Genomic DNA, 72,089 nt, shown 5'->3' with positions numbered 1-72,089 from the left:
TGTATAAACTTTGGCTTGGTTATAATATAGAGATGGAACAATGGAAAAATATATGGTTGAAAGGATTAAAATTTACACTTTATCATAATCTTAAAGAGAGTTTTTTATAAAACAATATGACATATATCTTTGGTATATATCACAGAGAAATTGTCTAGAATGCATAAAAGGACTTCATATTTACATATGAAATATGAACAAGAAGGGGTATTTTCTCCTGTTTGGTAGACATGTTACAAAACTATTAAATTTTGATTCAAATGCACACTGATTCAGAGGATTTTAACAGTTAAATACAATTGAGATAAGATGTTTTTCTTGGGATTAATGGACAAATTGTTGTAAAAATGTCATGGCACTTTGTTTTTAATATGATAATTACAGTAAAATTATTATAAGATGGAAATATTTGGCACAATAGAAGAAAGATTGGTGAAGATGATGGGACATGCTGAGAGGCCTAAATTAATTTCTTTGATGAGAGAAGAGATAAATATCTGTATTTATTGCTGACTGGAAACCCCTTGTGGACTTTTTATATGAAACAGAAAAATGAATTTCTGATTTACAGTTTTGAATATTAGACAGGATAGATTATAGAAATAAGACAGTTATGTTGTAACAGATAAAGTTATAATTGTATATTAAAACTGCTATAGAGAAGATTGGAGACTACTTCTTTTCTTTCTACTTTTTATTTTACTTTCTTCTATTTTGTACTTTGATTTCTTTTTCTTTATATTAGCTTGTATTAGTTTTCATCTTCCTTTTTAAAAATCAAATGGGATATGATTTTCTAGATGTTGCCAGAATGGGAACGTATGTGAAAAGAACAAACCACTGCTATGACCAAGCATGTAATCTTTTAAAAATTAATAAAATAAACCTCCAGATATGAAAATGTTTGGTACAGATACATTGTTCCTTCATAAACCCCATAAAAAAATCAGAAAAGAATGTGTGTGTTATGCAGAGAAGAAAATATTATGTGAGTTAGGGAATAGAAAATACAACTTCTGGCATTTTCAGTTGAAAGAACTGCTGGGATTATATGAACTGCTTAGTGGAATTAAGTCTTTGACTTTCCTTCCAAATTTATTTATTTTATTTTTTAATTCCATTTATGAGTAAGATAGGCAGGTTCAGAAGCCTGCTTGAATGTGTGCCAGTTATGCATATTCAAGCAAGCCCAACAGAAATAATATAATACAATCATCCTCATCCTCATGATATTTTGATGAAGTAATACCTTTACATTTTCAGCCACTTTTTCTATTGTACTTCTATTTCATCTATTGGCTAGTGAGACCATGTTTCTTGAACAATTTGTGCCACCACAACGAACTAGATTTCTTGGGCAGTGTGTATTAATGTGCTTCTTGCTGGATGTATGTCACTCTGATATTTATGCCTTTTCTGCCATGCTGACATTATTAACAGACTTCCTCAGCCTAATTACAGTGACACTTTTTTCTGTATTTCCTATTTAGCACCTCAGATATCTGTTTCTCATTCATTATTCTTTCCAAACAATCTTACTGTATAAAACAAGTGCTAATTAGGATAAGTTAGCAGGTGCTGAAGTGTATAGCTCTACCCTTTGTCTCCTTTATTTGTGGATTTGTCTGTGTTGCACAAGAATAGAAGAGAGAAAAAGAAGGCTGTTTAGGTGACTCACTGCTTAGTCAGGAAGGATTTGTCTCAGACTGTTATCAGTTCATTTTAACTCAGGCAATAAATTTTATCCCATCTTTTATCTTTAGATCTCTTTCACTGGGCTCTCTATTCATAATTTAATGTCACTAAGCAATACATAGTGCATATGAGGTTTACTTGAAGATAAACAGAGAAGGACAAGGAGGACAAGAAGGCATGAGCCATGGTCAATAGGTAATCATGTTCTTTACAATGAAGGGCCCAAACTGGAGCTCAGTGTAGCCAAAGCTGTGTGTGGGATGGCCACGTGCTTTCTTCTTTACCATCCCCTTTCATTTCCGCCCTTCCCTTCTATTTTTTCTCTTCATGCAAAGGGAGAGGGCTAAAATGTATTTACAGAAGAATGGTTTCCATGGTGGACATAGCCAGTCAGAGAGCACCATTTTAGCAACAGACAAACGGGTGAAAGTTGCTTCTTGTGATCTTATTCTATTAGCCTCTTCTTTCTCTTAGCAGGTGATCCTAAATCCAAAGAAAACACTGGGTTGCAGCTAACTTTCCCTCCCCAATAATATCTTCTAAGAATATCTGTAGGTACTATGCAAGGCCCAGGGGCAGTCTTTGAAGTAAAGATAATGCTAGAAGCTGGTATTTTGCTTTCCAGCATATCAGATTCTCATTTTAAAAGTTGAATTAAGAATAAATGTAAATAAAGCATCAAATGGGCAGTGAGCCTAGTGAGCGATTGGGAAAATTGGCTTGGTTCTCAAATATTAAAATTGTATATTGCAAATAGAGAAAAATGTTGATAGGCAGCTAGAGAGAGACTGCATGGAATATATTTAATTGTAGTGTGTGTGTGTGTGTGTGTGTGTGTGTGTGTGTGTGTGTGTGCGGGGTGTATATTTATATCCATATACAGAAAGACAGCATACAGAACCAAATCCTTAACTTCCACAGCAACCACCCCAAATGCCACAAAGTTGTGTCAAAACACTTTTCAGAAGAGCAGAATCCCACTGCAATATCACAGAAGCCAGATCAGCAGAACTGATCTGTAAACCAAGTCTTTGAGCCAAACAGATATCCATGAAACTTGATCCGGAGAGCCCTATACACAAACAACACAAACGCCCCAAACAACACAGCAACTACAACAGGAACAGCAATGACCAAATGAATCATAGTTTCTTACATACAGAACATTTCAGAAATGACAGCAAGACTACTACGCCATCGCTACCTCACAGTAGCCCACAAACCACCGCAACTGTCAGATGGACCCTATCAAAAACCTAAAAAGCCAACAAAAGCAAATCAAAGATCAGGCATCATATACCAAGTCAAGTGCAACAACTGTGAAAAGAAGTATGTGGGCCAAACAGGAAAAAAAGCTATCTACCAAATTGCATGAACATTCCCTGGCTATCAAAAGACACCACCCATCGTCCCTCCTGTCTATCCACAAGGACTCAGAAAAACACACATTTGATCTAACCGGGATCACAATTATAACCCAATGTCAACCCTCCGGCTGGTGAATTCAACATTAAAGAAACTCTATGGCCTTGAGGTGCCATAAGAGATAAATTTTTATTGAATACACATCCTGGCACTGAAGAAATAATATCAACTCTAAGTTTCCCGCATGAAGTTCTGGTTAGTTACCAATAGCTTTTCATAACCCCCACCCCACTATGTGTTCATGTTGACTGATCACATTCTTTCTGTTTGTTATGGGAACTCTACATTTCTCTGCCATACACCTGCTTTGGATGACCTTGGTTCTCACAATCCATGGACGGCTTCCTAAAACTCCCATTTTTCCCAGACTCCCCCTCCCCCATTTCTATGGCAAGTTGAGTAGAGGTTAGCAAACATCTTAGCAATTCAGTCTTGACACCCAAGCAAAGTTAAGGAGAGAAAGATAAATTTGTGAGGCCTGATTCTCCACGAACCAGTGAACAGACATATTGACATAGACCCCGCCTACCAACATATACATATTTACATACATACCTATGTACGAACATATGTATATTGATATATAGATACGTGTGTGTGTGTGTGTGTGTGTGTGTGTGTAAATTAAATCTTTTTTCCTTTTTGTTTCTAAGCATAGATATGCTGTCTTTTAATGGGAGATCTGCAACTTGCTACTGAGAGGAAAATTGTATATTCAAGCAGAAAAAGTGACATGCCCTGAATTAAAAGACAATCGGAGTATTTCTTTACTACTCGGGGAACATATTGAAAAGATTTCCGTTCTGGCTTACCATAAAAAGTGTTGTGTAGCCAGTTCTTTGCAGGCAATAAGCGAGACAGAAGGTTGCAAACAGGAACATGCTTTATTGGAGTCAAGCAGAACAGAACTGAAACAGTGGCTGCTGTGCAGCTACTTATATATGGTGGCCGCTAGGTGGCAGCCAATAGGTTTAAAGGAAACCATTCCTGCCTCAAATCTACCAATGATCTTCTTGGAGACAACAAGTCTGGCTTAGTCAGTGACTGTTACACAGATACACCATTGAGCAACCTTTAAGCAGCATTTAAACAGACACGTGAATCAGTACAAGTAAGAACCCCAATACATTACACCCCTCACCCCTAGAATGTACACACATTATTTAATATAGTCTTGGAGATATTTCAGTGGTCTATGAGACCATTCAGAACACCTGGGGGTTCCAGGTGACTCTTGGTCTACCTACTTGTCTGCCGGGCTGAGTAGACCGGAACTCTCGGATTCAAGTGAGTCGAATTGACTCGAGTTCCTTTAGATGGCCATTCCTGGTTGGCCCAAACCAAAGTCCAGTGTGGTAGCTGGGTCAGTGGAGTTGCTGCACTGTTAGGGTTGTCTTTCCCTGTCTGGAGACCCAATTTGCACTTCCGGATGGTGTCCATCTACAGCCACCTCCCCGTTGTAATGTCTGAATGAGTCCTCAAAGCATGTGAACTGCTCTGTTAGACTGCTGGCTGCTAGCTCTTGTTGCGGATCCTCTGGGGAGTCCTTGTTTAGTGACTGTTCAGCAAACCGCCATCACAGCTGATCAATATGTCAATGAGTGACTCACCCCCCCTTCCAGGACGACCTTGTAGGAGAGGGGTCCTGAGACTTTAACAATTTTAGCTGGCACCCACAAATTCCCATGCCCATAGTTCCGGGCCCACACCCCATTGCCCACTTGAAACCCCCTTGGTGCCTTTGGGCATGCGGTGTCTGCTGCTACTTGGTCAGGGTGCAACCTGTGCAGTTTCATCATCAGTCTTCTTCCCCAGTGGAGCTCTACTGGGCTTTTGCCTATTGCTGTGCATGGCATAGTGTGCTGGCATAGCAAGAAATCAGCCAGCCTATGGTGCCAGTCCCCTGAAACAATGCATTTGAGTGACTCTTTCATTGTATGCACCATGCGTTCAGCCTGCCCATTAGTCGAGGGGTGAAAAGGAGCCGACATCGCATGCCTTATGAGGTTGGCCCTCAAGAAGGCCTGAAACTTGGACACTGTGAACTGGGCCCCGTTGTCCGAGACTAAGACGTCCAGCAGCCCATGTGTGGGAAAAAGCTTCCTAAGCACCTGTCCTAGCAGTAGTCATAGTAGATATAGGAATTACTTCCAACCATTTAGAGTGGCTGTTGACCACTATCAAAAACAGCTGTCCCTGAAAGGGCCCAGCAAAAATCCTTGACCACAGTGTATGAGTCTCCTCCCATCAGTGGACAGGGGCCTGAGGCATCTCTGGTCTGGACTGTTGACACGTGTAACACCTGTGTACTTGGGCCTCAATAGCCTTATCTAACCTTGGCCACCAAAGGGAGCTCCATGCCAGTGTCTTCATCCGGATGATACCAGGATGGCCCTCATGAAGAGACTGGAGCACTCTGTGCCTTAATGAACTGGGGACAATAACCCTGCTCCTCCATAGAATGCAACCTTTATGAGCTAAAAGCTCATGTCTACGTGTGTAATAACTCTGGAACTCTGGCCCCAGGCTATTTTGCAGCCATCCAGTGTGAACCCAGGACAGCACCCTGCTTAAAATTTTGTCTGCGGCTGTTTCTGCAGCTACATCCCCAGCATAGAGGGAAAGTTCAGGCAAATCTTTAATTGACAAGATGCGAGTGGATGGAGCTGGAGCTGGCTCCACACGTGGCAATGGCAACCTGCTAAGGCCATCTGCATGGCCCATGTCTTTGCTGGGTTTGTGAACCAGCCTGTAGCTGTAGGCTGACATAAAAATGGACTATCTTAACATTCTGGGGGAAAGTATTTGAGGCATCTGCCTGTCTGTAGTAAATAACCCTAGCAATGGCTTGTAGTCAGTGAAGACCGTGAGTTTTCGGCCATACAAATAGTCGTGGAATTTTTTAACCCCAGCCACGATGGCCAAAGCCTCTGTCAATCTGAGCATAATTACGCTCAGCCGAGGACAAGGTCCTTGAATAGTAAGCAATAGGGGACTGAGTCCCATCATCTGAGAAATGGCTTAGTACAGCCCCAACCCCATAAGGGGATGCATCACACGCAATACAACTGGCAAGTTTTCATTAAAGTGCGTGTGCACTGAATATGAGGACAGTAGTGCTTTTACTGCCTTAAAACTATTTTCCTGAACCTTGGTCCACTTCCATGGGGTGTTCTTGTCTAAGAGCCAGTGTAACGGCTCTGCCACTGCGGCCTTGTTAGGAAGGAATGCATGGTAAAAAATTCAGGAGACCCAGGAATGCCTGTAGCTCTCCCTTAGATCTGGGGCTTGGTGCCAGCTGAATTGCCTTCAGCGTGGATTCTGCAGGATGGATGCCTTCAGCATTGATACAGAACCCCAGGAAATCTTTGGAAGGGACCCCAAATTTGCATTTGTCCTTCTTCAGCTTGAGTCCCGCTGTGCGGAACCACTGAAGGACAGCTTTGACCCACCTTGCCAGGACCTCAGTGGACTCTCCAGTGATGAGTACATCGTCAAAATAGGGGTAGACCCCCGGAATACCCTTGAGTGTATGCTCCATGACTCCCTGGAAGATCCCTGGGGCTACGCTAACCCCAAATTGGAGGCGCTTTACCTTAAAAGCCCCCCTATGTGTCATAATTGTTTGTGCAGCCGCTGTGGCCTCATCCACTGGTAACTGCTGATAGGCCTGTGCCAAATCTAACTTAGCAAACACAGTACCCCCTTGCAGCGATGCCAAAATGTAACTACTGGCACCGGGTACGCGTGCTGCTGCAGTGACCAGTTAATAGTGCACTTTTAATCAGCGCAAATCCTGATCTCCCCGTTGGCCTTAAGTTGTGCAACAATAGGAGTTTCCCATTCTCCCCCATCTACGAGCCGTAGTATCCCCTGACTAACTAGCTTGTCCAGCTCTGCATCGATTTTGTGTTTTAGCACAAAAGGCACATGACAGGGCTTAACTATAATTGGTGTTACAGAAGGATCAAGCTTAAAGGCTATCGGAGGGCCCTTGTACTCTCCCAGGCTTGTGTCAACAATATCTGCGAATTCCTCGCATATTGATGCCAAGTTTGCCGCTTGTGTCCGGTGGATTCTGGTTACTTGAATGCCCAGTGCATCAAACCAGTCAAGCCCAATGAGGCTTGTTCTCTGGCCCTCCACAACAACGACATCTAGGGGCCCTGAAAACCCCTTGAATTTTATGGCCAAAGTGGCCTCGCCCTTGACGACTACTCGGGAATTCTGGAAATCTGTTAAAATAATGTCAGATGGCCAAAGTTTGGCCCATCTCTTGCTGTGGCTGCACACGAACTGGAAAGTCTCAAGGGAAATAATGAATACGGCTGAACTTGTGTCCAGTTCCATTCTGCAAGGAATGCCTTGCAGCTCGACTTGTAACTGAAGTTTTTGCTTAAGGGGGCAGTGAGCTCCCGTGCCGCAGACACTCCTGAAGTTGGAACAGAACCCTACTCTATGCTGCCCCGGGGCCCCAGTACCTCTCCTGAATGACTTGTCTGGTTGGTGGTCCTTCTGACAACCTCTACAGACTGCACCAATGTGGCCGGATTTCCCATAGGCCCGACATGTGGCTGTCCTGAATCTGCAGTCTGCTTGTTGGTGGTGGCCGCCACAGCCCAAACATCGAAGGAAGGGAACTGCCTTGTAAGGAGGTCTCTGCTCCTTGTCTTGGTGTTGTTGAACTTTGTTGACTTCATGGTCAGAGTTGATGACTTCTCATTGCTCACCATCCTCATGGTGGACGGCTTCCTCATGTGGTGTGTTTTTGGCAGGCCACAATACCTTCACAGCCCTGCCGGCGGCTTTGTCCACCAAGACCTCTTTCAATGCTTCTTGGAGCGAAAGAGTCTCCTTCATGAAAAGTTTTTGTTGAAGCTCTCTGCTCCTGAGTTCACAGACAAGATGATCTCGAAGTCTTTCTTCCAAGTCCGTGAGCTGATGAGACGCCTGCCTCAATGCTGTGAAGAACTCTGTGGCCGTCTCGCTGGGTTGTTGCTGTCACTGTTCGAAAGCATGCCTCCATGCTATCACCGACAGCTTTGGTTGAAAATGGTTGCCAAGCCGTTTCTTCAGGTCCATGTAAGTAACGGACTCCAGCTGTGCTGGTGCGACCAAGTTCTCAGCGATGTCGAATGTTGCAGGCCCACACACACAGAGGAGTGTTGCGGCCTTTAGGCCATCTTCAGTGACTTGATTTGCCAGGAAGTAGTTCTCCACTCTCAAAATGTAGGAAGACCATCTCTCTGGGTGTGTGACATCAAATTCTTCGAGTTTTCCAACCTTTGACATGGTGAGAAGTCTTCATGGCTCATGGCTCGCATTGCCTCATGCTTCTTCATAGGCCCTGGGTCTGGTCCTCAGGACGGGGTGATCTCCGGCATGGCTTGCTCGGCAGACCGAGTGGGGGGAATGCTGTCCCTACCAGGTGCTGTGCTGGTCTCAACCCCTACTGACTTCAGGGTCTTACAAAGAAGCAGCATCCCACCTTCATCGCCAGTGTTGTGTAGCCGATTCTTTGCAGGCAATAAGCGAGACAGAAGGTTGCAAACAGGAACATGCTTTATTGGAGTCAAGCAGAACAGAACTGAAACAGTGGCTGCTGCACAGCTACTTATACGGTTGGCCACTAGGCAGCAGCCAATAGGTTTAAAGCAGAAATGTCAAACTCTTGACGTCACGTGACGTCACACGACATATTGGAACTTTTTCCCATTGCTGGCAATGGGATGGGCGCGGTTTCTTTGTGATGCTCCGGCCCGCGGGCTGGCAGTTTGACACCCCTGGTTTAAAGGAAACCATTTCTGCCCCAAATCTACCAATGATCTTCTTGGAGACAACAAGTCTGGCTTAGTCAGTGACCGTTACACAGACACAGCATTGAGCAACCTTTAAGCAGCATTTAAACAGACACGTGAATCAGTACAAATAAAACCCCCAATACATTACAAAAAGATTGTTTGGTTTTTTTTCTTCTTTAGTATTTGATTTACAATTGCAATGTTTTTTTTCTCAGAAGCTAGACGTAATACAATGTATTTGTATAGCAAATATACGGACAGTAACACCTAAGAGAATGGAATTCTGTATATCAAACCTATAGTTGAGTTGATAAACGTATATAAATCAATGTATGACAATCTCATGAAAATAATCTACAGTTGATAATGAGAATAAAGGCTGATTTTACAAAGATTTGCTGCAACCAAAAGCTACATTTCTAATCTCTATCTTTCATACAAGTTTAGCAGTGGTATGCAAAATTGATAAGCAAGACAGTTATTAATTGAGTTTGCCCCATTTTACAACCTTTCTTGCTACTGTTGTGAGGTGAATCACTGCAGTTGTTAAATTAGTAACATGGTTGTTAAGTGAATCTGGTTTCCCCATTGACTTTGCTTGTCAAAAAATCACAAAAGGTGATCACATGATCCCAGGATACTGCAAGTGTCATAAATATGAACCAGCTGCCCAGCATCTGAATTTTGATCACCTGACCATGGGGATGCTGCATGAAAAATGGTCATAAGTCTCCTTATCAGTACTGTTGTAACTTCAAACGGTCACTAAATAAATGATTTTAAGTCGAGGACTACCTGTTTTTCCCTTTCTCTACAAAAATGAATATTAGGTACAAGTAGAGAGTATTTTAAATATTAGAAGAGTGGTGTCTGCAGAATCTAACAAATTTCATCAGAATGTCAAAACAAGCATTGCAACTCGGCTCCACTTCTTATGTGTGTGCATTCAGTGTCACAATGCTCTTATAAAAGAAAAGAAACTGACGTCAAAACAGTGGTTTCATCACCTTCTCCCCCTTTGCGTTCTCATAGATAGCCACATAGTCTAGGAGAGGCATGTGGGCTCCTCAGTTCAATTCAGTTAGGAGTTGATCATTGGGTTGAAGTGGGCTTTTTTATTTTTATAAATTGAATTTTAACAATGCATGCCACATAGAATGGCTAGTAGAATTGTAGGGTATTGTTGCCAAGTCCTTGTGTTTTCATTGTCCTTTTCTCCCTCATTCACCTTATATAGGCATTAGAATCAATGTTGGGGGAAACAGCATTTAAGGATTATCAAATACCCCTTTGCAACTTTCCTCCACGTCATTATGTTTATCTTGCTGAAAGTTTTCTAAATATAAACTGACTTTGTATATGTCTTCCCTCTGCTTCATTTTTAAAGAGAAATGCATTATCCCGAATTTAATATTTTGACATAATATTTTTCCAATGTGGGTTTTTAAGAGTTAAATTTTAAAGGCCACTATTCATATACTTCTGTCAGGCGTGCAGTTTTTAGAATTTTTTTTATCCCCAGAATTTTGATAAAAGAATGACAAACGTGAGTTGATTTTATTTGAGATTAGCATTGTGCTAGGAATCGATTCTTCAAATGGAAGTTTAATTTGATGTTCCAGGTAGAATGCTTTTATTTCCTTAATGCTGCAATGGTAAATACTTTTAAGTCACAAAATCACAAAAAGTTTTTTGTTTTGTTTTTTTAAAAAACTAAATTGTTACCACTAGCTGTTATTTACTTTCAAAATGATCTATATCTTTTCTGTCCTGCCTCTTGGTTTATTAATTTAAACATTGAAGGGGTAGATTCATACCTAACTTATAAAGATTATCTGTCACATTTATGCATATGTATAGGTTACTGATTCCAAGCAAGTAGCTAACTTGATCATAGGCTAATACCAGCAGAATCTCTGCAGGTTTTTTATAGGTTGTGGGACAAGAGAAACTGAATAACTTGTCAAGATTCTTAAATGAAATAATTGGAGGTCATTATGTCTTGCTGTCATGATAAACTATATCAGTGTCTTTCAGACTTGGCAACTATAAGATGTATGGACCTGAAATCCTAGAACTGGCCCAATCATCTTAAGTTTCCATGTTTGAAAAACACTGATCTATGTAGTTATTAATGTCTCTTTCCATTCAGTTTTTCAGTGAATAACCATTGGATAGGACAGAATAATGCAATACTTGAATAGCTATGGCAATGTTTTTAAAAACTTTTTGTGATTTTATTACTTTGAAGAACTTAAATAATTTTATTCTGAATGTTTATAAGTTTCATTGTATATTTCCTCAATAAGACTACACACTATTTTTATTACAGGCACAGTGTTTATTGTTTACTTCCGTGCCATGCTTAATGCTGTACATGAGTGTGTGTATTTGTATACTTAGAGACTTACCCAATCAGTTCTTTAGTAATTGCAATAAAATAATTTATGATTCAAGAGGTATAAAAGCAAACTCAAATGCCTTTTGAACATGAAGTGAACACATCAGTTGACAAGTGCTGATTCATTTACACGTACGATATAATCAAGGAAATTTTTAATCTAATGCAGAGCAATGTATTTGGTGATCATGCAGTCAGTGTATAATTAAAGCCTTAAATATTCATGTGGGCTTTACTTACTATTTCATATTTCTGTAACTATTAGAGTTAATTGTTTATGACATGGGATTATTAACTGTTTTCTTCCCAGAGCCTTTGTAAAAGCTGAAGGCCAATCTAAAATTTAAAAATAATAGAAAGTTTTCATGGGGGAAAAAACCAGGCTCCAAGAGCTGCATTTTATTTATTTTGGGCAACTTAAAACAAGATAGAAACATGTATGTATGTATGTATGTATGTATGTATGTACAGTATGTATGTGAATATATGGAGTTACTGTTTTAATAAATATGTATTGGGCAACTTACAGCAAGATAGAAATATGTGTTTGTGTGTTTGTATACATACTGACACATATTAATAATACATACATATTAATAGTAATTATTTAAAAGTTTTTAAAAAATTATAACGCACAAAGCGGTGAGATCTTAACAGCAGTAATGGAACTACCTCGAGACCTCATCATTCCCCTTTGACTCCCAAGCCTGTTGGCTTGATACATAGCCAAATTTTAAGAGACTTCTGGAAAATAAATAAGGATGATGCCAAGCTCATTTTTGGGAGAGAGACTTTCATAAAATGAGCACCATAGGAAAAAAGGTTCACCTCCTGGGATCTGCTAAGTGTTGTTCTGTAGTAGACAGGATCTATAGCATGCATCTTCTGATAGATCTGATGAAATAAGAAAATATAATCAATGAAAGGCATTCCCTCAAATAACCTAACCCATATGAAGGACATTAAAGGTTAAAAGGTTAAAGGTTAAAATCAGGCTCTGGACAAAACTCCAGGACTGAAAAAGCAGCAACAGGACCAAAGGGCTGTTCAAAGGAGGAAGAAGAAGGAGGAAGTGGGAGAAGTCACTACCGAACAGGTGAGGTATGATGGATATCAGGGCATGGTAGGCCTGGCTGCAGGGGCCCTTTGGCATGGTAAGCAGTTGTGGGGTACATGGGGCAGCTTCCCCCTCCTATACCGCCTCGTGGCAGTGCCCTCTGCCTCCCCCCCACCTCTCCCCTGCAGGGAACCAATTGCTAAATTATTTGAATCCCACCTCTGACTAAGACCCTTCTATTCACAACTGCACTTGTTCTTGAATAGGAGTTGTGATTCCAGGAGGATCCCAAACTGCACCCCGGGTGTTATATATTAATGTTATATATTAATGTTATATGTATTATTGTTACTAGCTCAAAGTTAACGACAGTTGTATGAGGTAAATAACGGCTGACAGGAACACACGTGGCAGTTTGACAGCTGTCAAAGCTGCCGCTGGCTAATGCACAGGCGCAGCAGCTGACAGCTCTCAGCTGTCAGCCCGACTGCCGACCGCGCATGCGCAGCCGCAACGAGGATTCCTTAGCTGTCAAAACCTAATGCAGCCGATTGGTCCAACTTTCAGGCGGGAGGAAACCGAAAGACTGATTGGTCCAGCCAGCCACCAGCTGGCTATAAAAAGAGCAGAAGTCGGCAAAGTCTGTGTCGGGTACCTCAATAAACATTCAACTTAAGCCTGCTGTCTCCGCGTAATCCTTACGCTACAAGCCACTTCACCGGGTCTATCTGGAACAGTACAACCCCAAACAGCAATAAAGATAGTACTAGAATTGGCAGTCTCCAAAACTCAAAGCCAATCAGGAATTAGAGCAAACCTGTTATTACCCCTCCAGACCCTCACAGCTTCCAGACACCAGGATAATATATGCATGGCTTTGCTTAATTTGCTAGAGACAGAAATATATATTTGGATGTAATCAGGATTTTGATGATACTTCATACCATGGTGACAGATCAGCTTGTCCAGCAGCCTCATGCAAATGTTGAATAGGAGTAGAGAGAGTACCAAACCCTGCAATACCCACACAGCAAAATCTGAGGGTAGAATCTCTCTTGCCCAATCACTACCAACTGAAATCAACTTCAGAAAAAGATGAACCAACATAACAAAGTGCTGCACACCTTCAATCCCAATCCCGAAGCATATGGTCAATGATATCGAAATTTGCAGAGACTTTAAGTACGACAAGGATAGATATATAGCCTCCATCCTGCTCTTGCATGAGATGATCCCAAAGTATGACCAATACTATTTCCCTCTGTTCTTATCCAGGTCATGAAAGCAGATGCAGGCACCAATAAAGTCTTTTATTTTACTGCTAAAACAGGACAGATGGCTCTCCAAGAGTGTTGGTAAATGTCTACTATATTTTCCCCCCAAAATACCCCCCCCCAATCAGTGTAATAGAATCCCACCAGCTGAGTCAGGGTTTGCCAAGCAGGGAATGCAAATCCAGAGGCTGAGACATGATTCAAAGTCCATAAGTTAAGTTTTCCAAAAGTCAGGGGAGTGAGTGCTGAGACAAACGGTTGTTCCTGACTAAAGCATTCTCCCCTGGCTTTTAGTTAAATCACCCCAAGCCAAGTGTTCATTGTGATAAGGGGTGGGGCATCTTCCTTGCAAACAGTCTCTGGGCTTCCCTTTGCTCCATTCTCTGTACCTTCGATTGGGTAGGGAGGCAGCTATTCTTTGTCAGAGGGGAACTGTTGTCTCTCATCACTGCTTCCCGTTTGCAGCTGATCCTCCCCTATTTTTATGAAGGCATACAGCTTCATGTGGCACACAGTGCCCAGTCCACTTCCCCCAATGCCAGGAGCTTGGGACAGCATCATCTTCAGCTTCTGAATTCTCCAAACATTCTGGGGGAGACGTACCATCCCTGGATGGTCCCGGTTCTGACTCCCTCTCCTTTTCTGAACTGAGTTCCAATGGGGCCATGACACCATTCCACATCTAGGTCAATATTCTGACTGAAAGGAATCCAGATAATCTTCTTTATCTATAGTTCTTTGAATCTGCTGCACAGTCACCTTCTCAATCACCTTTCCCAGAAGGGGAGATTAGATAAAAGACAAAAATTGTCTAATATATTAGGGTTCAAAGAAGGTTTCATGAGGAGGAGTGAACCAAGTCTTCTTTAAGAGGTAAAGGAACAGCCCCATCACTCGAGGAAGAATTCACTATTGCTAGAAGCCACTTGCACTAGGTCCCCAGGCACTTTAACAAGTCAGGAGAGCAAGGTGATTAAACTCACAATCCTAAAGACTTTATCCTTTTCCTCAGGCTCAAGAGGTTCCCTGTTTTCCAGATAATTGTACAAAACTTATCCTCAGGCATCTCCTCTGTCCCTGCAACAAGGTTGGCATTCAGTTCTATGTCAGTTTGTACAATTTTGTGTAATGGATTCTGAACAAATTCTTCCTGCAGGAGGTTCTCCAAGCCCTCTCTACCCAAGAGGGCAAAACAAGGCTGCGGGATGGCTATTTGCAGACACAATCAGGGCAGAGAAGTACTAGTACTCACTGTCCTTACCACCACAAGATTAGGCCTTAATAGTTCTAATTTGGATTCAGTCAACTTCATCCTTTGTTGAGTGCCAGCAATGGCTTAGATGTCTCTTCTCTCATTTCCTCTCCCTCAATTCCTTTATGAACCACAGGGAGTGATAGGATCAACAAAAGGGGAAAAGTCACATTGGCACAATCTGATCCAGAACCTCAGCCAGCTCCCTATTCCAATAGTATTGAACGCTCCAAATGGACCATGAAGCAGACTAGAGAACAGCCCCCAGCTCCCTCTGAGACTCACTGGGATCCATTAGTCACCAGGGATGAAGCAATCTAATTAAGCTTTAAATGTTGGCTCTACATTTCATATTTGTGTTAATTGTTCATGACATGAGATTACCAACATTTTCTTCCCATAGTCTTTGTAGAAGCTGAAACCCAGTTTGAAATTTTAAAAATAAAATACATTTTTTTAAAAAAAAATCTGAACTCTTAAGACCTTCACTTTAAATTTGATCCCAAATAAAATGCCAAAGTTTATTGTATTACGTAACGATTGTGCTCTCTCATTTGGAAGTAAGACTTAGTGATTAATTGTGACATCTCTATTATTCATTTAATTAGCAATCACTTAAACTTCTTGCTGCCTGTCTAATTTACTGTTCATTTTTCAAAACCATTTTCCCCATTGATTAGTGTTTTGTCCTTCATGGTGTTATGGTCACTTACTAGGAGCTGATGAGCTTGAGACATTGAAAAAAACCTGCTCAGACACTACAATTTATTTGCCTCTAACCCAGAATACTTACCCACCTACCAGTTCAAAAGCATACAAATGGGAGTAGATGAACAGATATCACTTCAGTGGGATGGTAACAGTGTCCCGTGCTCTTTGGCTTATAGTCATGTAGACCACATGACTACAGAAGAGTCTTTGGATAATGCTGGCTTTTTCAGCTAAAAATGGAGATGAGCACTGTCCCTTGAGTCAGATACGACTGGACAGAGGAAACCTTTACCTTTACTTTTAATTCAGAATATTGCAAATGATACCATATTGATGTAATAAGAGCCATTTTATATATTCAAGAACAGTATTATAAATTCAAGACAATCTGATAGCACAAGTTTTTCTGGACTGTAGCATTTGGGGCTGCAGGTTGTGGGTCACAGTTTTACTGTTCTCTGTAAGTCAATAAGGTCTATCAAAGCCTTTCTTAGCAGATCACAGAGAGTGGTGTGGTCAGTACTGACCACCAAGACAGTTTTTGTGGTTAGTATTGAGCACCAGATCAGTTCTTATGCTTAATTATGTATATAAAGAAAAATGCAGCCACATCATATTCAAGGTACTGTACATGAAGTATGCAAGATGTGTGACTGGGAAACATATCTTCCTGCAAGATTTCCTTCAGGAACTTAAGGCAATATTCCATCCTCCCACATTTTTTCCAGCAACCACTTCCAAGGTAGGTTGACTGAGAGAATTCATATTCCCAATGAGCTTCCGTAGTTGAAGATGGACTAGGAACATGGATCTTCTTATTCGTAGTCCAACACCTTAACCACCATACCATATAGACTACAAGGAAGAAGCATCTATTTTTGGAAGCTCCACTTCCATTATTGGGCAAGTACCAGTTCAGGGTCTTGGTTCTATTCAGCACTGCACAAGTTTACATGTTTGTTATATAAATAACAGTTCTCTTAAGAAACATTTAAAACATAGAAGCTCTAATATTGACAATATTCCAAAGGCTAAATTTATATCAGATCCTGTTTCCCATCTCTCAAAATTATTATAAGAACAAAACAAACCGTAGGGGACAAATAACACATAATACAAATGTACTGAATAAAATTAAATATCATGAAGAAAGCAGTAGATTTATTTTCAGATATGAATGTTTGGGGCTTGAAAATCTCTCCAATTAACTTTCTAATCTCCTGCCTATATCTGTATTGCAGTTTACAGAATAGAAGAGAACTGATTGAGAGGTGCTGGTTTAAACTATAGTATCTTATAGTTATGATACTTTCCTGTGTCTTGACATATTCTTTGACATGGACAAGGCAACATTGGATTAGCAAAATCACTTAAAATGTTTTCATCACCAACTAAATATTTACATTATTAATTTAAATTCAAAATACTTATTACAGTCAAAGAACAGTACAATGAAAAAGGTTAGCTAATTTACAACTCATGTTAAATTTCAGCACATTGTCTTTTAAGTCTTTATATATTAGAATAAATTCCAGAAAAGTGTTGGAAGTCAAGTAGAACAGTAAGACCATTAAATTTGTTGACATATAGCAATTTGTGCGTAGGCAAAGAAATAAGTAGTTTGGTTTCTCTTTAATATTTAAAATATATATGAATCCTCATACTCTAGTCAGATTTTGTGTTATCATTCATTATGGAAATTTTGTAAAAGGTTTTGTCATTTGTAAAATTCCTGATTTATGCTGTAACTATAGCTATATATCTAAACATATTACAAAAGCAATCTGCATTAATTAGGAATATAGCAGCAAGTTAGAAATGGTTGTCAAAGGTTTAGTTTATTACCTATTTCCGCATGTATGGTTAAGTGTTAGTAACCATTCCACTCTATTTTCAATCTCTCATAATCTTACAAAACATCAGTCCATTTTAAATTGTTTTAAGCATTTTAATTTGGGTTTTTGGGTATTCAATACTACCCAATACACCCAACCCAAGCAAATTTAGCCATAAAGAATGATCTATCATAACATTAAAAAATACTTGTTAAGCAGTACTCAATTATTTCTTAACTCTGATCTGGCCTACGAATTATAGTGTTTATTTCATTTCATTTTCTATGCTGCAGTCAGAATTGACTCTGGTGATTGCACAGTACCAAAAGAATTAAAACATCTGCTGAAGAGATTAAAATAATGAAGATGCAAAACAAAATCAAATCTCTCAAATCCAATTAAAAAGGAGTCACATTATGGTCATTCTTTACTAGGGAACAGCTTAGGCTTTAGCATCTTTCTGAAAATAATGAGGGAAGGTACCAATCTGAGTTCCACTAGGAGACTTCCAAAGAGCCAATTCTCTTCCTGAAAAGGAGCTCTTTCTGGTCTCACCTCTTTTATTTCTCAAAAGTAGGAGACTAAGAGTAATTTATCCTGAGATGACCCAATAGCTTAGGCCAATTTTGGCTAGAATACACAACTCTGATTCTAGCAAGCAATTTGCTCTGCAGCTATGAAGGAGGATCAGGAAGTGAAGAGTTGTTAGCATTATGGACAACTGCTATCATCTCTGTGATTGTTTCATTGTAAAATGCTAGTTATTAATATTGGAATTCGCATTGGATATCTAGTTCTTTGTCATGGAAAATGGATTTTTAGAAAGTTAAAAACTGGAATTACCACTGTAACAATAACTAGGAAATTGCTTGTATTGCACTCTAGTCTGATAGAAGATAATATAGTATTTGTAGCTCATTGCTGGAGTCCTTGGAAGAAAATCACAACCTCACCAACTCTTCCAGGGTAAGCTACTGTATATAAACAAAAAGCAAACCCCACACTCACTAGCATTAGTTGTTAAATAGCGGGTTCTTTGGTGCAGGAATGAAGATGCGGAACAGAGTACAGGATAACTCATTGTTTATTTCCTGCTGGAACTGTACTGAGGGAAATGCCTGCAACTAGCCGCAATATATAGTCTAGCCCCTAGGCAGTAGCCAATAGGTTTGAATCAACCATTGCTGTCTGGAGATAGCCAACTGCAGCACAGGAGACTTGTAGTCTGGGTTGCTGGAGAGCTGTTAGCTGCTCCAGCAACCCACGTGGTATTTCACAAGAGCCCAGTACATAACATCCCTCCCCTCTTAGATCAGACCATAATAACACCAATTAGTCTCAACAATTGTCAAGACTCATTATCCAGCACACTAAAGTAAAAGTGAGAATAATAAAAATAATAAAAAAACAATGTAGGTTACAATGAGATTAAACAACGTCTCAATGAACAGGCTTCACAATTTGCACTATTAGACAGTTACATCATAGCACTAGTTTCTGTAATCTAGTGGCAACAGGATTTACAACAATATATAGCTCTTTATTTTACAATGTAATCTGCAAGATATGAAGGAGGCTTGTGTGCCCTAGAGGAATGTCTCGGAGTTCCCATCACTTTGTGGTCTACCAGCTTACCCAGTGGGCTGGGTAGACTTGTGTCCCTTTGTGCTCCTGAGTCAAGGGGATTCGATGCACTCTGGCTGGCCTCTCCAGGTTGGTCCACCCCAGAGTCAGACTGTTCGGCAGAGTAGGCACAGCAGTTGCTGACGATCTGTTGGCTTGTTCCTTCAGGGGGTCCATGTTGCACTCCAGAACTCCCCCGTTCTCCCTCTGGTTCCACCTCAGTTAAGAAGGAAAAGTCCTGGTAGTCCATGTGAGGGCTGCCATGGCCACAAGTTTGAGGACCTTGGGAGGGACTTATGATGCAGTCCTCACTTAGTGGCCATTCTGGAAACCATTTCCTGAGCTGATCAATGTGTCATCTGACAACTCGCCCTCCCTCCAACCCCACTTCATAAGATAGGGGTCCGGATGCCTTGGTGATTTGACTAGGAACCCACAGATTCTCATGACCATAGTTCCTGGCCCAAACCCAATCACCCATGTGCAAAACCCTTGGGGGTTTTGGTCGAGAGGCTTCTGCTGCCACTCTATCTGGATGCAACCTGTCCAGTTTAGTAATCAAATGCCTCCCCCAATGTAGTTCTGCAGGACATTTGCCTGTAGCAGTGCAGGGCATAGAATGCTGGCAGAGTAAAAAAATCTGCCAATCTGTGCTGTCAGTCACCTGTAACAATGCACTTGAGTGCTTCCTTCGTTGTCCTCACCATGCGTTTAGCTTGACCATTAGAAGATGAATGAAAAGGTGCAAACGTTGCATGTCTGATGAGATTAGCTCTAAGAAAGGCTCAAAATTCAGCAGCAGTGAATTGTGCCCCATTGTCTGAAACTAAGACATCTAGCAACCCATGTGTGGCAACAAGTTTTCTCAGCACCTGGATGGTCCTAGCAGTAGTCATGTTAGGAACTGGAATTACCGTATATACTTGAGTATAAGCCGAATTTTTCAGCCCACTTTTTGGGCTGAAAAATTCCACTTCGGCTTATACTCCAGTCAACAAAAAAACTTACCGAGGACTTGTGCGCGGCCGAGGCTTTGGTGCTTCCGGGATCGCGCGCACCTCTCCCAAGCCACCGCCGTCCGAGACCTGCCGAAGTTTGGGGAGGTTTGGGGAGGTGCGCGCGCACCTCCCCAAACCTCCCCAAACGTCGGCAGGTCTCCGTTCCTCCGCGCCCTGCCTGCCTGCTTCTTTCCGCAGCGGAAAGAAGCAGGCAGGCAGGGTGCGGAGGAACGGAGACCTGCCAACGTTTGGGGAGGTTTGGGCGCCTCCCCAAACCTCCCCAAATGTCGGCAGGTCTCCGTTCCTCCTGCCGACGTTTGGGGAGGTTTGGGCGCCTCCCCAAACCTCCCCAGGTCTCCGTTCCTCCGCGCAGACCTGCCGATGTTTGGGGAGGTTTGGGCGCCTCCCCAAACCTCCCCAAACGTCGGCAGGTCTCCGTTCCTCCTGCCGACGTTTGGGGAGGTTTGGGCGCCTCCCCAAACCTCCCCAGGTCTCCGTTCCTCCGCGCAGACCTGCCGACGTTTGGGGAGGTTTGGGCGCCTCCCCAAACCTCCCCAGGTCTCCGTTCCTCCGCGCAGACCTGCCGACGTTTGGGGAGGTTTGGGCGCCTCCCCAAACCTCCCCAAACGTCGGCAGGTCTCCGTTCCTCCTGCCGACGTTTGGGGAGGTTTGGGCGCCTCCCCAAACCTCCCCAGGTCTCCGTTCCTCCGCGCAGACCTGCCGATGTTTGGGGAGGTTTGGGCGCCTCCCCAAACCTCCCCAGGTCTCCGTTCCTCCGCGCAGACCTGCCGACGTTTGGGGAGGTTTGGGCGCCTCCCCAAACCTCCCCAGGTCTCCGTTCCTCCTGCCGACGTTTGGGGAGGTTTGGGCGCCTCCCCAAACCTCCCCAGGTCTCCGTTCCTCCGCGCAGACCTGCCGACGTTTGGGGAGGTTTGGGGAGGTGCGCGCGCACCTCCCCAAACTTCGGCAGGTCTCCGGACGGCGGCGGCTTGGGAGAGGTGCGCGCGATCCTGGAAGCACCGAAGCCTCAGCCGCGCGCAAGTCCTCGGTAAGCTCCGGGCGGTCACTTGCTTCGCGTCTCCTGAGGGAAGGGGGGGCGACTGGAGCGGGCGTGTTTCCTCGCCTGCTGGGCGCCGCGATTTGCCCGGGGAACGCGCGGGCCCCGAATGGCAGCGTGGAGCGAGGAAGCGGACAGCCAGGGCTTCCCCAAGAGCCGCGGCCACACAGGGTATTCCTGTGTATTCAGGCTTGCAAAATGGCGGATCGAGCCTCTGCTGGCGGCAGAGGCTTGCAGAGCGCGGATCCAGCCTCCGCCGGCGGCGGAGGCTTGCAGAACGGCGGATCGGCTTATACTCGAGTCAACAACTTTTCCCAGTTTTTGGGGGTGAAATTGGGGGTCTCGGCTTATACTCGAGTCGGCTTATACTCAAGTATATACGGTACTTCCAGCCATTTGGAGTGGCTATCCACTACTATAAAGAAGAGCTGTCCCTGAAAGGGCCCAGCGTAGTCTATGTGAACTCTGGACCAGGAAGTGTGCGTTTCCTCCCACCTGTGAACTGGAGCCTATGGCATTTCAGGCCTAGATTGCTGGCATGTATAACAACCATGGACTTGAGCCTCAATGGCCTTATCAAAGCCAGGCCACCAGAGGTAGCTTCTAGCTAAAGCTTTCATTCTGACAATGCCTGGATGGCCTTCATGTAATGATTGTAAAACCCTGTCTCTTAGGGAAGTGGGAATTATGACTCTGTTCCCCCATAAAATGCACCCTTTATGTGCAGATAACTCATGCCTCCTGACAAAATAGCTTTGAAATTCTGAGCCTGGACTTTTTTCCAACCAGCCTGTGTATATCCATGACAACACTCTACTAAGTATTTTATCTGTGGCAGTTTCAGCAGCAATGTCCCTACATGGAGGGGAAACTCAGGTATGTCCTGTATGGACAATATTCTAGCAGCAGGAGCTGGATCTGGATCCATTAGTGGCAGTGGTAGTCTGCTGAGGCCATCAGCATGGCCCATTTCCTTGCCCGGTTTGTGAATTAATTTAAAATTGTATGCAGATAGGAAAATAGACCATCTCAAAATTTCTTGGAGGTAGTATGTGGGGGGGTTGTTTGTCTGTTGTGAAAAGTGCCAACAGAGGTTTGTGGTCAGTGTAGACCATGAAATCCCTGCCATATAAAGAGTCATGGAATTTTTTTATTCCAGCAACGATGGCTAGGGCCTCTTTGTCAAGCTGAGCATAGTTGCGCTCAGCAGAAGACAATGTCCTTGAGTAGAATGCTATTGGAACCTGTTTCATTTTTTCTATGTGACTTAAAACTGCCTCCACCCCATGGGGAGATGCATCACATGCAAGACATACAGGTTTAGACTCTTTGTAGTGAGTTACAGTGGACTTTTCTGACAATAGTGCTTTTAATTCCTGGAAACATTTTTCATATAAGTTAGTCCATTTCCATGGGGCTTTCTTATCTAGCATCCTGTGGAGGGGCTCTGCTATTGCAGCCTTATGAGGTAAAAATGTGTGATAGAAGTTTAGGAGACCTAAGAATGCTTGTAGCTCTCCTTGTGATTTGGGCCTAGGAGCCATTTTAATGGCCTTCACTTTAGAATCAGCAGGGTGAATGCCGTTAGCATCAATTCGGAAACCCAGGAATTCTGTTGAAGAAATCCCAATACTACACTTGTTCTTTTTTAATTTGAGGCCTGCTCCGTGAAGCCTCTGCAAAACAGCCTTGAGCCTACTGGCCAACACTTCTGGGGATTCCCCTGCTATAAGAACATTATCAAAATAAGGGTAGACGCCCTGAATACCCTTGAGTGTATGCTCCATGATTCCCTGAAAAATACCCGGTTCAACACTGACTCCAAACTGTAAGCGTTTAACTTTGAAAGCCACAATCGTTTGAGCCGCAGCTGTGGCCTCATCAACCGGCAATTGCTGATAGGCCTGTGCTAAATCAAGTTTAGCAAAAATAGTACCCCCTTGCAAGGAGGTTAAAATATGGTTGACCACTGGGACCAGGTAAGCGTGTTGCTTGAGGGCTTTATTTAGTGTGCATTTATAGTCAGCGCAAATACGAACTTCCCCGTTGGCTTTAAGTGGGGTGACTATAGGAGTTTCCCACTCCCCACCATCAACAGGCTGTAACATGTTCTGTTCTACCAGCTTATCAATTTTGGAATCAATTTTATGTTTTAAGGCAAAGGGGACCCTACGAGGCTTAACCCTGATTGGAAGTACATTGGGATCAAGCTTAAATGAGATAGGTGGGCCTGTGTATGTTCCAAGGGTTGAATCAAAAGCATCCGTGTATTCCTTGCACACTGACACGAGATCTGCAGTTTGTGTCCGCTTTATGCCCGTAATCTGAATACCTAAGGCATCAAACCAATCGAGTCCAATGAGACTCGTTCTCTGGCCCCCTACTACTATTATATCCAGGTATCCCAAAAACCCTTTAAACTTTACCAACAAGGTGGCTTCTCCTTTAACTTTAATGTGAGTGTTTTGAAAATCCGTTAGGATTATATCTGAGGGTCTTAGTTTGGCCCAATTGTTACTGCGCCTGCACACAAAGTTATAAGTGTCTTGAGAAATGATTGAGACTGCAGAGCCAGAGTCCAATTCCATCTTACATGGAACTTCTTGTAGCTCTACCATGAGCTTAAGTTTGGGTTTGAGGGGGCGTCGAGCCCCGGTGTGGCATAAGCTTCTACGGCTTCTGAAGAGTCCCACACTAACTGGACCCTGGGCCCCAGTACCTCTCCTAGTCGGTTCTTCTGACTGGTGTTTGGGTGGCTGGTCTCTCTGGCGGGCTCTGCAAACCACCGCAATGTGGCCTGTCCTTCCGCAAGCTCTGACACTGCGTTTTTTATGTGTTTGTCAGTTAAGCACATTGCAGTCTGCTCTGCAGCTGTGCTGTTATCTTATCATTGTAACCATGGTGAGTGTCACATGTTCAACCATGTTTTGGTTTCATGTCTGGCTCTACTACCGTGCACGCATGTCCAAACAAAAGTTGCTTCTTTTTCTTTCTCTCTGTTCTGTCTAGTGATAGAGCATGTAGTCAGTTAAGAGTCTTTCTTGTTTTCCTGATTAAAGTTTTTTTACAGTAGAATATGTTTCGGGTTTTCTTTCTTTTACCTGTTTTGCACCAAGCATCAAATGAACCACAGTTCATCGACCTCTGATAAGGAGTTTTTTTTATTTACTCCTTTCACAAGGTAGCAGAGGATGGTTTGGTTTTTACTTTTAAGAGATGCTGATAAGCGTTTAGGCCAGGGGTCGGCAACCTAAAAAAGGAAAAGAGCCACTGGGAACCGGTTCCATCACAAATTAAAAAAAGTGGGAGCCGCGTGCGTGTGTCCATGCACGCGCATGCAAAAAAAATGTTTTGCGCATGCGCAAAACGGTTTTTTGCGCATGCGCGGACGCACGCGGTTGCCAATTTTTTTTAAAGTGAGATGGAACCGGTTCCCGGTTGCCCGACGGCGACGGCCCGTCTGCAAAGCTGCCACTTTCAGCAGTTTTGCAGACGGGCCGCGGCAGCTTCCTCAAAGAGCAGCGCCCCTGCCCATTCTGAGAGGTGCGCGCGCACCTCTCCGAATGACCGGAGGTGCGCGCGCACCTCCCCAAACCTTTGGAGAGGTGCGCGCGTACCTCCGCGCGAACGGGCAGAGGTGCCGCTCTTTGAGGAAGCTGTAGCGGCCCGTCTCCGAAGCTGCCGCTTTCGGCAGCTTTGCAGACAGGCCGCAGCAGCTTCCTCAAAGAGCAGCGCCCCTGCCCATTCTGAGAGGTGCGCGCGCACCTCTCCGAACGACCGGAGGTGCGCGCGCACCTCCCCAAACCTTTGGAGAGGTGCGCGCGTACCTCCGCGTGAATGGGCAGAGGTGCCGCTCTTTGAGGAAGCTGTCGCGGCCCGTCTGCAAAGCTGCCGAAAGTCACCCCACTTAAAGCCAACGGGGAAGTTCGTATTTGCGCTGACTATAAATGCACACTAAATAAAGCCCTCAAGCAACACGCTTACCTGGTCCCAGTGGTCAACCATATTTTAACCTCCTTGCAAGGGGGTACTATGCGCGTGCACCTCTCCAAACGGGCGGTGCCACTCTCCATTTGGAGAGGTGCGCACGCACCACTGCCCATTCAAAGAGGTGCGCACGCACCGGGCGGCTGGGAGCCGCAGGAGACGGCTCAAAGAGCCGCATGCGGCTCCGGAGCCGCGGGTTGCCGACCCGTGGTTTAGGCTATTTGTTAGCTAGGTCAGCGACTGAGGAACACTGTGATTAATTACTGAAATATGCTGAAAAAGAAGAGCAGGAGGAAAGGCAAAAAGGAGGCTCATTATCAGTCTGACGAGGAGGAGGAGGCCACTTCACAGAGGCATCTTCCTTCAAGTTTACAGATTCCACTTGCTAGATATATAATCTAGCCCCAAGGCAGCAGCCAATAGGTTTGAATCAACCATTGCCACCTGGAGATAGCCAATTGCAGCACAGGAGACTTGTAGTCTGGGTTGCTGGAGAGCTGTTAGCTGCTCCAGCAACCCACGTGGTATTTCACAAGAGCCCAGTACATAACATTAGTGATGTTACCTAGTCAAGTAATGAAACATCTCCAAGTTAACAAACAAGCTCAGATAGCACAAAGGACTCAATTCTAGTCTAAAGAATCCTCATGAAGGGAAGAGATAAAACCTTCTCAATATATAGAATAATTTGACTAGAAGAATCACCTTATTACTGAATGTTTATGAATTTGCTCAACAGTTGAAATGCCTCACGCCCCAGTTCACCCCTGGTCCAGGGTTCACATAGACTACGCTGGGCCTTTTCAAGGACAACTTTTCCTAATAGTAGTGGATAGCCACTCAAAATGGCTGGAAGTAGTTCCAGTCCCTAATATGACTACTGCTAGGACCATCCAGGTGCTGAGAAAACTCTTTGCAACACATGGGTTGCCTAACGTTTTAGTTTCTGATAATGGGGCTCAATTCACTGCTGCTGAGTTTCAGGCTTTTCTTAGAGCTAACCTCATCAGACATGCTACGTCTGCACCGTTTCATCCTTCTTCGAATAGACAAGCCAAACGCATGGTAAGGACAACAAAGGAGGCAATCAAACATATAATCACAGGTGACTGGCATCACAGATTGGCAGATTTTTTGCTCTGCCAGCATTCTACACCCTGCACTGCTACAGGTAAAAGTCCTGCTGAGCTTCGTTGGGGAAGACGTTTAATTACTAAACTGGACAGGTTACATCCAGACAGAGTGGCATCAGAAGCCTCTAGACAAAACCCCCTAGGGGGCTGCAAATGGGTGATTGGGTTTGGGCCAGAAACTATGGGCCAGGAAATTTATGGGTTCCTGGTCAGGTGACCAAGGCATCCAGACCCCTATCTTACAAAATGGGGTTGGAGGGAGGGCGACTGGTCAGAAGACACATTGGCCAGCTTAGAAAGAGGTTTCCAGAATGGTCACTAAGAGAGGACTGTGGCATAAGTCCCTCCTGAAGTCCTCAAACTGGCACCCAAGCCAGCCCACAGCAGATCCACCAGTGTTTCCCCTTCTCAGCAGAAGTTGATTCCAAGGAAGAACCTGGAAGCTCAGAAGTGCAACATGGAACCCCTGACCAGGCGAGCCAGCTGAATCTCAGCAACCGCTGTGCCTACTCTGCAGAACAGACTGACTCTGCAGTGGGCCAACCTGGTGAGGCCAGCCAGAGCGCTTCAATTCCCCTGGACGATGGAGAACATGGGGACATGGATCTACCCAGCCCACCAGGTAAGCTGGTAGACCACAAAGTGAGAGGAACTCCAAGGCGTTCCTCCAGGCCACACAAACCTCCAGCATATCTTACAGACCATATTGTAAAATAAAGCGATGTATAGTGTGTGACAATTGTACCACTACCTACAGAAATTGGGAGCATTTTGAAACTGCCTGTAAGCATGTTCATTGAGACATTGTTTAGTACTTACTGCATTGGCTAGCCATTTAGCGGGTTGTTTAATATTATTGTAGTCCCTACTGCAATGGCATGTCTGTAAAGGTTGCGTAATGTCATTCTAGCCACCGTGAATTCATAAGCATTACTTTTTATTATTATTTTGTTACTTTGTATTTTGGTTATCTGAGTGATTCATAAGTCTTGGCTGTTGTCAAGTTTATTAAGGGGTTTATAGCTTGATCTTAGGATGGAAGGGTGTTATGCACTGGTCTTTTGGGTACCATACCACGTGCGTTGCTGGAGAGCTAACGGCTCTCCAGCAACCCAGACAGGCCATCTCCGGGCCTGCAATTGGTCAGACTAAGGCGGCAAGCGTGGGTTCAATCTTATTGGCTGCTACCATAGGGCTTGGCTATATATTGGGGCTGGGTGCAGCCCAAGCCTGAGTACAGTTCAATCAAGAAATAAAGAATGAGTTTCTCTGTACCCAACCGTGTGTCTTCATTCCTGCTCACCAGAACCCACAACATAACACAAACATTTACCAAAAAATTTATCTGAATTTTTTTTTCAGTAATTGAACCAGCAAATTAAAAAAGCCACAATCCCACCCAATACATACAGTACATACATACATACATACACACACACACACACACACACACACACACACACACACACACACATATATATATATGCTGTGAAATTGCCTTTGTTAACTATGATTATAGTATGCCCATTTTTAGTATTTTATTAATTCATCACCATCATCATCATTTTAACCATTGTCTATCCACTTCAGGATGAGGCCTCTTCCGCATGTTTCTAACCAATACGGTCCTGAGCCTTTCTTTTGCCAATTGGGCCCACAATACTTCCTGATGTCATTGCTCCATCTTGTTTTAGGTCTCTTTTGTGGAGATGCATTTTATCAAGTGGGATCCATTCTGTGACTGCCTTGGTCTACCTGCCATTAGTTCTTCTTGCTATGTGACCAGCCCATTTCCATTTCAATTCTTTTACTCTCTTGATGATATCGTATACTTTTGTTTGTTCTCTAATCCAGGGCTTTTCAACTTTTTCACCCATTGTACCACTTTTAGGACAAGGCAATATCCGAGTACCACCAGTCACCCAGCAAGGTGTGAAAAACTTGACACACCCCACCAAAAGGAAAAAATGATAAAGTACAGGTAGTCCTCAACTTACAACAATTTGCTTAGTGACTGTTCGAAGTTACAATGGCACTGGAAAAAGTGACTTATGACCGTTTTTCACACTTATGACTGTTGCAGCATCCCCAGGGTCATGTGATTTACATTCAGATGCTTGGCAACTGATTCATACTTATCACGTTCAGTGTCCCAGGGTCATGTGATCACCTTTTGCAACTTTTTGACAAGTGAAGTCAATGGCTGGGGGGGCACGACCAGCTCATCACTCAGGTTGCAAGGTGCCTGTGGGGGGGAAATTCCTGGGTTTCTGGTAGAGGGGGGTGGGACTGGGCTGGGTGTTTTCCTTCTCTACCTCTCTCCCATTGTCTGTTCCTTCCTCCCTCCCTCCCTCCCTTTCCTTCCTTCCTTCCTTCTTTGTCCCTTCCCTCCTTCCCTACCATTGTCCCTATCTTTCTTCTTTCCTTCCTTCCTTTCTTCCTTCCTTCCCTCCCTCTTTGTCCCTTCCTTTGGCAAGCAGGAAATCTTGCATGGGAATTGCAGCTGGGGATTTCTCCCCCGACACACACACACACACACACACACACACACACACACTCCCTTGCTTGTCTCCGCATCTGGGTTTTCCTTCCTTGCGAGAAGACCCGCAAGATTTCCTGCTTGCAAAAGGGCAATCACTTCTTCCTCTCTTGAAAGACAGGGATTTCTCCAGTGGAACAAAGCAGAGAGGATTGCTGGCATCCTCTGACGGAGAAATCCATCTTTACAAGAGAGGCAGAAGTGATTGCCCTTTTGCAAGCAGGAAATCTTGCACGGGAATTGCAGCCAGGGATTCCTCCCCCCCACACACACACACTCTCCCTGGCTTGCCCCACTTGCAAAAGGGCAATCACTTCTGCTTCTCTTGAAAGATGGATTTCTCCAGCAGAACAAACCAGAGAGGCAAAGACGCCTGCGCTCCACTGGATGCAGCCTCCTGAGCGCATGGGGTTGACGTCGCAAGGCTAGTGCCAAAGCCTCTCCACATATTCAAGGTGTCCCAGGTGAACATGGAACTCCACTGATGGAAAGGGGGGTGGGCCCCTGATGCTCCCCCCCCCGAGATGAAGGGAAGCGGTGTGCCTGTGATGGGGCAGAGTGGGGGTGGGAGGAAGGTTGATGTAAAGATCACCTTCAGGCAGGCAGAGCCGAGACCAGCTTGCGCCGAGATCTGCCACTGGCCTCTTGCCTTCCTGGCTGACAGGTGGGCTGGTTGGGTGGTCCAACCTGCTGCAGCCTTCTTGGGACCCTGGCCGCAGGGACCTACATCTCATGCCCCTGCTTTCCTGAATGTGGCATGCTGGGGGCAGGCATGCACACTTCCCCCGCAACCCCCCCTCTGCTCCCTCTGGGAACACACGGCGGTCCCACCTCGCCATGGTCACTCCTTCAACCCTGGGGAGTGTCCTCTGGGAGGAAATAAAGTCAGGCCCATGCACCATCCTTGCTGCATCAACCCCATGCACCCAGGAAACCACATCTGGGGTCTCCGATCAGCTGGTGACTCCATATGGCTGGCCCTGACCTCCGCCAACGGGCTCCAGTCCACAGAGAGCTCCCGATGGGTCGACGGGTTCTGGGAGGTGGCCCCGGCTGGTGAGAAAGCTGGGAGGGAGATGGTGGCCCGGTGCTGGGGTTCCCCCCTCCTTTGTGTGTCGGGCCCACGGGGCTTGACACAACTGTTGCTGCCGCCTTCGCTGCAAGCAAGTGAGCTGGGAAGGAGTGGAGCGGGCGGGGGGAAGGTGCTGCGTACCACCAGCCAGGTGCTCGCGTACCACCAGTGGTACGCATACCACCAGTTAAAAAGCCCTGCTCTACTCCATGTGCAAGTCTTTCTATCTTGTCTTGTAATGCTGAGCATGTATCTTTCCATGGCTCTTTGCACTTCTCGTAGCTTTTGTATCGATTGTGAGATTAGTGTCCATGTTTCACTGGCATATGTTAGAGCAGGTAGCACACACTGATCGAAAACTTTTCTCTTCAGGTCTGGGAGGTTGTTTTTGAAAATTATGCTTAGTCTGCTAAATGACTGCCAACCTATACAGCTATTAGTTTTCATGATTTTTATTTTTATTATATCTTAAGGCCTCCAGCGACAAGTTTTTCAGACATGTTGGATCTGATAATTATAAGGAGCTAGCATAATCAACTCTAGCTGGGGGAATTAGAGATAAGATGAAAAATAGCTAAGCAGAGTCATATTGAGGAGGCTGCATGGCACTATGTATTTTCCAGTCAGTTCCTTACCTCCTTATATAATAAACCAGACTTGTCAAACACAAGGCCCGGGGCCCGGATCCGGCCCGTGAAGTGGTTTCATGTGGCCCACAAAGCCATCCTGGAAACAGTGAGGGAATGGCCCCCACTGCCTTGGCCCTGCCCCAGAGACCCTCCTTCTGCCAGAGACCCCCAGATCTATCCCACTCCTGCCCAGGCCCCCCATAGGCACCCTTGATGCGAACAATGTAGAGCTGGCCACGCCCACCCAGTAGGCCATACACACTCTAGCCACGCCCACCCAGTAGGCCACGCCCACCCTGGCCATACCCACCTGGCCCCCTGAGGACAACCGCAATGCTGATGCGGCCCTCAATAAAGTTGAGTTTGACACCCCTGTAATAAACCAAGTTGGAAAACAGACCTCTTAATTCTCTTAATTTACTTTTATTGTTGAAATGATGAAGGAGCTTTGCAGTAGTTATGTGCTTCTTAACTTATATCTTGAAATAGCCACGATTTCATATTTGGAAAACTAAATGTGTCACTAATGCTGAAAAGAGGCAAAAGAGTCATTCCAGATTGTCCAAGGTATTATTTTGCCTTTATTGTACTGTACAGCAAGGATGATGAGATGTACCTGCCCCAAATACAAGTTTGCAGATTTTCTCTGGAATCTCTACTTTCACACCTCTTTCTTCCTGAATTCTAGGATACCTGATACAGTTCTTTCTGGGCAGATGGTCCTGAACAGAGTACTGTCCTTATGTGGAATTGGCATGAGGGAGGAGATCTCCACTCTTCCCCAACAAATAAGCTTTTAAATAAATGACATTGGTTTCCTATTTTTAAACTGGCTTACCAAGTTGAAGTGGATTTGGAGTGTGTGACACTATTAATGTGCTGAACATTTGAGTGATCAGTAAAAATGATATTAAATAAGGGAACAAAGAAAAAATGAGAGAGGTGGGCTAATTACATTAAATTACAGGAGACTGAAAGTAAATCTTGAAGTGCCAGATCACTAATATGAGTAAACAAAGGGTTAGAGGGACAAAGGTTGGGAATGAGTTAAAATAATGCTTTTTACCTCAACAAAAACAGCACTGAAAAGAAACTAAAATTAGTGACAAGCCTGCCAAATTCTTTCCCTGTGGAATTTACCTTACTTTACCTTCTTCCCAGGTATTACTTTTCAGACACAGCCATGCATCCTAGGCCTAATAAAGAAATTTCCCATCTTTACTGAGTTTGTTTCTATGAGGTTTATCAACTAAACTACCTGCCAGTAGCTTACAAATTTCTGATTTTCTCTCCATGAATCCTAATCCTACCTCCTATTGTAAGATGACAATAATTATGTTTATAGAATATTTACTAGAGATTCTCAGTTGGTTTGTATAAACAAAGGGGGGGAGTATAGATATAGGTATATAGTGTTTGTGTTTTGTGTGTATGTGTGCATGTATTATATGCTTACCTTTAAATTGAGACTAAACTGACTTCCTTTATTTTTTATTTATTTTTTTATTTTAATTCCATTTATATCCCGCCCTTCTCCGAAGACTCAGGGCGGCTTACAAGCTTAGCAGTAGCCTTCATTCTATGTATATGCCTGCTTATTAGGGCTTTCACACACACACCCCAAGCGGCATTATTACAAAGTCAGCTTAATTGCCCCCAACAATCTGGGTCCTCATTTTACCTACCTCCGAAGGATGGAAGGCTGAGTCAACCTTGAGCCTGGTGGGACGCGAACCTGCACTAATTGCAGGCAACTGATTAATTTCTCAGAATCTTGTTCTAAACCCAGATCAGACCTTTAGGGATAAGTTAGCATTTACAACAGAAAACCTGTACATGCACAGCATGTATGTCCTGTATAGATTCATAAACTGCTATGGTGTTTTTAATATAGCTCCAAACATACATCAGAACACTCATTTCTTCTATTTGATCTCCCATTATATTAAACTCGGCAGTTTCTCATGCACAGTAAGTTCATGTAGTTCAACTGAGGTTTATATCAGATTTCTGGAAATTTAATCACACAATTCACTGTCACTGCTCTCTTCTTGATCTGGTATGGCTCCTCTATCAGTTTGCAAATTGATCGATCTATCTATCTATCTATCTATCTATCTATCTATCTATCTATCTATCTATCTATCTATCTATCTATCTATCTATCTATGAAATAACAATCTTTTCAAAATGTGCAGAATATCCCTGAGATGGAATGTATGTTTAAAAATTAAATAACTAGATTGTGGTCCATGTCTGAGCATGGACTACCATATTCCTTGATCAGCACTTTAACCACTATATGGCAGCCATTTTTATGTTCATGATTAAAACAAAAATATCTTAATAAATTATTTAAATTGCAGTCGCCCCCTCCCAGCAACAGGAAAAGCAAAACAATAAAAGGGAATATTTAAGCAGCTTTCAGATTTTACACTTTTCTTAAATTACAACTTCTTGTTTGTATGTCAGAAGAAACTTACAGAATTGGAATTGAGAAATGTAAAACTGAACTCTGCAGGAATTTTGTAGAGGAAAACATCTAGTTGTTTCTTTTGTATTTGGACTTTGTGCCTTATCCCACTGATTTCTTTTTATATTTTTGATAACTGAGTTATTGATAAAGATCTTCCCATAGAATGTTGTCATTATTTATTTTTGTACATAGTCTCTAAGTACTAATTCTAATTGGTTGATGTTAACTTTTATAGTCACCACCTCATGGTAGTGGCTTTGGACATAAATCCATGACATCCTGGTTAAGCAATAACCCTTGAAACAAAAGCACATCACTTACCCAGCTCCTAAAACTGAAAAAGCCTGAATAAACAGCCCAGTTTTCAGAGCCTTACAGAAAGCTAACAGACTCATAGCCTTTTATAAACAGAAAATATGAAAACTTCTTACTTGAGTTTAAGTTTAAATTTTTAAAATAATTTTATGTTTCTTTAAATGTATATCATATGGCAGAAGTGGGGTATAATGAGAAATAAGAAATTATCTATTTTAATGCAAGGGCAGGATGAATTTATGGTTTTGTTTGTGTAGAGTTTCATTGGTAAGAGTATGATTCACAAGGCTTTCCTTAAGAGATGTGTCTGTAAAAATGAAGTCATTTTGCTGAGAATGAGAAAATGCTCATTGTTTAGTGTACTCTAATTGTCATCTGGATTTGTGCAGCCCAAATCCCCTTGCCGTACACTTACCATCTCTCTCTCTCTCTCTTTCTCTCTCCTTCTCTCCATCCTCTCACCTATATCAAAATTATATAAAACACATCTGTAGTTCTTTCAGCATGTATGCTACCTTTTAATGTCATGTTCTCAAAAGTAAATACAGCATCAAACTTTATATTTTTTTAGCAATCTACTAGAAGTTCCGTTTCATTTGATATTGTTAGTAAAACAGGCCTGTATGTTCCAATCATTAAAATACATGCTTTTATTTATTTCCTATACTCATAGGTTTTTTTCCCAATTTAAATACGTAGAACTGTTCTACTCTTCAATTTTAAAGAACTAATTTTGCACAACCTTATAAAACAATCATTTTCTTTCTCTTTTCTTTAAGATGTCCTGACCATAAGATATGAGATGGCACCATGTGATTCACTCAGCAAGATCTCTTTCTACCTCTTTGACAGAAAAAAGGAGCAACTTAAAAAGCTTCCTTTCAATCCCCAAGGCACCTCATCAAAGTAACTGAACTACAATAAGTTGACAGGTTCTTGGATCTTATTTTACTTTATATTGTGTTTTTTTTAATGATCTAGAGAGGTTATTTGCAATTTTTTCAGTGCTCAGATCCTAGGTCAGAGACAGCATTCTCTTGATATGATAATTATTAACTCAAATTCTAAGATTATATTGCCTGTATATTTTATTTATTCATCATATTTGTGAGTATTAAAGCTATGCTAAAATATACTTGGAGAACAGTTTTCATATTAAAAGGGGTTCAAAACTGTTTCTCTATTAGCATCTCTGCTGGCATCATTACAAATAAAATTTATTGGGAAACACTTCTCACTGTTCTTGGGTGCCATAAGAACCGAATACTTTCTGCCTTTATTTATAAAATTTATTTGCTGCCCATCTGGTATCCAACAACTCTGGCCTTTATTCATTTGTCTTCAAAAACAGTAAGATAATCATCATGTATCAATAATGGAAAACCTATAGTGATAAATGTTTATGTCATCTACCCATTTGCCCAAATGCTAAGATGGCTTTCTCCAGATTACATCTGAAAATAAAACAGTGAATATTTTACTTACTGCTAGTCCTATATTATTTTCCTTACATGTTAAAATGATCATGTATATTTAAATACATTTTGAAAATATGCAAACTTCTCAGCTTTTTGGTAAAAGTTATATGTGTTTGTGATATATATGATTGAAAAGATGGCAGTACTTCATAATGAAGAAATTAAAGATATTGTGTTGCACTGTTTCACAATCTATCTTTAGATTCTGTTCCAAGTTATTGCAAACTTCTCCCCTTTCAATAGATTGAGTTCCTTATTTCATTACCGGTAGATTTTATTTTAAACACTGATAAATATAATATATTTATGTTTATATAAATATCAGTGTTTATATAAAACACTGATAATTTTTAGAGATTTTATAGCAAAATTCTTTATCAAACATGCAGATAAAGACTCCAATACACTTCCCACAATTTCCCAACCAGGATGTCTGTGAACTTGATGCAAAAACATGTTCATGACTTCAGATTTATCAGTATTTGGTTTGTCTAAAAAATAAGTACATTCCTTTCTTAAACAGTTTAATTTGGATTTAAAGCAATATGGAACATTGTAGTGCAAGGTCATTAACCACAAAAATGCTTCCTTAATTTGTCACTGCTGCATGAGTCCCACTGTAAATCTTATTAATGTGTCTGCTACTGTAAATGGAAGAAAGTAATTAAGTTTTATTACGCTGTTCTAGAAAACTTGTGTTTAAAAAGAAAAAAGAAATAGTCTGCTTTGGAAATGGTAATTTTAGAGTGAAAGAACATCTTAAGGTCATTTATAGCAGTGAACCTATTGAACATTTAATAAATTAGACTTTGCCATCAGAATTTCCCATTTGACTCTATATGTTTATCTGGAAACAAGACCCACCAAATTTAATGGAAGAATATTTCTGAATAGTTTTGCCTTGGTTTGTACCTTTAGCTATATTGACATCATTTAAAAAATACCCCTCACAATCTTTTAAAAGGTTTTTTTTTCCTTTTCCAGGAATGTCCTTTTAAAAAACAAACCAACCATGAAGATATCTACATACTAAACTATTCTTGACTTCCATTGTTGGTGAGAATGAGGTTGCAGTTTTGTTCCTGAGACATTTTGCCACCACTGTTGGGTAAATGAGAAGCGGTTGGGTGATTATGCTGACATTCCAGCATGCATTTGGTAGACCTGTGGTTAACTCGCTCCCTCTCCATGTGTCTGCTTCTACAAAGCTTTGTACTCATGATACTATGCTTTCATTCTGCCAGTATGTGCCCCAAAGGTTGCCTTTGCTCTCATTCTGGAGGTTTGAATGTCAGCTGCAGCAATGCGAACCTGAAAGAAATACCCAGAGATCTTCCTCCTGAAACTGTCCTGCTCTATTTAGACTCCAACCAGATTACATCCATCCCAAATGAGATTTTCAAGGACTTGCACCAATTGAAAGTCCTCAACTTATCCAAAAACATCATTGAATTCATAGATGAACACTCCTTCAAAGGAGTGGCAGAAACCTTGCAAATGCTAGACTTGTCAGACAACCGGATTAAAAGCGTGCACAAAAATGCTTTTAACAATTTGAAGGCTAGGGCTCGAATTGCAAACAACCCTTGGCACTGTGATTGCACCCTGCAGCAAGTCTTGAGAAGCATGGCTTCCAACCATGAAACAGCCAACAGTGTCATCTGTAAGACCTCCGATTTAGATGAACATGCTGGGAGGCCATTTCTCAATGCAGCGGATGCTGACCTATGTAATATTCCTAAAAAGACAACAGATTATGCCATGCTAGTCACCATGTTTGGCTGGTTCACCATGGTGATATCCTATGTAGTTTACTATGTGCGGCAAAATCAAGAGGATGCACGCCGGCACCTGGAGTACTTGAAATCTCTGCCAAGTAGGCAGAAAAAACCAGATGAAGCAGATGACATTAGCACTGTTGTATAATGTGCCCAAACCCAGTGACAGACTGAGGTAGCCATTAGATATGGAGAGCACGGATGCCAGCTATTTCTTTCTAACATTCATGGTTAATGTGTTAAAAGACTTTTTCCAATTAAACTGAATTCTGCCACTGTCAACCTTTCTTAAAAAAAAAGATGTCTGTTTTGGGATAATAACAGTACTCTTTTATTGTTTCTCTGGTGGTATTCTAAGCCAAGTGAACTAATATGTAAACACTAGTTTAGATTCATTCCACTCTTTAATAATGAGATTTATTTTTTTAATTTAAAACCAAATAAAAGCTAAACTTTGAACCATGTAAATGAAGAGTAATTTATTGACCCAAATACTGTCTTATAAGCCTTGTTTTGGCTATTGCTATGTTGGCAGATCACAGATTTACACTGATCAAAAAATAATTTTTAATCAGTCCAATTCAACATTTCTGAAATTGGCTCTCTGATATATATATCTAATTGATATTTATTGATATATTTATGAGATAGTTTATCATATTATATGTCATAGTACCATTTTCTGCTCCAAGAATATACATAGTATACAAGTGTCATTTAGATATTATTAATGTCTAGTTAGTTCCAAGCCGCTGAATTCAAATGGTCCACTTACTATTGATTTTGGCATTCATATATTTTTATTCTGGCTGCCATGCAACACCGCAGCTTTCCATAACCTGGTACTAAGATTTTGAGTTTCAAGTCTTATCTGCTGCAGATTTGGGGAATTGATTTCCAAAACATCTGGTGAATATTGGGAAGATGTTTATTGTAACAAACATATTGTTACATTTGAATAGATGTATACTGAGTATTAGAATAGTTTTTGTTTTAGCTTAAACAAGACCATTGGAGAATTTATCTGTGCAAATCTATTTTGAATTGAAATTGAAGTATAATTTTTATTCCCTTTCCTTTCATTCTAAATTTTAGAAAATCCACATCCATTATTATGTAAATTATTTTTCATATAAGTACGAAAGAGCATATACAAATAGTTGGCAGTTCTTTGACTCAATCTTCCATTTTTACTGTGATTCTGAATAAACATTTCTGTAAATGAGATAGATATAGAAAATCTTGTCAAGCATACAGATGAAATTGGCTAGATCCTAACTAAATAGTAAAATGGGCTCCTTAAAATCCATAGGAACATGTTGTATAAGTAGAACCTGTGCAACAGATCAATATCCCTGATATTGAAAGCCCAACTGTTCCAGCTATTGTCAGTATTAGGTTAGGGGAATCCCAGAGGTATTGACCAGACTAGAAGGTAAAAAAAAAGCAGTGGCAAACCATTTCTGCAACCTGCCAAGGGAAGCATATAGAGGTTTTCTATTAGAACTCCTTTTATATAGAATCATTGACCATCAGACTATTATCTAACTCCCTGTTCAGTGCAGAAATCTAAATTAAAGCTTCTCTGGGTCTAAGAGATGGCTGTGTATCTCTGGCTTCACTGAATGACAAGGAGAAAACCAGCTCTGAAAGAAAATTATTCCCCTAACAAAATATTGTTAATGTTTTTCCTAATGTTCAGTCAGAATTGTTTTTTCTATCATTTTAACCTATCAAGCAACTTGATTAAAATTTGATAAACTGAATCTGGCAAGATTTATTATTAACAAATATATGCTGAAAATAGTGTCTTCATTGTTTTCAAAGTGTTTACAGATTGCTCTTTATTTTCATCTAGGCCTTCCCAGCCACACATCAATTTTAGATTGATCTGTAGTTTCTTGAGTCCATCTATTGAACAAACATATGAATTTTGACTTTGTCCAATCATCTAGCATATCACGAGGTCTCAAGGGTCTTTTCAGAGATAATTCATAAATGTTTGGTCAGACCATTAGCAAATCTACTGTGTAGTTCATAAAGCCCTAAATATTTAAACCATTCATGATAAATTAAGATTTCCTGAGCTTGTTTATGTCAGTCTTGAGCTTCATTCCTTCCTGTTTATTATATTCATGAGTGGTAAAATATATATCTTCTTGTTAGAGATGATATAGACAAAACAGGAGTTGGATAGTTCTGTTCCTTTAATTTTAAATATACTTTAAGAAAACCTGTTTTATTTTTCTAATCCTTTGCTAATTTCTGCTCATTCTGAACTTCAGATTTTGTGCCACCATTTCTAAAATTTGGGGTGTCTCACTGTACTCTGCCTTAGTAAACACTCTTTACAAGTTTTTGTTTCTTTATTTGTTTTTCAGAACTCGTGTTTCTGGAACTGGGCCTTATTGATTCAATATTTTAATACCTTTATTTAGTTAGACTGTTTTGAATCTCTTACTCTTCATTATATACAAAGAAATATACTGAGAGTGAACTGGCTTCTGAAGGTAATGGAACCCAGGCCTGCCATTGGGCCTCAGCCTATTAAGTACAATCATACAAATGCAGTACAGTTAGCTTGTCACACAAAGAGCCTTGGTGGAGCAGAGGGCTAATGCCTCCTTAAGTAACACCAGCTGCCTGCAATTAGTGCAGGTTCGCATCCCACCAGGCTCAAGGTTGACTCAGCCTTCCATCCTTCTAAGGTAGGTAAAATGAGGACCCAGATTGTTGGGGGCAATAAGCTGACTTTGTAATAATGCCGCTTGGGGTGTGTGTGAAAGCCCTAATAAGCAGGCATATACATAGAATGATTGAACTATGGTGCTGGAGAAGACTCCTGCGAGTCCCTTGGACTGCAAGGCGATCAAACCGGTCAGTCCTAGAGGAGATAAACCCTGACTGCTCTTTAGAAGGCCAGATCCTGAAGCTAAAACTCAAATACTTTGGCCACCTAATGAGAAGGAAGGACTCACTGGAGAAGAGCCTAATGCTGGGAAAGATCGAGGGCAATAGAAGAAGGGGACGACAGAGAATGAGGTGGCTGGATGGAGTCACTGAAGCTGTAGGCGTGAGCTTAAATGGACTCCAGAAGATGGTAGAGGACAGGAAGGCCTGGAGGAACATTGTCCATAGGGTCGCGATGGGTCGGACACGACTTCGCAGCTAACAACAACAACAACATACATAGAATGAAGGCTATTGCTAAGCACATTTGATTTGTGCTTAGATTGCCGCCCTGAGTCTTCGGAGAAGGGCGGGATATAAATGGGATTAAAATAAAATAAAAATATGTAGAATAACCTTATTTATTTTTTGTCAAGACTGATTCGCCATTTTACCTATAGCTTCTGCTCATATCTTGACAATGAAATGGAATGCAAAGTGGGGGGAGGAGTGTTATCTAGGCAACCAAGGTTTCTGAGAGCCAAGGTCACACTTGATGGAAAACTGGACTATTTCTATAACAGGAAGAAATATTACTATTGGACAATGTGGGTGGGAACGAGGGAGTCTATTGTTTTATCTAAGCAAAACTTCAAGTGGGAAAATTAGAGCTGGTTCACTTCTTCTGTGTCAATGTAAATTTTCAGTAAAGTATTATACTCTTGGCAAAATCATGTCCCAGGAATTTCTTTTTCTGGAAATGCCAACTGGACAGTTGACATTAAACCAGCTCTCCACTGTAGCAGCCTACCTGGACCCCACCTAGAGCTTGGCAATTTTGAGATGTTAGCAGTTGACAGAGGAGTGGATAGAGGGGTGAGACCAAGAGGAGCCTCCTCTCCAGAAAACCACAATGGCAGCCCAAGCCGAAGGAGGATGTAGGGGCTGGCACACACAACCCTAGCAACATCTGGCCTCCCCATTCAGGCACTGGGGCTGCCACCCAGGTATGTCTTAGTGTGAGAGGACCAAGTGCCACCTCCCTTTGCAGTTTGGTTTGATGAATGGCCCAACCATGTGGCTTACTTCCTGACCCAGCTATGGAACTTTATGGAATGACATGGAGTAAGATGGGCATGCCTGGGTCAACACCGTCACATCTAACCTAGAGGGGCTGGTGTTTCTCCACGACAAAGAGGTTCCGGAGTTGCAAGAATTGGATGCTTTCATCCAGGCATTGCAAGACAGGTTTGAAGACCCCACAGTGGCTTGGCATGCAGAGATCCATATCTGTTTCCTATGGCAGGGCAAGCAGCCAGTGACCGAGTACATCCAAGACTTTCGCAGCCTAGCAGCTCACCTGAAAGATTGACTTGAATGTATGCTGGTCTACTAATTCTGGGAAGGATTAAACAAGGAGCTGTATCACAACTGCCTGCCCCAGGGCATGCCATGCAACCTTTGGATGTGGTACCAGTTGGTTACAAACATGGAGCTTGATCTAATGGAGTACCATGAGCATGCAGCGCATGAGAACTAGATGCCCAGAGGATGCCCAGCACCCCGTGTAAGCAGAGGGGGTGAAATCCCAGCCACAAGGGAGGACCCCACCAGGGCTCAGGAGCATGTTTCCAATGTGGGGAGGAAGGCCACTGAGCTGCCTATTGCTCTGTGCCACATCTGATATCAGCACCGTGAGCCCAAGTCCAACCAAAACTGGAGAAAACCCCAAAGAAGCCAAGGAAGAAAACATAGTCTGCCCGACAGGTCATAGAGGTCTCTCCCCAATCCAGCAAATGGGAGACAACTCTGACCCACAACAAGCCTAGCTTGGTCTTCTTCAAGAGTGAGAGTGAAGGGGGAAATGACCTTATGGTAAATGGCCCCATCATCCCCATGATGATGCAAGTGAAAAATCAGGTACCCTCAGGAGTAACAGGGGGTCCTTACAGCCTTGTTGGATTCAGAGTGTACTGGGTGCCTAATCAGCCTCCAGACTGTGGATAAACTAAGGCTGAAGCTGACGAACTGAGGCAGCCTATGGGGTTCTCCCAGTTAGATGGTTCCCTTATGAGGGGATACCAGCAACTTAGTCTATCGGAGCTAGTGAGCCTCAGGGCGGGGACCCACATACAGACTATCCATTTTATTGTGGCTCCTGGAATGACTGAGACCATGGTCCTAGGACCAGTATGGTTGAAGAAATGGAATTTGTTAGTACGTTGGGGCATCAACAAGTGGTGAATGAGAAAGAAAGTTGCTAGCCAGCAGGGGCAGTGGAAGCACTGCATGCCAGCCATGAGCCTGGTTAGCAAACTGAAAACAAAGTCAGTGAACACGCTAAAGGGAAGTGAGGAGTTAGAGCCACTTGTTCCAATGAATTCCATGACCTAGTGGAGGCATTCAGCAAAAGAGAATCAGACATGCTCCCACCCCATAGCCCACAGACTGCACTACTGAAATCTTGTCAGGGGCAAAATTACCAAAGCCGAAGATGTATTCAATGAGCCTGAGGGAGATGGAGGAACATCAAGATTTTTTAGACAAAAACATAGCCAGGGGATTTATCTAACCAGCAAAACCAGGGATGGCTGCCCCTGTGCTTTTCAAAGAGGACAGGTCTCTTAAACTATGCATGGATTACCATGGACTGAATGGTATCTGCGTAGAGAATATGTATCTCCCCTCCCTTACGAGGGAAATGCTGGGCTACTATTACTGAGGATTAAAGAAGGAGATGAAGGAAAACCACATTTAACTGCCCTCTGGGTTGCTATCAATTTCAAGTGATGCCATTTTGGTTGCAAGGAGTGCCAGCAGTATTCATGCAGTTAACAAATGAAGTCCTGGATGAGCACCTGTACAATGGAGTGCTGGTATACATGGATAACATTCTAATCTGTACTGAGACCATGAAAGAGCACGTAAAGCTGGTGAGGGCAGTACTTAAAAAGTTACGGAAAGCCCAACTGTGCATGAAGCTATCTAAATGCAACTTCCACAAAAACAGCCTACACTACCTGGGGCACTGCATCTCCAAAGATGCTGTAGAAATGGACCCAGGTAAGGTGAGGGCAATTCTGGAATGGAGACCTGTCAAACCAGGAAGCAGTTACAGAGCTTCCTGGTATTTGTGACTTTTACTGACAGTTCATCCCACATTTGCCTAGATAGCCTACCCATTACCAACCTGCTCAAGATGGGAGCAGGTGAAGCCCAATCATTAAACTGGTCTGTCGAATGCCAAGTGGCTTTCAAGAAACTAAAGCATTTCTTTGCTACAGAACGAGTCTTGAAGTATCCAAACCTAGATAAGCCTTTTATAATCCAAGAAAATGACAGCAATGTGGCAGTAGGGGCAATTTTACTCCAGAGGAACAAAAAGGAGCTGCAATCCTGTGCCTACACGTCTCGCAAGTTATCTGATACTGAGAGATGTTGGCCATCTGGGAGGAGGCTTATGCTGTCCGATGGGCTCTTCTGAACTGGGGGCAGTTTTTGGAGGGTAGCAAGATTCCTTTCAAGGTGTGGACAGACCACAAGGACCTGGAGGCATTAAGGACCCCGAGGAAGCTATCCCCTAAGCAGGTCTGATGGGCTCAGTATTTTAACCACTTCAGTTTCACCCTTCGCTATTTCTTAGCAGATGCCCTCTCTTGCAAGCTTCAGTACAGAAATATCTGAGAAGAAGTAGTTAATTCCATCATCCCATCCAGGCAGCTCACAGTGCCAGCACTTACGAGGCAGCAGAAAACAACCTCTCTGCAACCAACAGGAGATTCATTGATGCAACTGTTAAAAGATGCCTTGGGGATGGATGAATGATTCCAGAGACAAAAACGACCTGATGTCAAAGGAGGGCTTAGTGTGAAAGGGAAGTAAATTCTTTGTCCCAGCCAGCCACAGAATCTTGGTCCTGCAGAGGAGCCATGATGCAAAACCCGCAGGGCATTTTGGATTTGTAAAAACCCTTCACTTGTAAAAAGACAGGTTTGGTGGCCAAAAATGAAAAGGGACATAGAAACCTATGTGACCAGTTGCCCCATGTGTGCCTCCATGAAGTGCCTACCTGGGAAGCCTCCAAGCTTGCTACAGTTGGTAGCCAACCCAACTAAGCCATGAGAAAAGATATCCATGGACTTTATCATGAAGTTGCCTGAGAGTGCTGGGAACACCGTGACCTGGACTGTCATTGACTTGTTTTCAAAGCAAACACACTTTGTAGCGTGACTGAAGATCCCTTCAGCCCAGACCCTAGCCAAGATGTTTGTGCAACACATCTACTGACTACATGGGATCCTATCTCAGACAGGGGGGGTGCAATTCACTTCAAAGGTTTGGCGGGAAGTCTTAAAAATGATAGGCTCCTCCCAGAGACTTAGCTACACCTATCATATGAATACTAATGGGGCTGCTGAACACTCCAACTCATTAGTAGAGCAATACCTATACTCTTATGTAAATTATAAGCAGACTAATTGGGCCAAATTCCTGCCTTTCTCAGAGGTGGCATATAACAACTCAGTGCACAGCAGCACAGGTTTTACCCCCTTCAAAGAGGCCATGGGGACTGACTTCATGTTCATGCCAGAGCTCTCAGAGGAAGTCCCATCTTCAGGGTCATTACTGATTGGATGGATACATTAAAAGCCACTTGGCCCAATGTGCATGAGGCACTGAATTAAGGCTAGAGAAGGTCAAAAGAGGCAAGAAGATCATAAGAAAGCCCCCCAGCAACAGTTTAAAGTGGGGGATAAGGTGTATTTGTACACTAAATACCTAAACCTGAGGCAATCTCACAAAAAGTTAGGTCCCAAATACATAGGACCTTTCCACACTGTTGAGATCGTAAATCTGGTGATGGTGGAGCTGAAGTTGCCAAGAAGCCTCAGGCGAGTTCATCTGGTATTTCATTGCAGCGTATTGAAACCTTTTCAGGGATTTGGTTTGAGGCCAATCAAAGAACTACTACTCCGCCCATCTTAGTAAAGGCTGAGGAGCACTACAAGATCAAAAAGATTCTCGACTCCAGATATTACAAGAGGAAATTACAGTATCTAGTACTGTGGAAAGGCTACCCATTAGCAGATGCTGACTGGGTGGCTGCCTCTGATGTTAGGGCATTGAGGTTAGTTAAGAAATTTCACATTAGGTATCCTCAACAACCCCATTTAGGAATATAGCAGTAATTGGGTTTTACGTAATAATGTATATATATGTTTATTGTTGTTCCAGGTCTGTCTTTCTTCCAGGGGGGTCGGCATGTCAAGACTGATTCACCCTTTCACCTTTATTTTCTGCCTCGCTCATTTCTTGACAATGAGATGGAAAGCAACAGGGGAGGATTGGTATCTAGGCAACCGAGGCTTCTGAGAGCTAAGGTCATGCTCAATGGAGAACTGGACTGTTTCCATAACAAGAAGAAATGTTGCTATTGGACAATGTGAACACCTGATGGGTGGGGACAAGAGAGTCTATTGTTTAACTAAGCAAGCCTTTGAATGGGAAAATTAGAGCTGGATTCGCTTTTTCTGTGCCAATGTAAATTTTCAGTAAAGTATTATACTCTTGGTAAAATCATGTCCCAGGAGTTTCTTTTCCTGGAAATGCCAACTGGACAGTTCACAATCTTGTGCTATGTCTCACATACTCCTAAGCTAGCTGTGAATTTGGAGAACTAAAATCCCAACACTAACCTAACCAGGCAATAATCTGAATTTGGTACTGCTTTCTAAGGTATCTTCTTTCACTTAGGAGGGTGATACCTTAAATAAATAAATTAATTAAACATGTAATTAATACTGAAATGTTTTAGTATAATATTGATTTCTGATACACTGATGATCAGGTATCAATCATTTTTAAGCTTTTTAAAGGAAGAAGAGACACTGGATGACTTCTTGAATCAATCCAAAAGCACTTAAATTTATTTGTATGCTCCTCATACATTCTGAATATATATTTCAGTTGAGAAATTTTAAGGTACTGATATCAGAGAATCCATCACTAATCTTTCCTTCCAGACAACCTTTATTTGGAATATATAATCCAACCAGTATTTCAGTGTTTTGATTTACATTGAATATTGAATTTAACTGAATTCCATAATAAGTAGATTCATGAATATTAGAAAATATGTATCACTAAAGGAAATACCTTCCTTGGAAGTAATTTGTGTAAGTTTTAATAAATTGGATACTTTGCTTTTTTCAAGTTGTATTTCCAGATGCTTTACTGTGGCACAACAACACAACCTAAGAGTGTCTGTAAATCAATGCAGTTTCAATTCTATTAAACAGAGATATCATGTATTGATGCTGTCTCTCATGCTGTCAGGAACACGTAATCTTCATCACAAAACAGCTAAACTGAGCAGTTGCTTTATCATATACTAGTTTTGCAAAGGTTATAAAATCAGCATAAACTGACTCATTACAAAAAGAAATATCGGTAGCCCTCAACTTACAAACATTTGTTTTCAGTGTTCAGAGTCACTGGGGAAAAAAATGACTTACGACAATTTGAGCATCCCCATGGTCACATGGTCGAAATTTGCATGCTTGGCATATGGCATGTATTTATGACAGTTGCAGTGTCCCGGGGTCATGTGATCACCTTTTGCAACCTTCTGACAAGCAAAGTCAATAGGGAGACCAGATTTCACTTAACAACTGTATTACTAAACCGTATTACTAACTTAGCAATTACAGTGATTCACTTAAAATGGAGACAAGAAAGATTGTAAAATGGGGCAAAATTCACTTAATAACTGTTTTGCTTAGCAATAGAAATTTGGGGCTCAGTTGTGTTTGTAAATTGAGAACCACCTATAGTCAAAAGAAACCAGGTGCTTTATCCATTATTAGTGTACAGCACACTAATACATCACAAACAGATACCCATCCAATTTATAAAATTAGTGTCCATTTTTTGTTACCATATCCTCTATTAAACTGTGTTACTACATGCAGAACTTAATCACTCCTTGCCAGGCTTGAAATTAATTAAAATACTCCATAATGCAGACATGTCAAACACAAGGCCCGGGGGTCGGATCCGGCCCGCAAACTGGTTTCATGCGGCCCGTGAAGCCATCCTGGAAACAGTGAGGGAACGGCCCCCACTGCCTTGGCCCTGGCCCAGAGACCCTCCTTCTGCCAGAGACCCTCAGATCTGTCCCACTCCTGCCCAGGCCCCACAGGCACCCTTAATGCGAATGATGTAGAGCTGGCCACGCCCACCCAGTAGGCCATACGCACTCTAGCCACGCCCACCCAGTAGGCCACGCCCACCCTGGCCATACCCACCCGGCCCCCTGAGGGCAACCGCAATGCTGATGCGGCCCTCAATGAAATTGAGTTTGACACCCCTGCCATAATGGAAAGAGAAATAAGCCTTTTTTGTATTTTATGAATGAAATAGAAGCCTACTTTTTAACCATAAGAAACGTCTCTCTCTTTTTTCCTTCAGACGTTTTCTTCAAATGCCTCTTTTTTCTCTTTTTCTTTTCTTTTTCTTACTCAGTTCAGTTATCAGGCAAGATAATGCTTGAAAAGGGAGAAATGTCAACAAAAGATAAGAGAAAGGAAGAAAATCCAATTGCTGTTGATAAAATATATGTTCATTAAATCAATTAACTTTTTTTTTCAAGAGTAATACAATATAAATAGCTACAAGGCGAAAGCTTGAAAGAAAAAATGTTAAGTAACTTGTGGCATATAATAAAGTAATTTGATTATTCAGATATGTATATAAAGTCATATATAATTAGAAAATGGTACATTATGGTATCATAAAAAACAAAAATCAGGAATTAAAAATTAAAAATAAGGGATCAGAATTCATATATGCACTTAAACTCGCACAAACACAATGAATAAAATAAATTTATAATAACTGAAAAAGAAATACGGGGGAAAGAGAAAATCTCTGAATAATCCTTAGCTTTTGAGTGGAAAAAACAATCAGTTGCGAACATTTTCTGCAAAATAGTGGAGCATTTAAATGCTCATCTATGTTAATAAAAAAACCTCACATTAGTAATTTTAAGTCTCATAGAAGTGAGCAACATGAAGACAAAGTATCTAAACATGTCAGACATTTATATCCATATGAACCATAACATGGGTCAGCAACCCGTGGCTCCGGAGCTGCATGCGGCTCTTTAAGCCACCTCCTGCAGCCCCCAGTCCTCCTCTGCCATGTGCAGTTCTGAAAAAAAGTGAGAGTAAAAAAATCCCATTGAGAGAATGGGGCAGCGGAGGTTTGGAGAGCTGCTGCCTTCTGCACAGCTCTCCAAACCTCCGCCGACCCGTTTGGAGAGCTGCTGCCTTCATACGTGTTTGACGAAGGCAGCAGCTCTCCAAACGGGGCGGCAGAGGTTTGGAGAGCTGCTGCCTTCATCTGCATTTCTTTCAGGGCTGAAAGAAATGCGGACGAAGACAGCATCTCTCCGAACCTCCGCCACCCCGTTCCCATTGAAAGAATGGGGCGGCGGAGGTTTGGAGGCCCCGGGGGGAGGGGCAGGGTGCTCGGGTGGCTCCGGCGGCACCGACCCAGCGCCCGTCACCAGGGAGACCTGCCGCCGCCACGCAGGTGCCTCCCAGTTCAGGGGAGCTGCACTGCGGGAGACACTCATGAGGCTTCCTTCAGCCGGGGAAGGGCCTGTTGCCTCCAAGGGGGGCCCGGGTGGGATCCTCTGAAAGGCTGTTTCCTTCCTCATCTTCACACAGCTCGGCCTGCGAGTCCCCCTCCGGTAAGCTGGCGGCACCGGGCAGCGACAGGTGCACGCAGCTCAGAATGTGGTGCGGGTGTTGGGGCTGCTGAGGATCGGCGCAGTGCAAGTGATCCAGGGCAGGAGCTGATCCCAAAGCTTCACAAAAGGCAGAAAGAAAAAAGTCCCAGAGAGAGAGAGTGCAGGGTGGGGGAGAGCAGTTTTTTCTGAGGGAGGAAAAGCCAGGACGGCAGAGCCATCCATACTAGAGGTGGATGGGGGCAGGGCTGGTGCATGTTTTGCCTTGTTCTGAGCATGTGCGTGCATGCACGCATGCGTGCGCACATTTTGTGGCTCCCACGTTTTTGTGTGTGTGACGGAACCGGTTCTGAGTGGCTTTTTTGCTGTTTCAGGTTGCTGACCCCTGAACTATAATCAAGCTCATTACTAAGTTCTAGAGATATAATTGAGTTCTCACTAATGTATCATTTTCTTATTCTATGAATTATCTTCTTGGTATCTTCAAAAACTGAATTGTATACATTATGTTTCCAGTCCCACAAAAGAGACTTCCAATTTGGCATTTTGTATTCCCTTAGGTATCTTTTCAAGGATCTGGAAGTGTGACCAAAGTACCTCTTTTCACAAGTGTACACAATAGCTTAAAACGACCACATAAGTCTTAGCTATGTGTAATAAAATAGTTATAACCTCTATTCCTTCTGGTTCCTGGGATTATAAGCAATCGAGTTAAATTTATAAATACACATAACTGTCTGATAACCACTTAGTCCCTCAGAGACAACAATAAAAATAGAATATATTAAAGAAAGAAAATTTGTCTACTTTTAAGGACCATCTTTGTTGCAACCTGGAAAACAACTACAGGCACTCTCTGACTTAAGTGCTCCAGTCCAGAAAAGCTTGTGTAGCCCAATTTTTACATAAGTTAGAACTGAACCAGTTGCCCAAACTATTTAATGAAAGACAGTTTTTTCCCTTTTATTTCTTTATGATTTTTTTAAAGTGAACAAAAGCCTCTGCCATTTCAGAAATAATGCTCACCTCATGGCCATGTTCTACAGTGTTCAACCCATCTGGACCACAGGCAAAAATAAGTTTCTAAAAGCATCTAGATCCAGTACAGGTACGAATTTCAACTATTATCCTAGGAAAATATACATAAATCCTTTACTCATTATAGTTTTATGTAGAATAGAATATCTTGTCACTGTGTATCCCATAACAAAATTAAGTGCTGTCCACAGTGCACACTACACGCAAGTAAAAACCATAAGTAAAACAAACCCCATACATTATATACACACATCCCTCACATTCTATTTGCCATTGCGCTGCCCCTAATATTGCATTTCAATGTTGCACTATACAGTGGTATGGTTACAGCTCTGGGATAAAAAATTATTTTTCAGTCTATTTGTCTTTGATTTTATTATCTTGTACCGTCTGCCAGATGGTAATAGTTCAAAAAAAGAATGTCTGGAATGAGATGAGTCTTTAAAAATGTTTTGAGCTTTCCTAAGACAGCAGGAACTGTACCATTCGTTCAGGAGAGGGAGGAGAGGGCAGCCAATAATCCTCTGGTTGATGGTAATGACCCTCTGGAGCGCTTTCCTAACTGCTACTGTGCAGTTGGCAAGCCACCCACAAATGCAATAGGTTAGAATGCTCTCTATGGAGTAATGATAGAAGTTCACCACAGTTTTTCATTAAGTTGTTTCATTCAGTCTTAAGAAATATAATCTCTGCTGGGCCTTCTTAACCAATGCTATAACATGAGCACTCCAGGTCAGATCCTCCTTTACAGTAACACCCAGAAACCTTAAGCTGGCCACCCATTCCACACGGTCTGCACTGATGATTAGGGGCTGAATATCTGATCTATTCCTCCTATAATCTACTATAAGCTCCTTGGTCTTAGTGGTGTTGAGAACCAAATTATTGTTTCTGCGCCACAAGAGCAACTGCTCCACCTCATCCCACTAGGCAGACTTATCGCCCTTGGAGATAAGCCCTACCACTGTTGTATCATCTGCAAATTTAATAATAATATTGCTGGGATGAGTGGGAGTGCAGTCATAAGTGTAGAGAGTATAAAGTAGGGGGCTCAACACACAGCCCTGTGGGGAACTGGTATTAAGAATAAGGGCTGAAGAGATATAATTGCCTAATCTAATCCTCTGAGAGCAGCCAGACAGGAAGTCCATAATCTAAAGACACATTGAATGTAAAAGTCCGAGGTTGACAAGTTTAGACACCAGTGTGTATGGAAGAATTGTGTTAAATGCAGAGCTGAAATCTACAAAGAGCATCCTTACATAGGTCCCCTGCTGCTCCAGATGAGTCAAAGCAGTATGGAGAGAGTTATGGCTATGGCATCCTCAATAGATCTTTTTGCTCTGTATGCAAACTGGTGACTGTTGAGTGTGTATGGGATGCAGGACACAATGTGCTTGCAGAGCAGTTTTTCAAAACACTTCATTATAATAGGGGTGAGGGCCACTGGTCTATAAACACTGAGACTGTTAATAAAGGACTCCTTTGGCAGTGGAACAATGATGGAGGCCTTCAGACAGGATGAAATAGTGGATTGGGAAAGAGACCGACTAAAAATCTTAGTAAAGACCCCAGCCAACTGGTCTGTGCAATCTTTTAAGCACCTGGCCAGAAATGCCATCAGGTCCAGCAGCCTTCCTTGAATTCACAGCTCTCAAGATACTCCTCCCCTTATGTTCCTCCATGGGGAAGGGAGGGCTGTGGTGGAATAGTGGCCGTGGTACAGCTGCCTCTGATGGCTTCACTTCAAAGTGGGCAAAGAAATGATTCAGCACCTCTGCCAATGAAGCATCCCTGTCAACAGGAGTGATTGTTATTGGGTCTATAGTTGGTGATTAGTTAGATCCCCTGCCACACCTGCCTCACATTATTATTATGAAAATGGGCTTCAATCTTCCTCTTATGATATGCCTTGGCATGCCGAATGCCTGACTTCAGACTGGCTCTGGCAGCATTATATTTTGCCCATGTCAGGAAAAATAATCTGGCTTGTTTTTTTAAAAATAGAGCAAAGATAGTGATCAAAGTATCATTTTATTCCTTGTTTCAGTTACCAACACTGTAACAGGAAAAATATATTAAACATAATCTCATTTCTGTTAAATCTGCATTTACTAGAAATTTTAAGATGCCAGTCTCAGATCTATGGAATACATCTTTTTTAAAAATGCAACGAAATTTTAAGGATTGGATGGAAATCTGATCCTAGTGCTGAAATTCGTTGGTAGGATTAATCAGATTGATGTAAATACATGATAATTATGGTATACTCTAAATCAACTAAGATAGCAGGCTTTTTTTGTCATAGAACGCACTGGAACAGAGTTCCAGCACCTTTTTCTGATGGATTTTCCAGAGTTGTGTTCTTTTCCTATTGTTCCCTTTCTATCTTCATTTGTTTTTGAAAATGCCCCACTGACAGTATGTTGCAAATGGGGTCCTCTCCGGTGCTCTAGGGGAAGCCATGAGGCACCGGAGCACCACAGCCAGAGTGTGGCTTGATTGGCTGGGTCGGACCATGTAGTGTGGAAGCTGATGGTGGCGGTAGGAGACACATAAACATGGAGGCCAACTGTTCTGAACCAGCCAACTACCGGCCTTGTAATAAGGCAAACCCCTGTTCAAGCAGTAGAGACTGGAGAGCGTCTGAGGCTGCAAAGCGTCTGCCAAGTTTAATTCACAAGCAAAACAACAGAACAAGAAACCAAAAGCACAGGAACTTGAATCCTCAAGCGGAAGGGTTGCTTTCAGCAACCAGCCCCTCCCCAAACACTCCTTTTATTTAGAGTTCAGGGCGTGGTCTCCCTGTGCCTCCTCCCGAGGAGACCCGCAGCCTTTTTCTGCTTAGTCCTGCTCGACTGCCTCCTGCGTTGGGCGTCCTTGAACAGGGCCAGCTGTGGGTCATCATCCTCCGCACTATCGGGCTCACGCAGCTGAGAAGAGGGCCCCGGCTGAGGGCTCTGCCAAGCCTGCAAGCCATCATCAGCCGGTTCGTCTTCCACACCCTCCTCCTCCCCCTCATCTGAGTCATCCGATACATCTGAGCCGGCTGCCGGGCCCACCGGCTGGCCCTGAGTCACAACACCATCTTTCACAAGAGGGTGAGTGAGCTTTTGCCTTCCCTTACAGAAGATGGAGTGTGTGTGAGGTTAAAAAGAAGCAAAGCAAGTGGAAAGAAAGGCGGCTGGCATGGAAGCTTGCCCGACAGTGAAACTTTGCTGTTTCAGTTCTTTGGGCAGTTCAAAGGCTGGGATTTCTACAAAAAATCTCTTTTTAGTCTTTTATACTTTATATTCAAACTGCAGAGGGGAACAATAAGAATAAAGCCAATGTCTTGTGATTTGGAGGTATTATTATTAATAATATATATTAATTATGTATTGGTCAGATGTAAAGGTAGATCCACAGTATGAGGTTTAATCAGATTTATTTATTAAATTGGGTTTAACTTAAAGATAAATTAAAAGTAATAAGTTCACTGACAAAGTTTCTTTAATTTGTTTCAAGTCAATATCCATATTAAACTCCAAATGTAAATTTTTCCACCTTATTTGACAACTTCTTAAAAATAATTCAATCTTTTACAAGCAACCAAATTCTGTTTTATTGGGCCAATTTCATTCCACATAGAAAGCTGACATTTCCACTCATTAAACTAAATCGATATGCCAGTGGTGTATGTCCCAAAAGATTGATAAAATGCCTTCTTGTAATTTAAAGCCACACAGTGCATGGTAACACTAATAGTATTAACTTACCTTGAACAAAATCCTAGTCTTTTAGATACACTAAAAATTGAAGGTTTTTTTTCAACTACAAAGGTAAACCTTGTAGGGTAGGCAAGGCGGGTTGTATGATGTGTGTGAGTTCCGGCACCTTTTTATTTATTTTTTTTACAAAAAAGCACTGGATAGTAGTTATATAATCAGTAAATTATAAACTCAGAAGGACCTAAAATTCAAAGAAGAAAACTTGAAATAATTAAATTTATTTGAGCTTCTACTTAATTAAGCTGACTTTGTAATAATGCCACTTGGGGGTGTGTGAAAGCCCTAATAAGCAGGCATATAGATAGAATGAAGGCTACTGCTAAGCTTGTAAGCCGCCCTGAGTCTTCGGAGAAGGGCGGGATATAAATGGAATTAAGATAAAAAAAATAAATAAAAATACTAGTAATTAGAATGTTGTCTTATTCTAAGTTAGACTGCTATATCTAATCTAGGTCTCCCAAGATTTTAGATAGCTAGTTTCACACCCCACCCCCAATATCCAAATCTCAATCTTTTTAAAATCCATAATCATCAGTGTAATACAGTTTGCATTCTGGGAATAATTAGGGAAATGGGAAAGCTTTGGTTCCCATCCATCCTTACACTACCATCTTTTTATTTTACCTGTAGTTGAGTATAGGTAATTCTCCCCTTACAACCATTTGTTTAATGGTTAAACAAAGTTACAACAACATTGAAAAAAGTGTCTTATGATTGTTTCCCACACGTATGACTTTGTACCATCCCCATGGTCATGTGATCAAAATTTGAATGCTTGACAATTGACATATATGTAGGACTGAATGGAAACCTCTTATGTGAAGTATAATTTCTCTACTATCTCACCTCATTTGGTCTCTAATCTTTTGCACCAACCTGAATCTATGACCTGTCCTAGCAACTGGAATCTTCCATGTAGGTCTTTATTCTTTATATATTTTTGGTTGGCAAGTGTTTCCCCTTTATCTTCAAGAAAAAGGAATCTTATTATTATAGAAACATAGAATTGGGAAGGGCATGTAAAGCATCCAAGCTACCCTTCTGTTCGATAAAGAAATTCAAATTAATTAAAGCATTCATAACTTGAATTAAAGCATAAAGTTTTTGCTTGAAATGGTCCGCGGGCCAGATGCATCACAAGGAAACTGAGCCCTCCCCATTGCTGGCAATGGGGAAAAAGTCACGATACGTCGCGCGATGTCACATGATGTCGTGAGTTTGACATGCCTGATTTAGAAGATAAGTTAACAGAAGATAAGATAGAAAAGGATCAAGAAGGAGAAATAAGAAAATAATGATGAATTCTTCCAAGCTGGAATGAAATGCTTTACTTACATGCATTCACATCCAGATTAAGCAAATAAAATTGACTGCTCTTGCTGTTTTTTGCCTGAATTATTCCTGGTCCTGTGGCTGATGGGGGACCCTAGAGTGTGCTACCTGTTAAATCTTAAGTCCTGGAAGACTGTAATTCATCTTACAGGAGAGATGAGTATAGCAAACTACTTAGTCCTTAGCCGATGTCAAGAGATCCCAAACAGTTTGAAAGTCTAGGAATATTCCTATCAGTCCCACTTATCCATGTGTAGTGCCTGGAAAAAAACTTGGAATAAGTCTGTTGGCTTTGTCTTCACTGGAACTGTTATTTCTGCTCTGTTTGCATATGTAGCATTTAAATACTTTACTGTATATAGCTGTACAGTGTATATAGATCAGCTTTGTACATTCTAGAAAATCCTCTATCTTTGTATATATCAGAAGAGAGTGGACATTTCTAGGCCTCTTATTGTTTAAAGATTACAAGGCAGAAGAGTTAAGGAGGTGTAGCCATCAAGTGTGTGACACAAAGCAAGGCTATAATTATAAGACAAATCTCAGAATAGTGAAAGACAATGCAATTGTTAGGCTTCAATGTTCCTTTTGAAGATCGAGTTCATTATCTTTCTGAAATCTTCCTAGACCAGGGGTTCCCAACCAGGATGCTCACACCCCCTGGGGATGTGAGATGATATTCCAGGGGGTGCGAAAACTTGGGTTTTCAAAATTATAATGTATATGCATAATTCATTGCTGTTATGTTGAACTTTTGTAAGGGTTGTGAGAATATATCAGAAGCATTCTAGGGGTACGGGGTATAGAAAAGGTTGGGAACCGCTGCCCTAGACTGAACTCCTTAATATCTTTTCAGTTTTTTTAGTATAGTATATTTAGTTGCTTAGACCTTATCAGTCTTTTATTTTTAGGTTTATTTCTCACTGGTATGACATAAATTCCTTTTTTCCGTCGTTCAGTTTTGCTAAATTCCAAATATGGGATGCATTCTAAAGAATAAGTACATTACTGGTGCAGAGCAAAAGCAGAGGGAGGAATAGAACTAGAGGCAATATTCAAATTTCATCTCCAACTCAAAACAATATTTTTCTCCAGAACAGTGAAAGTCTTAAGCCTCTTAGCTACTAGTGCCTTGTTTCCCCAAAAGTAAGGCCTAGCCAGAAAATAAACCCCTAACTTTATTTTTGGGGTTGGGACTAATATAGGCCCTACCCCAAAAATATGCCCTAGTTTTGGGGCAAGGCACAAACCTAAAAATGAAGCTAGGGTGGCGGTGTGGAGCTGCCCCACAGGCCCCACACCCACTTACCTTGCAGCCTGGCCTCTTCTCACCGGCCCACTTCTTCTGTGGCATCTTATGCAGCCAAGCCTGCATTTCTCAGTCCCAGGCCTTTCCAGAAGGCCTCTGCAGCCGAGAACCTAGCTATGGATCCAATCCATAGCTTAGTTTTGCAAGACCTCTGCAGCCGAGGTACTCGGCTGCATAGTCCTTCCGGAAAGGACTGTGTTATGTACTGGGCTCTTGTGATACACCACGTGGGTTGCTGGAGCAGCTAACGGCTGTCCAGCAATCCAGACTAACTGTCTCCTGTCCTGCAATTGGCTAGCCCCAGGTGGCAATGGTTGGTTCAAACCTATTGGCTGCCGCCTAGGGGGCTAGACTATATATTGTGGCTGGTTGCAGCCCTTGCTTCAGTACAGTTCCAGCAAGAAATAAAAGTATGAGTAATCCTGTACTCAGCCTCGCGTTGTCATTCCTGCACCAAGAACCCACTATTTAACAACCTGACTGCAAAATGCAGGCTGAAATGCAGCTGCAGAATGCAGCTGCTCTTTTGGCCCCAAAAGAAGTGGAACTGCTGGGCAGGGCTGTCAGTGTTACACCTCCGAAAATAAGATCTGGTGCCTTTTTTGGAGGCAAAAAAAAAAAAGACCCGATCTTATTTTCAGGAAAACACAGGTACTGCAGCAAAGATGGAAGGGAAATCGGATTTCTGTTTTTTCCTTAAAACTTCTGTTCCTACCATGTCATTAGCATAATCTAAATTATGGCATCACCTCAATTAACCCTGAAGAATATACCCAATAACAAAAAAAATTGGAACTGTAATCCAAAACTTCTGGAAAGGAGGATAATGCAACTGAAAGATTAATAGAATATTTTGGGCACTGTGGTGTTTGGATGACTTACTGTTATGGTAAGAGGAATACTTTTCAGGAAAGACAAACATAGAACAAGTTAAGACTTCTTGTAGCACATAGCTTGGGGCAAGCTTCAGAGGAAATAAATGCATCTGCCTATTGTTTCATACCAACTGCTGTTTCCAAAATGGAAAACAATTCCCCCACCCCCACTTAAATACAAATGATTGAATCTAGGTTTAGACATATTGAGAATGAATTTCTTGCTACTACTGAATCTGCTTGAGTATACTCTAGTAGATAACCAGCAGAACAAATTAAGTAACTTGATTATAAAAACACTATTTTAGGATGGATGAAAAACAGTTATCTTAACAAACATTTATAAAATACTAGCCTTGGCAGCAATGTTTCAAAGCATTGTCACAGCCATTTTTAAACATTTTCCAGAGGAAATTTCTGTTTCTACTCAGCCAAATACCCTGTCCATCTGCAACTGCTGTGGACTTGAGTTAACAAATTGAGAAGTAACCATGGGACATTTACAGCCTGTTTCCTCTAGTTGCCACAGCAGCAAAACACTAAAAAAAAGGTCATTCTCCCTTTGATCTGTGTAAGGTAGATGATTATGTTGGCAGCATTTCTTTCTATTATTGTAAAAACACAAAGAGATTTATTATAACTTAAAGATCAACACATTTATTATAGCATACATTTTTTGAGGTTCTGGTTCACTTTGTAATATATTATGCTTACAGAGGTTCTGTTGATCATTACAAGAAAACGCTATTATGGTTGATCTAATATTAATTAATATTAATTAATTAATATTAATTAAGAACTAAGACAGAATATGTTACTACTCGTACAAGATATTAGCAACAAAAAATAGTCTGACCCTAAATATTGATTTAAAGCATCAAGGAACTATGAAGAATTTGGTTTTGAAGTGTTCAGTGCCTCAAAACTTTGCTAGAGCTGATCACTTATGGGGTTTGCAATGAAGGGCAGCAGCCAAAAAGAGCCACAGTAGCACCTAGCTCTGCTGATATTATTAATTAATTATGTTGCCTTTCTTTTCTTCCAACATCCTTAACATAACAAAGCTTAGCCATTCACATGCTCAAGGCTATTAACAACTTGTTAATAGACAAGAGTGGCAGCCTGTTGATTTAACCTTGTGAATTATACAGGCTGGCGTGATTTTCTCTTCATTGTATTGCCTCCTGAATAATTCCCCCTTCCCAAACACAGTAGAAATGAAAGAGCCTATTTCAGAGTGAGTGAAGCCAGAGCAGTCTGGGTTTTTCTTACAAATCCTCATTATTTCCCCACCAGTTGACTGATCAATGTCTTTTACAGTTGAGGTGATATAAATCTCTATCATTGCTTTCCTAAATGACCTAGTGACTAAATGAGAGTCCAATTGTTTTAATAAAAAGTTTGGAATTTAGAATGCCAATAGTTAAACCTATTTGGTTCTGTCTTCCAAGTTCTCTTAATGCCCCAAATTGCAGAACAGATTTTTCCTCATTTTTCCTCATAAGGAAAGCATCCCAAACTCAACTCATCACTTGACAGTAGCAGGCAATCATTTCCTCCAACTTAAGAGCCAATGACACTTCACTTACTCCAATTCTTTAATTGGTTTAAGTTTTGTTTTACTTTTGTGGAGGGACTGGAGCTTATGACCTCCCTTTTCTAGCCTGCTGCCTTAACTTCTACTCTAATTAAGTTCTCACAAACAGAGATGAAATGATAGAAGGTGTTGAAGCCACAGGAACCTTGGGGGGAAGTGATCATGCAATATTGGAATTCAACATTCTGGAGGCACAAGCAATAGAAGTTCTCTTATGTAGTTTCATTAAATTTTGATACATTTAATCATATTTTTTTTCAGAGTCAAATTATAGAGTACAGATACAGTACACTACTGTGTATGCTTTTTAATTATTTTTCCAGAGCAGAAGTGAGTAATTTGCAGCTCTAAGACCACATGCAACTCATTGACATTAATTTGAAACCCTTTCTTCAAAAAAATTAATACAGGCAACTGATAAGTATATGCAAACCTATATCAGGAGGACAGGAGGGAGAAAAAAAAAGAAAAACTGCCTTCCCTAGGAGTTGTTGCCAAGGTCCAAATTTTTTTTTTCCCTATTTGGAATCTACTGGAACCATATTGAAACTAGTACACTGTGAGACTTCCGCTGGCGGCGCGGCGCTGAAGACAGCCTCCCCTGGCTGCCCGCGGCTCAGCTGTTTGTTTTTTCGCCCGAAACAGCGCCGATCAGCTGTTCGGGCGAAATTGAAGCCCCCTCCTCGGGAGAAGAGGAGGGGGTGAGGCCCCAGGTAGGGGTAGAGTTCTCCGAGGCCGCCTGAGCTTCGAGCTTGGGCGGCTGAAGGATCGAACTCCCCCGAAGCCTGGGTTGCTCCCAGCTGGCCGTCGTCTCTGCTCCAAACTTCCTGGAGCAGAGCCAGGCGTCTGCGAACCAGCCCTGCCTGAAGAAAGGACTATGATTTAAAGGAGCAGGCAGAGCGGTACAAGAGGAAAAGGTGAAGAGGACTATTTTACTGTACTCTCTAACTTGTTGGACTTTTTAAACTTTAATTGAAAGTGCGTCATAATTGAGGATTAAAAGATGGCGGCTAAACCTCCCTCTAAAACTCTTCGGAGTGGAGGATCCTCGCCGGTGCAACAATCATCACTACAGGCATTGCACCCTCCGGAAGTGCTGACATCGAAGGATTTGCGAGATGCCTTGGATAAACATGCCCAGGTACTTTTGGAATCAATTAATCAATCAATTGCTGATAAATTTGCACAGATGGAGGAGAAATTGGAGAAATTTGAGGAAAGAATGGAAGAGAGGATGGAACAGAAGTACAGCGTGATGAAGGTAGACATTTTGACTTCAGTGCATAAAGTGGCGGAATGTGTGGAAGATTTAGATGAAAAAGTGGATGATTTGGCTCAAAGGAATGCTATACTAGAAGTAAAAGCACGGGAGAATGAAATTGAAAGAGGCAAGTTGGAAAGGGAGTTAAGCCATGCTCAATATTACCAGATGCAGTTTGCTGTCAGAATTAGAGGCTTAAAAGAGAATGTTAAAGAAGATTTAAAGCAGCTGATCTCTGAGGCTCTCGAAGGGGTATTGAACCAGCCAGCATCTGAAATAAGAGCAGCTATGGATAAAGTGTTTCGGGTGAATTCATGGATTGCCAGACAGAGAAAGTTGCCTAGAGATGTGGTGGTTTATTTTGCAAAAAGAGAAATTAGAGATCAAGTTATACAAGCTGCCTATGATGCTAAGGTTGTGATTGCTGAACAAGAAGTCTTGGTTTTAAAAGAAATTCCTCCAAGGATTTTAAGGGGAAGAAAGGACTATACATTTCTTGTGCAAGAGCTCAAGCAAAGAGATATAAGGTTCAGATGGGAGATTCCAGAGGGGCTGATGGTGATGTATGAAGGTAAAAGGTATAGGCTGATTACTGTGAAACAAGCACGTGATTTCTACAATAATGTCTTAAAAGCAACCCCATTAACGCTCCTGGAAGCTGGAAAGGGATCTGGAGAAGAAGAACAACAAGAGGAGGAAACAGAGGAAAATGGTGCTGGAGGAGATCAAGCTACAATCTCTTTGGATGATCCTAGAGAGCAAAGAGTGACGCGTGCTGCTTTAAAACGAGCAAAGAAAATAAAAGAACAAGATCAGCAAAAGTCTTCAGATTCTTCACATCGCATTCATAGCCAAGCTGTGGGAGGAGCACGGCCTAAAGTAACCAGCCCTATCAAAGCTGTGGTCCAAGAGCTTCTCGAGGATATACATGGCAACTAAATTTTTAACCTGGAATGTTAATGGACTAAACTCACCTCAGAAGAGGAAGAAAGTTTTTCAATATTTAAAACAATTTAAGATAGATGTTATATGCCTGCAAGAAACGCATATTAGAGTTTTGGATCAAAAGTATTTATTGAACTCGAGGCTGGGTACGCAATTTGTTGCTTCTGCAGAGAATAAGAAAAATGGAGTGGTTGTTTATGTTAAAAGTGCCTTAACAGCGGACCTAATTGAAGCAGATAAGCATGGAAGATATGTTATGATCGAGCTGTTGTTTGAAGGTAAAAAGACGCTTTTAGTTGGATTATATGCTCCAAATCAACAACAAGCTGACTTTTTTATTTTACTTCATACAAAGCTTACCCAGTTGGATTATAAATCCTTTATTTTTATGGGGGACTGGAATGGAGTTATGGATGTACAGTTGGATAAGGCTGGAGCCTTTAAACGCATTCCAAGTCACGCTAGACTGCCTAAATCTTTTTTTGAAATGAAGGATGACCTGGAATTGCGAGATATTTGGCGTGAGAGACATTTGCGGGAGAAGGATTATACATTTTATTCTGATAGACACCAATCTTTTTCGAGGATTGATTTTATTTTGTTGACTAATGATCTTCTTTTGAGAACTAAAAAGGTGAAAATCTGCGCAAGAATTATCTCTGATCACAGTCCAGTGTGGTTGGAGATTGATAAGGAAAGAGGAGATAGACGCTCATGGCGCGTAAATGAGAATTTGTTTAGAAATCAGAGAAATGTGGAAGAATGCAAACAGCGGATGAAGGATTTTTTTGAGATGAATATGAATAAGGGTACCTCTATGGATATGGTTTGGGATGCTAGCAAGGCCTATATGAGAGGGGTGTTGATATATATGAATAATAGACATAGACGTGCAGTGGAAACTAGAAGGAAAGAACTAGAAGGAAAGAATGAAATAAAGGAAAAAGAAAAGGCTTTGATTTTGAACCCAGAGGAGGTGAAGATCAAGGAGGCTATTAGACTGTTACGAGGACAATTTGATAAATTAATGGCTGATCAAGTGGTGACCAATCTGCGGTTTGCTAGGCATAATACTTTTTGCAATGCTAATAAGCCAGGCAGATGGTTGGCTTATAGACTGAGGAAAAAACAAAGGGCATCTAATATAGATAAGATTGAGCATAAAGGAAGGGTTGTGTATCAACAGAATCTTATTAAGGATGCCTTTGTGGATTTTTATTCGAAATTATATACTAAAGAGGACATTAATGCAAAAGATATTGATACGTATTTGGAGAAGGCTAGCATCCCGGTTCTTACGCAAGTACAAAAAGAGGGGATTAACCAACTGATTACAGAAGAAGAAATTTTTACAGCTATTAAGGAACTGAAGGTGGATAAAGCACCAGGCACTGATGGCTTGACTGCGGCCTATTATAAAAACTTACAATTAGAGATGATAAAACCGTTAAAGGAACTGTTCCAGACAATCCAGAGGGGGGGAAAGGTGCCCCCGTCTTGGAGAACAGCTTTTATCTCTTTGATTCCGAAGGAAGACCAGGATGCTACTTTAGTTAAAAATTACAGACCGATATCGCTTTTAAATACAGATTATAAGATATTTGCTAAGGTTTTGGCTAATAGACTGATGAGGGTTCTGCAACAGGTGATTCATGGGGACCAAACGGGGTTTATTAGTGGAAGACAAATGAAAACCAATGTGAGACATATAGTTGATGTGTTAGAGTTTTTGGAAAGGCACAACCAGATCTCTGCTGCGCTAATCTTTTTAGATGCTGAAAAGGCTTTTGATCAATTGAACTGGCAATTTTTGTTGAAAGTTTTAGACAAAATGGATTTTGGGGAAAAATTTTTACAACCGATTAGGGCATTATACCAAAAACAAACTGCCCGAATTATAGTTAACAATAGTTTGACAACAGTATGTAATATTGAGAAGGGCACAAGGCAAGGCTGTCCGCTATCGCCCTTGTTATTTATATTAACATTAGAGATATTATTGGTTAAGATTCGGAATTCGGAAAAAATTAAGGGGATACAAGTTGGAGATCAGGATTACAGATTGAGAGCATTTGCAGATGATCTGGTTGTTACAGTGACCCAGCCAGAGAACTCTGTTGTGGACCTGATGGAGATAATAACACAATATGGGAAGGTTTCTGGATTTAAAGTAAATATACAGAAAACTAAAATTTTGGCTAGAAATATGACAGTTTCGCAGAAGGCTCTCCTAGAAGGATTAACTGGATTTGAGATTGTTAAAAGGGTTAAATATTTGGGGGTGATTTTGTCGCCCTCTAATACAAAGCTATATAAAAATAATTATGAAAAGTTATGGGGGAAAATTCAAAAAGAACTGGAGAGTTGGGAAAAATTGCAATTGTCTTTGTTGGGACGGATTGCAGCAGTGAAAATGAATGTCCTGCCCAAATTTTTATTCTTATTTCAAATGATACAGATTCTTAAGAAAGACTCTAACTTGGAGGAATGGCAGCGTGGTATCAATAAATTTGTGTGGGCAGGGAAAAAGCCACGAGTTAAACTTAAGATTATGCAGGATACTCGTGAGAGAGGTGGCCTTAAAATGCCTAATTTTAAATTATATTATGAAGCTGCTGCACTAGTAGGAATAAGTGATTGGATTAATTTGACACAATCGAGGTTATTAAATCTTGAGGGCCATGATCTGTTGTTTGGCTGGCATGCATATTTGTTGTATGATAAGAAGGTAGATACTGTGTTTAGGATGCATATTTTAAGACAGGCATTGCTGAGAGTTTGGAAGAAGTATAGACATAAGTTAAGCAGCAAGATACCATTGTGGGCAATCCCAAAACACGCAATAGAAAATATACATGCTGGTTTCAAACATGATGAGACTACTTACAAGGAAATTTTAAGTTTGGAAAGGAATATTTGGTGCTTGAAATCATATAGTTTCTTGCGAGAAGAGAAGGTTGTTCAGACTTGGTTTCAATATATTCAGTTACAGGCCAGGTGGAAAGAAGATCAAAAAAATGGATTTGCAACGACTGATGAAAATTTGATAAAGCAAATTAGAAATCAAGGACCAGCACATATTAAACGGATATATCTTGCATTGATAGAGATCGATTCAGAAACAGAGCTTGTTAAGGATTGTATGATAAAATGGGCCCAAAACATTCAGGAAGTTATTACAATGGACACGTGGGAAAAGATCTGGGTGAGGAATGTAAAATTCACTCAAGCTCAAAGTTTAAGAGAGAACTTTTACAAAATGTTTTATAGATGGCATCTAGATCCTAAAAAGCTTGCAAGTATGTATCCGAATTATCAGCCTAAATGTTGGAGGTGTGGTGATGAAGAGGCAACATATTTTCACATATGGTGGACATGTAAAAAGGTCAAGGCTTTTTGGATAAAAGTCTGGTGGAATATGCAGAAGATTTTTAAACGGAGGATAAAGTTTTGTCCGCAATTTTTTTTGTTGGGAATAATTGTTGACGCTACAGTTGTGGACTCTAAGTTGATGTTGAATTTAGTTACGGCAGCAAGACTTTTGATAGGTCAATATTGGAAGAAAGAGGAACTGCCGACTATACAAGAGTGGATTTTAAAGGTTTCCGACTTGGCAGAGATGGCGAAGATTTCGGCCTATTTGAAAGATTACTCGCAAGAACATTATATTATGGAATGGAGAAAATGGATTGAGTTTATCCAGAATAAGTATAGGGTCAAGAAGTTTTATCTAGCATTTGAATAAGTCTTCTTTCGTTTTCTTTTTTCTTTTTTTATTTTGTCTTCTATATATATTTAATAATGCTAAGTTTTGTTTGATCCTATATAAGTTAGAGAGTGATGGATTTTAGAATTTATAGTTGTTAGTATATGGTTGTTTATGATTGCTTTTTTATATATATATACCTTGTATTTAGCTCTGGGAAGTCCGGGGGGGGAGGGGGGTTAGGGGGAGGTGGGGGGGAGGAGGGAGGGGGGGAGGGGGGGGAAGGGGGGAAGTAGGGAGGGGAGGAGGGAGGGGGAAGGGGGTTTTTTAAAGGAAAACTGTATTTCTAAAACTTTTCAATAAAAAAAAAAAGAAACTAGTACACTGTGATGTGATGGCCAGAGAATGTTGAGCTGTAGAGACACCAGATCTTTTTGCTGTATGCCACCATTGCTAATATTTTTTCACTTACTCTGTAAACTTTTGTAAAGGATACATGTATATTCAATGAGATGAAATATTTCATGCCAGCATATAACAAACATAGTCCTCTAATCTAAATGCTTTTTCCTGCAAAGTGAATCTCTAACTTCTTTCTGTTATTCTTGGGTCACTGAGATGAAAACAAGAAAAATTAAGGAATGCAGGCAGGAAGACTCTGTAGTAGTAGTAATATGGTAGTATGGTAGTAGTAGTAGTAGTAGTAGTAGTAGCCTTTTCCTTCTATTGGTCATAGATCTAGTATGATGCTGCACCTTAATAGAAATAGTTTTGGGAAATCTGAGCAGTGACATATAGTATAGAATTATAGATGACAAGAAATGGATTAGTCTCTAGGTGCTGCAAGTCTTTAGTTCTGGTGTATGATAAAAATAAAATGGATTTGCTGTAATGTCATATCATAGATTGTACTGGTAAGTACCTCTTGGCCTCTAAAAATTTCCAGGCAAGAGTTGTACTTGAAAATAGTAAATGATTAATGGAAAGAAAACAAAGTCAATGCACTTGGAACTGACTTATGAATGAGACTAAAGAAAAGAACACTTTTATTATTTATGGGCAAATTACAGAGACAACTTAATAATATAAAGTTGCATGGACTTGGAAGCATTGCTTATCAGAGATCGTAACCTTTACTGTCTTGTGCCAATTTCTCCCTAAAGTCATCTGGAAGAAAAAAAAGCATAATTCCACAGTGACATGGAGATCTTTACTGGGATTTTAAGTTTACAAAATACATACAGGTGAAACTCGAAAAATTAGAATATCGTGCAAAAGTTCATTTATTTCAGTAATGCAACTTAAAAGGGGAAACTAATATATGAGATAGACTCATTACATGCAAAGCAAGATAGTTCAAGCCGTGATTTGTCATAATTGTGATGATTATGGGTTATAGCTCATGAAAACCCCAAATCCACAATCTCAGAATATTAGAATATTGTGAAAAGGTGCAATATTCTAGGCTCAAAGTGTCCCACTCTAATCAGCTAATTAAGCCATAACACCTGCAAAGGGTTCCTGAGCCTTTAAATGGTCTCTCAGTCTGGTTCAGTAGGAATCACAATCATGGGGAAGACTGCTGACCTGACAGTTGTGCAGAAAACCATCATTGACACCCTCCATAAGGAGGGAAAGCCTCAAAAGGTAATTGCAAAAGAAGTTGGATGTTCCCAAAGTGCTGTATCAAAGCACATTAATAGAAAGTTATGTGGAAGGGAAAAGCGTGGAAGAAAAAGGTGCACAAGCACCAGGGATGACTGCAGCCTGGAGAGGATTGTCAGGAAAAGGCCATTCAAAAGTGTTGGGGACTTTCACAAGGAGGGGACTGAGGCTGGAGTCAGTGCATCAAGAGCCACCACACACAGACGGATCCTGGACATGGGCTTCAAATGTCGTATTCCTCTTGTCAAGCCGCTCCTGAACAACAAACGTCAGAAGTGTCTTACCTGGGCTAAAGAAAAACAGACCTGGTCTGTTGCTCAGTGGTCCAAAGTCCTCTTTTCTGATGAGAGCAACTTTTGCATCTCATTTGAAGCATCCTGGTCTTCCATAACACCTCAGCAGTGCCACAGGCTGATACCTTCCATGCCACACCGCATTGAAGCAGTAATTGCTGCAAAAGGGCCCCAAACCAAGTACTGAGTACATCTGCATGCTTATACTTTTCCGAGGTCCGATATTGTTCTATGTACACTCCTTGTTTTATTGATTGCATGTAATATTCAAATTTTCTGAGATTGTGGATTTGGGGTTTTCATGAGCTGTAAGCCATAATCATCACAATTATGACAAATCACGCCTTGAACTATCTTGCTTTGCATGTAATGAGTCTATCTCATATATTAGTTTCCCCTTTTAAGTTGCATTACTGAAATAAATGAACTTTTGCACAATATTCTAATTTTTCGAGTTTCACCTGTATTATCCAGTTACAATGCTTCAAATAAAAAGCAAAAAAAAATTGAAGAGCCCTGCAAAAGGGCTCAGCCTTTACTGCTTTTCTAACAATTATTAAAGAGGTTGCCATCTGGAACTCTGGATAGGACTATTCCATTGGGAAGGGATAACAATGGAAAAACATTGTCTTCTGCTTCATTTATGGGAGGAATTATCTATAATTTTACTTAGGATCAGAAAAAATGGATGAGTTGATTGTATTTGAAAGAAATTAAGTTAGGGATACATGAATGCTGAGCTGTAAAATAAATATTCTGAAGTCTATTGCAAGTCAGTGCTATGCTTGCAGGATTGGTTTCACCGGCCAGCAGACTGGTTCTAATATTGCTTCTGAGAAGTCTTAAAAGCAATTCTAGATAAAATGCCATGCAGTAGTCTAGTCAAAAATAAATGTAAAATCTAAACAGTTATATTTCCCCAGATAATTACTAGATGTGCTCAATTGTCATAAACTCAAGAGTTTTGTAGCAGAAAAAAACTACAATTAATACAAAGGAGGTTCTAGAGAAGATGATTAACAGCAGGGCTTTTTTTTCATAGAACGCTCAGAACGGAGTTCCGGCACCTTTTTTGGATGGAACCTTGTAGGGTAGGCAAGGCGGGTTGTATGACATGTGTGAGTTACGGCACCTTTTTCTTTTACAAAAAAAGCACTGATTAACAGGAAACTGAAATGTCTCTCACTGCAATATTTCCTTGCACCATCCACTTGTTTAGATTTATAGAGGATAGCCCAGGCTGTATCCCATAAGCCTGTGAAAATTGTTCTGGTTGTATGAATTCATCCTAATTTTTGTTTTCAAAAGATTGTTAATGCAACACATAAGGGTCTGGACCATATAGACTAAATGCTAATCCATACTGCTATTCTGTTTTTTCTTATTTATCTTTCTATCTTAAGCTTAATGTAATGTGTGAATAAAGTGCCTCTTACAAAATTCCCATTTATTCCTATTAACTTTGTCAAATATTGCAGGAACAATGGCTATTTTTGTCTGTTCTTATGAGAAATGTATCAGCTCAGATTTTCAGCTGGCTTAAATGCATGGGTAATATAGACTTTGATGGAGCTTTTTATATCTTCCAAATGCCTGGTGTAGTTCCCCCATGTTTAACTTTTGTTCTCTTCTATTTTTAGTTTAATTACTCAGTTTCCATCCCATTACACTAGTAAGTCAACACCTGTCCTTCTAAATATAAAAAAATGTAGAATTGATTTCATTTTATTTCTGTGACTAGTTCTCATTATATTGCTTCCTGAATTGACCTCTGTGATTATAAAATAGCATGGAAGATCATCCTTTCCTCTGAAGGAATTTTTCCTCTACAGTGACATGCAATTTGGATTACGTGATTTCCGAATAGGCAAAGCCCACAAAAATGCCTTATGCATTCCTTTCTCCATTTTTACTGGCTATGCTATTGCCAAAGGATTTCACTGTATACATTCGGAATAATTACATGCTCAACTGAGATGAGCAAAATCATTTCCAGAGGCTAAATTCTGCTTTACTTGCTGTTGCTGGAGATTTGTGCATTGAGAGGAAACATGTTTTGAATATATTTCTCTTCAGTACCATCTAGTACAGACATGTCAAACACAAGGCCCGGGGGCCAGATCCGGCCCGCGAAGTGGTTTCATGTGGCCCGCGAAGCCATCCTGGAAACAGTGAGGGAACGGCCCCCTCTGCCTTGGCCCTGGCCCAGAGACCCTCCTTCTGACAGAGACCCTTAGATCTGTCCCACTCCTGCCCAGGCCCTCATAGGCACCCTTGATGCAAACGATGTAGAGCTAGCCACGCCCACCCAGTAGGCCACGCCCACCCACGCCATACCCACCTGGCCCCCTGAGGGCAACTGCAATGCTGATGCGGCCCTCAATGAAATTGAGTTTGACAACACCTGATCTAGTACAACCATTAGGATAGGATTATGAGATGTAATCCAGAACATTGGGAGATATCTTTTTTTTTTGCATCCTCAAAGAAAATAACATTTTGCAATATCTCTGGGATCAGCTTTTGTTAACTCCAACCTCTATGGCTGTTATGTATATACAGTATGTATATAGGGGATGTTCACAGAGATAGCCACTGAAGTAGCCGAAGGACCACTCGGGACGACAGGCTAGTAACAACAGGTTTATTAAAAAGCAAGGCAAACATAGAATAACTTGTCCGGCTTTTATAGCCGGCAGCTGGTAGCGAGGACCAATCAGAGGTGTTTCTTTTGGCGCCGTGTCAGGCAGGGACCAATCCGCGTTGTCTTCTGTTGACAGCTCCGGCTTCCGCGTGGTTTGGTGTTTTGACAGCCGCGAGCTGTCAGAGGTTGCGCCTGCGCTGTGCGGTGGACGCTTTGACAGCTCAGGCTTCCTCATGGTCCGGAGTTTGACAGCCGCGAGCTGTCAGTGGTGGCGCCTGCGCTGTGCGGGGAACTTTGACAGCTGTCAAAGTTCCCGCGTGTTTTCCTGTCAGATGGCTTTATGTTTATACACTTTGATGATGCCGTATTATTTGTATTGTTAACATATATACACATCAATTAAAGGATTGTTTACATATATAACACACCCCTTACCCCTCCCCTGGTGCATTTCTTTCCTCTTGGATGTTTGAACCTGCCCACTGATAGTCTTTTAGGTAGGTGGGTGGTTTTCGATTTCTGGTTGAGCGGCGAAGGGGTGGAGGGTGGTCTGGTTCTGGTTCTTCATTTTGGTGTTCCTCTTCCTGGTTTGGGATTGGTATCATTTCCGGTGGGGGTTGTATGTCGGCACTGGTTGGTCGCTCAGAATTGTATGGTGGTTGTCTGGGTCTGAGCTGGTCAATATGGCGGCGTATGTTGCCCTGTGCCTGCGTAGCTATAAGGTATGAGATGGGCCCTGTTTGTTTTATTACTGTCCCTTGGACCCACTTGTTTTTATCTGTGTATGATCGTGCCCAAATCAATTGACCTGGGTTAAGTGTGCGGGCGGGGTTGGGGTGCTGTTTTTCTTCCGGGTATGTGTCAGGGTGCAGCCTGTCGAGACGTGTTATTAGCCTCCTCCCCCATCTTAATTCCGCCGGAGATTTGCCGGTTGTAGCGCATGGAGTTGTGTGTTGTGATAAGAGGAACTGGCTGAGTCGCCTCTGCCAATTTCCTTTAACGAATTTTTTCAACGCTTCTTTTGTGGATCGTACCATAATTTCAGCCATTCCGTTCGACGATGGGTGGAACGGCGCCGACGTGACCAGCCTAATACAATTCTTCATAGCGAAGATCTGAAATTCACGAGAGGTGAATTGAGGTCCGTTGTCGGAAACTATGGTGTCAGGTAGGCCGTGTGTAGCGAATATTTTTCGTAAGGCTTGAATAGTGGCTTCGGATGTTATTTTTCTAAGGGGTGTGACTTCCAGCCATTTTGAATAGCTGTCCACTACAATTAAGAAACTTTGGCCCTGGATAGGTCCTGCAAAATCTATATGTATACGTGACCACGGGTTCCTTGTAGTCTCCCATTTATGGATTGGTGCTTGGGGTGGTTCATTTCTGGTCTCTTGACAGGTATAACACCCACCCACATACTTTTCTATTTGTTTATCTATGCCTGGCCACCACACATAACTTCTAGCCATCGCCTTCATTTTTACAATTCCAGGGTGTCCTTCATGTAAAATGTGTAATGTTTGGTCTATGTTTTTCTCTGGTATGATGACCCTATTTCCCCACAGCAGGCATCCTCTATGTGTTGATATCTCATTTTTTCTGTTATAATAAGGTTGGAATTGGGGTTGTGGGTTTTGAGCTGGCCACCCTGTTGTGGCCCACTTGAGGACTCTGGCGAGTATCTTATCTTTGGCTGAATTATTAGCTATAATGTTTGCAGTCAGGGGGCATTCTGGAAGTTGGGAGATTGCTAAAATCTGGCTGGCTGGGGCTGGGTCTGAGTCCCTGGTTTGTATGGGCAGTCTGCTGAGGCAGTCAGCATGTCCCAATTCCTTACCTGGTTTATGTATTAGCTGATAGGAATAGGCTGCTAAGAATGTTGACCATCTTAAAATTCTCGGTGAGAGAATTTGTGGAGTAGTTTTATTCCAAGTGAATATGCCTAGCAGGGGTTTGTGATCCGTAAATATAGTAAATGGTCTTCCATACAGGTAATCGTGAAATTTTTTGACCCCTGCTACTATCGCTAGGGCTTCCCTGTCAATTTGTGCATAGTTTCTTTCAGCTTTGGTCAGGGTGCGTGAATAGAAGGCTATGGGTCTTTGTGTACCGTCCTTGAATAGGTGACTTAAGACAGCCCCGATTCCATAGGGCGAGGCATCGCAAGCGATGCATATTGGGGTGTCCTCTCTGAAAAGGGTGATAGTTGAACTGTGGCAGATAATCTTTTTTAACGATTGGAAGCTATTCTCATGTTCTTTGGTCCAGGACCAAGTTGTACCCTTGTCTAGGAGCCTGTGCAGAGGCTCCGCAATAGTGGCTTTATGGGGAATGAAGGCGTGGTAAAAGTTTAACAGTCCTAGAAAGGATTGAAGCTCTTGCTTATTCCTAGGGCTGGGTGCGGTCTGGATAGCCTGAAGTTTTTCAGAGGTGGGGTGGATGCCCTGGCTGTCTATTTTGTACCCTAGGAATTCAGTGGATGTGACTCCAATAGAGCACTTTTCCCGCTTAAGTTTGAGGCCGGCTTCTCTGAGCCGGCTCAGCACAGCTGACAGCCTGTCAGCTAAGTTCGCTTCGTTTTCTCCGGCGATGAGAACATCATCGAAATAGGGGCAGACCCCGGGTATTCCTTTCAGGGTCTTCTCCATGATACCCTGAAATATACCCGGGGCCGCCGATATGCCAAATTGGAGCCTCTTTACCTTAAAGGCACCGCGGTGGGTGACAATTGTCTGGGCCTCCGCGGTGTCATCAGTGACAGGCAGTTGCAAATACGCCTGCGTGAGATCAAGCTTGGCGAAAAGGGCGCCAGAGCGGATGGAAGCAAATACGTCCCTTACCGCTGGCACTGGGTAAGCATGGGGGCTGAGGGCTAGGTTGACTGTCGCCTTATAATCAGCGCACACTCTCACTTCACCATTAGGTTTGATTGGGGTGACAATAGGGGTCTCCCAGGTTCCCCCTTCTGTTGGCTCAAGCACCCCTAGTCCTACGAGGCGATCAAGTTCGTTTTCAATTTTTTCTTTAAGGGCAAAGGGTACCCTCCTGGCTCTTATTTTAATTGGTTGGATTGCTGGATTTAACAGCAAGGAAATGGGGGGACCCGTATATTTTCCTAAAGTGCCATCGAAAACGTCGGCGTACTTATCGCAAACGGCTTCTAGGCTGGGTGCTTGAATGGTGTTAACCCCCGTTAGGCCGATGCCTAGTGAACTGAACCAGTTTAGCCCTATCAAGTTGGTACGGTTCCCTGGCGTGACTAAAACCTCCAGGGGACCCTTGAACCCCTTGTACTGCACCACGACCTTGGCTTTCCCTTCCAATGGAATGGGGGTTTTCTGGAAGTCCGCTAGGTGTACCTGAGTTTGTTTCAGAGGAATTTGTCCTCGGCCTTTCTGACAGATCTCCTGATAGGTTGTCAGCGAAATTAAGGAGACTGCTGACCCTGAATCTACTTCCATGTGGCACGGCACCCCC

At 41.9% G+C, this 72,089-nt stretch overlaps 1 protein-coding gene and 1 long non-coding RNA gene across 2 annotated transcripts; both read left to right on the top strand.

Annotated features, from left to right (window-relative positions):
* The first annotated feature begins 35,739 nt into the window (after nt 1-35,739).
* LOC308677299 lies at nt 35,740-45,468 on the top strand. Its single transcript, XR_014028450.1, has 3 exons — nt 35,740-35,866; nt 38,918-39,046; nt 44,661-45,468. It is a non-coding gene; the product is annotated as an uncharacterized lncRNA (long non-coding RNA).
* LRRC3B (leucine rich repeat containing 3B) lies at nt 35,908-36,684 on the top strand (the record flags this gene model as incomplete). The annotated part of the gene is made up of 1 exon (XM_081343565.1): nt 35,908-36,684. The coding sequence occupies one exon, from the start codon at nt 35,908-35,910 to the stop codon at nt 36,682-36,684; it is 777 nt and encodes a 258-aa protein (XP_081199691.1).
* Nucleotides 45,469-72,089: the final 26,621 nt, after the last annotated feature.

Source organism: Vipera berus (assembly GCF_964194415.1).
Source record: "Vipera berus genome assembly, chromosome: Z".
Lineage (NCBI taxonomy): Eukaryota > Metazoa > Chordata > Lepidosauria > Squamata > Viperidae > Vipera > Vipera berus.
The sequence above is the reverse complement of the archived record's forward strand: the minus strand, read 5'-3'. Positions and strand labels throughout refer to the sequence as shown.